Genomic DNA, 72,089 nt, shown 5'->3' with positions numbered 1-72,089 from the left:
TGACTGAAAATGCCTTTCTCTTGCTTTTTGTCCTCTATGTGCTCTTGTGTTTTTGCAACTGGAATTCACAGAATAAAGATAGTATAACATCTTGAATTTACTTATATTTACTTGTATCTAGACATGAATAATTTACCAGAGCAGGAAGTTACTCAGTTTTCTCAGGGCTGTTTGTCAGGACAATCTTCCATGACTGTCACTCAGTAACTATGGTTTCCAGTCTTTATATAGTCTGGTCCTTCTCTGAAAGGCTCTACTAGATCTAATGTAAATTATTCATTTAGGCATTCATTGTTTTCCTCAAGCTCAAGTAATTATTTTATTTTTTTTAAGATTTATTTATTTTATGTATGTGAGTACACTGTATCTATCTTCAGACACATCAGAAGAGGGCATCTGATCCCATTAACAGATGGTTGTGAGCCACCATGAGGCTGCTGGGAATTGAACTCACAACCTCTGCAAAAGCTGTCAGTGCTCTAACCACTGAGCCATCTCTCCAGGCCAACTGTTTATTTTATAATCTCCTTCCCATTCTCTGAGAACCTACAAATTACTTTTTTACTTCTTTTGGCTACAGGTGTCACTCATCTTCAGTTTTCTTCATCTGCTCATCACTTATATTTAACAAATCCCCACCTGTTGCAGTAAATATTTAAAAATGAAAAGATTTATCTCTTTATCGGCCCGTGGTCGCACTCAGCTGGACTGATTCTAGTATGGAGCTGAGCGCACCTCTGTCACTCGGTCAGAGCCACCCCCATGGTCTCTCTTTGTCCACGCAAATTTCTTCCCTTGGCAGTTTTACTCCACCTGTGACTGCCTCTGTCCCCAGGTGTTTCTTTACCCCAAAACTCAACACAAACACAATTCTATAGCTCGATAGTGTTTTATACAACTTTATATATTCAATTCTCAATCCATAAACCATCTACACAGCATGATTGCATCCAATAGACAAAGATACAAACTGCCCTTCTATATGAGATATTAGACCCATAAAATCCTTAAGTGTTCATAGTTATTTAACTCCAATTGAACCCACCAATATTTAATTCATCTTTCAGGACCTCCATCTTGGAACTCCTATTCCCAGTCCTCCTCCTTCCCCTGACTTCTGACCTTCTCTCCCCCCCCTCCCTTTACCCTGCCCAGTCACCAGCTCTCCTTTATTTCACTAATTAGAAAACAGAAGGTTCAGATGAAGTTCCCACTTGAGTAGTGACTAGGCAGTCCTTCTTGGGGAACTGGAATTAACATTAAAATACAGCTTCTGGACTATCTGTACCCACCTGCAGTGTCTGCCTTTCATTCTTGTTTACCAGGAACTAATCCGTCCACCTAAGGCTACGCTGTGTTTCTGCCTGGGTGTTTGGTTAATTCTGAAAGATCTATGGAAAGGAATTTCTACAGTTTTAATGTATCCTTTGTCTACAGAGGAAAACGTTTCTATAGAGATGCCAATTTTGTGCCTTCCATTATTTCCTGGGAGACAATTCTTATACTAGTTCTCTGCCCCTTATTCTCCTCTTTTACTTTAATTAGTCTCACTTAGGACACCATGTCAGGCTCAAAGACATGCTTCTGTGCAGAAGACCTTTGCTTTGTCATGTACCCAGAGGTCCAGGGTGTGGGGTCTTGCCTCATGGTTTCTTAAAACCTGTATTTATAACTCCTTCAAGAAATATTCCACTCCAGAAGATATAATGTTTTTAAAGGATATAAAAAGGATGTTTATTTCCCTTCAGCAAGTCACACACTTGTTCTCTGAGATAGTTTTAAGTATTAAATGCTATGAAGATAGACTTAAACAGCAAATCAATAAAAATACACATCAGGTAAATGCACTCTACCTTCCCTTCAGCACATATATTACTTGCTGCTCTTTTTTTCATGTCATAAGAAAGAAAGGGCCCCCCTTGTCAGATCACCCAATAGAAAACAGACTGCTTCCCTTTTCCCATGCTTATCTAACACTCTTAGAAACTCTTCTTTCTGAATTTTCTTACATGGAATTTTTCTTTAAATCTCATTATTTTAAACTTTTCCTCATTGTAGAAGGCGTGTTAATACACATCAATCATAATTTTTATATACTAATTTTTTATAATAACAATTTTATTAACAGGCATTCTCCATAAAATCCAAATGTTCTTATAAATATTTGAGGAAAAAAATGAAAGTTCATTTATTCTCTTTCTAAAGATCAATGTTATGTTTGTTGTTTGGAATTCTAATAATAGCATCTACAATTTATTAAAGATATTTTAGATGTTATTACTCTACATAGATTATGAATATTTTAGATTGCTTTCTTTATTCAGATTGTGGTATTATCACCAATTTTCTCTGAGATTTCGGGGTGAGGAGAGTGAGGGGCAAGTCCCAGTGTATAGCTATGGGTGATCAAAAACTTGCTATGCAAATAAGACTGATCAGAAATTGTATTAACCCTCCTGTCTCTGTCAAGTACTAGCCTACAGGTGGGCCAGTACACATAGCTACAAAACTTGAAAGTGTTTTACTGCACAGAGCATGTTATAGTATAATGAAAATGTAGTAGAAGACTGGGAAACAAGTCAGCGAGAGCTGTCGAACGCTGCAGGAGAAACAGAAAGGTAAGGCAAAGAGATGGCTTCCGGTTAAGAGTAAATGGACAAAATCAAAAAGGGCAATCTAGAAAATAACTATGTGGTAACAAATTACACACATATAAAAGAAGAAAGGAAAGTCTTCCTTTGGTTGATATCTTTTGATATATCTGAACCAGTATACATACACATTACAGCAATTTGGCTCTTCAATATAGAAATACACTAAAAAAAAAAAAAAAAAAAACCCAAACAAACAAACAACAAAAACAGTGTTACTTAGAGCTCCTGTCCCAATCTGTATTTTCCAGGGCTCAAGGTTGTAAAAATTAAAGACTCAAAATCAAAAGTCCTATGAAGCCTAAACTTCATTCTCTACTACCTCAAGGATTGCTTTGCCCTGGACTACCCCTCTGATATTCACCATATGATATCTGCCAATATCACTAAATTTTTGTGATTTCCTGGTACAGTCTTCCACATTGCAGGACAACTATCAAGTCAAGTGGATATTCTTTATAATTGCCTTCAAATTACCCCCCTCTGTATTTCCTACAAACATTTTAAATCCACATTCCTGTCCCATATATTTTTCATAAGGCAAAGAGTGAACTGTTTAAAATCTGTATCTGGACAAGACAATCTAAACTGCTAACAATTCTTCAGGTTTTGGAACTAGTTAATAAATTAAGTATTCATTTGCAATACAGGTTAAATATGAATAATACCTACACATTGAACAAAGGTCACAAATATATTTAGAAATGATTTTAAAACATATTGCTGCATCAGTAAATAGCAGATGTCCACAGAACTAGTGCTCCAGAAGACCCTATAATTTCTCCCAACTCTTGCCAGGTCTAAGCATGATAAAGCTCTTTGAACCATGTAGTTAAGTTTCCACTCATTTTTTCACTTTCATTGCTCCCTCGGGGTCCTCTGATTTGCAAAATACTGGTTTGTTTTGATATATCATACTTTACTGTTTCTGAAAAATTTTTAAGGTACACAGAATCCTATCACTAAAAATATTTCTAAAGCTGAAATAATAAAGTGTATTTGATCCATCTACCAGCACAGGGTATCAATGTTTCAATGATAAAACCCTACATCTCCCACTCACAATGCAAAATCTTAAGCCTATAGACCTACCTGGAGCAATTTAATGAGATGTACATAGAGCACTTGAATAGGATCTTTGTGGTAATTCAGTCAGGGAAGGACTAGTGTTTTATTCCATATTGTATCTCTGTGGAAATGAGTTTCCTTTTCCCTGTGGAGTCTGAAGAGTGAAAAAAGTACAGCACAGCTGTCAAGTGGCTCCATGGTGGAGATCTGTGTATTTTTTGTGAAGTCACTAAGTTCATTGCATCCTTATATGTTATAGCCAGAAGCTAGAAACAAATGATATGTCCCACAACCAAAAAAAAAAAAAAAAATGAATAAAGAAAATGCGGTCCACTTACACAATGGAATACAATTTAGTTTTTAATAACAAGGACATCATGAGTTTTGCAGGCATATAACTGGAACCAGGAAAAAGTCATCCTGAGTGAGGAGATAACTCAGACCCATGTTAAGTATCCACTTATAAGTGGATAGTAGCCAAAAATATATAGAGTACCATGATAAAATCCACAGAATTTAAGAAGGTTAACAAGAGCCCAATTTCATTTGGAAAGGAAAAGACAACAGTCAATGGAAGCAGAGGAAGGAAGGAAACTGGGTGGGAGAGCGGAGGAGGGAGAAAAGGGAAGCATGATCAGGCATAGGAGAGAAGAAAGGAGAGAAGCCCTGGGAGCCACAAGAATGAATAGAAATATGCAATCTTGGAGAATCAGAGGTGGTGGTGGGCTCTCTAGAAAGTACCAGAGACATAGGAGGTGAGATACTCCCAGAACTCAAAGGGGGGAGCTTAGATGAAATGTCAACAGTGACCAGAGGGAACACCTTGAGTCCACTTTCCATAGAAAGACAGGGCATCAAGTGGAGGAATGGAGTTGTTATCCCACAGACAAAAACTCTAATCTAGAGTTGTTCATGTCTAAAAGAATGGCAGAGACAGAAATGGAGAGAAGAGACTTAATAAAGGTAGCTCAGTGACTGGCCAAACTTGGGATCTATCACAAGGGGAAGCTCCAAGGCCTGACACTATCACCTTATGCTATTCTGTGCTTACAACAGAAGTCTAATGGCCCAGATGCATGTTGTGTGCTCTCATGTTGGAAATAAGGTAATAACTAAATAATGGTAGTTTCAAATTAGTGCTTGACTTGCAAAGAAAGTTTGAAGAAATTACAGAAAGTGAAATGGAGTCAACATTGGGGTCCCAAGAAAGGGAAAAAAATAAAAGAAAGTTATAAAATAAGTTTTGAACAACAGTTGAGAGTGGTTCCTGGATAAGAAAGTGTAGAATACATAAAATTATATACTAGTAAAGCTAAGTCAAAACACTAAGTGAATCTATGGGATCCAATGAAAGCAGTACTAAGAGAAAAACTGAATGCTCTGAGTGGCTCCAAAAAGAAACTGGAGAAAGCATACACTAGCAACTTGACAGCACAGTTGAAAGCTCTAGAACAAAAAGAACACCCAAGAGGAGTAGACAACAAAAAATAATCAAACTCAGAGCAGAAATTAACCAAATATAAGCAAAAAGAACCATTCAAAGGATCAGCAAAAGCAAGAGATAGTTCTTTGAGAAAATTAACAAGATTGATAAACCCTTAGCCCAACTAACTAGAGTGCAAAAAGAGAGTATCTAAATAAAATCAGAAATGAAAGTGGAGAAACAACAACTGAAACTAAAGAAATTCAAGAAATCATCAGATCCTACTGCAAAAGTCTATACTCAAAAAAGCTGGAAAATCTGGAAGAAATGGATAAATCTCTAGACATATTTCAGATAGCAAAGTTAAAACAAAACCAGCTAAACTATCTAAATAATTCCATAACACCTAAAGAAATAGAAACAGTCATCAAAAGCCTCCCAACCAAAAAACCCCAGACCAGATGGGTTCAGTGCAGAATTCTATCAGACATTTATTGATGACCTAATACCAATAATCTCCAAACCATTCCACAAAATAAAGTCAGATGGAACACTACTAACTCATTTTTCAAGGCCACAATAACCCTTGTTCCTAAACCACACAAAGACCATGCAAGGAAAGGGAAATTTAAATCAATCTCCCTTACGAACATTGATACAAAAATACTCAACAAAATTCTTGCAAACCAAATCAAAGAACACACCAAAATGACCATTCACCATGATCAAGTAGGCTTCATCCCTTATTATTACTATATTATTATAAATAATCAAAGATCTTCACATTAAACCAGATACACTGAAACTATTAGAAGAGAAAGTAGGGAAAACCTTAGAACACATAGGCACATGGGAAAATTTCCTGAACCAAACACCAATAGCTTGTGCTCTAAGACCAAGGATCAAGAAATGGGACTTAATGAGGTTGCAAAGTTTCTGTAAGGCTAGGGACACTGTCAAGAATGCAAAATGATAGCCAACAGATTGTGAAAAGATCTTTACCAAATCCACACCTGATAGAGGTCTAATATCCAATATATACAAAAAACTCAAGAAGTTAAACAACAGTGAATCAAACAATCCTATTAAAAAATGGGGTACAGAGCTAAACAAAAAATTCTCAAGTGAGGAATATCGAATGGCTGAGAAGCATCTAAGGAAGTGCTTGATGTCCCTAGTCATCAGGGAAATGCAAATCAAAACAACCCTGAGATTGCATGTCACACAAGTCAGAATGGCTAAGATCAAAACTCAAATGACAGCAGATGCTGGTGAGGATGTTGAGAAAAAGGAATACTTCTCCACTGTTGGTGGGTTGTAAGCTGGCACAACCACTCTGCAAATCAGTCTGGTGGTTCCTTAGAAAATTGGACATAGTCCTACATGAACACCCAGTTATTCCCTTCTGTGCATATACCCCAGAAATGCTCCAATGTACAATAAGGACACATGCACCATCATGTTTATAGCAGCTCTATCTATAATAGCCAGAAGCCTGAAAGAACCCAGATGTCCTTCAGTAGATGAATGGATACAAAAATTGTAGTATATTTACACAATGGAGTACTACTCAAGTATTAGAAACAATGAATTTATAAAATTCCTAGGAAAATGAATGCATCTAGAGAATATCAACCTGAGTGAGGTAACCCAGTCACAAAAGAACAGACATAATATGCAGTCACTGATAATTGGATACTAGCCCCAGAAAGCTCTGAATACCCCAGAAACAACTGAAAGGCCATATGAAGCTCAAGAAAAACAAAGACCAAAAAATGAATACCTCAGTCCTTCTTAAGAAAAAAATAATTGTATAGCACTTTCTCAGAGTGTGGTACATCTGGACCTCAAATTATTGATAATCCAAGAGCTAAAAATATAGCCTTGTGGCAATTTTTGTCATTCAAAAATCATTATGTTTAATCTATGCTAACCAAGAAAACTCTGACTGTTTTCATGTTACATTCCGTTCTACATGTACTTTATGCTTATGGTAACTATTAAGATGTCAATGCATACTATCAAACCTCTAAAAATATTAAGTATTGACAAAAAATATATTCATCTAGTGTTATGCCAAAATGCCTTAAAATCTGTACATGTTTCTCTCTTTTTAAAAAAAAAATAATATTGTAAGAGGAAAAAAAAAAAAAGCTCCCATATAACACATCTACATGGCCTGTCTTGGTGCCTCCCAAGACCACCTCCAGAACACCGAGAAAATATGACAGTACTGTTCATAGAGGGCTTCCTAATTCCACTATCATGCCTATTTAGCAAAAACTTATTGACAAAATGATATTTCACTACTTCTACAATTGACATACACTAGGTACTTCTCAACATTAAGGTAGAATAAATGTTTCAAGTAAGGACTGTTTTTTTTATTTGTTTATTTGCATAGCAGCCCAGTAAATGTCTCACACCTAATGAGGATAATTAAAAAGTCTTTAACATGAAAAAAAATAAAATAGATCTACTTATTTATTATATTTTCTTATATAATAAAATCATAATAAATAGTAAATTTTTCATTATATATATTAATAATTTTTAAAGTAGAACTTATGCAAGTACTGTATTTGTATAATTTTTACCCTTTCCTCTCCTCCTTCTAAACTTTCACTAGTCTCCTCCACAACCTCTCAAATCCATGACTTTCTTTTCTTTAATTATGTGTATGCATCTGTGTATTTGTGTATAAATACAACCTGATGAGTCCAGTTAGTATTGCTTGCATATATGTGTTTTATGGCTAACAACGTGGTATTAGAGTGTCAATTATGGCCCTTGTCCCTGAGGAAGACTTATTCTCCCTCTTACAGAAGTCAAACATGGTAATGGGTGGGATCTCCATCAGTGTTTTCAGGTCAACTGATGCTGTCACTGTTTGGATCTTCTTTAGACAACCATAGGAATGAGATTTCATGGGTGTAACTTTCTTTTCATATATAAAAGGCATAATCTCACAGTAAATAATGTGTCTCTCTTCTTTAAGCTTCCTATTCCCTTGCCTATGATGTTTCCTGGTCTTTAACGGTAGGGTTAATATTGTATTGTAAATGTATAGCCTAGGGATGGGTGACCCAAAGTCATTTCTCTTGAGTTTTACCAGTGTGGCTTTCTGTAATGGTCTCTATCTCTTGCAGAAAAAAAAAAAAAAAAAAAAAAAAAAAACAGTTTTCATGAGGGATTATATATGATAAGTATTTATCATTCATCAGGAACTTATGCTGGCATGTGAAAGAGTTAACGGTAGGTTCTCCTTTAGATTCCATGGACTCTCAGCCAACTTAGTTTCCTAGGATTATGATACTGGACATGAATTTCCACTTATTTTGTAGCATTTAATTACAATTAGATAGTGTTGTTTACTCCCAAGGTATGTACTCCATCATTGCCCCTTTAGGGAAACCTTACTATGTTGGTCATTATTTGGTTTGTAGGCATCACAATTGGTAGGATTATTCTTGGTAGCTTGATATCAAACTTTCTGATATCATGACAGATAGTCCTCATAGAGGACACTTTTAGCTAAGACAGATCTTGATACTTCCAAGTATTGTGTCTAGAGTGTGTGATGTTTTCAGCAATAGAAACATCCCTACCAAAGATACTGGCAATAGCCTATATTATTTTGGAAGTTTTTTTGGACACTCACTGACCAAATCAAAAAGAATGACTAGTATTTAAGCAGGTGTTCATGTAATAAATACTCATCTACAGTGAGAGATACTGATATACACATACTTATACATTTGGCATATATATTTATAAATATATAAACATACCATATAAAAAGACTAGACATATTTTTTGTGAAGCTTATACATGACATATACATATACAGTTATAATTCCTCACTTAATATTTTTGTATTAAATTTATTGATTTTAAATCAACAAACAATTGTATTTTCTAGAATATAATGAGATGTTTACATCTATGTACACTGCACAGAATGACTAATTGAGCTAATAACGGTGGTAAACACAACCCAAAAGGATCCACAGTGGGCAAGTGAGCTTCCTGGAGACAAATAACCCACCACTTTTTACAACTACAATAAATGTGCTTTGTAGAAGCACATCCCCAAGGGCTTTGTTCCATATTGGGTCTTGCTGCTGCTATGCCTCCCCATGTTTGTCATTGCCTTATTCCTTGTATATTTATCATGATGTGATTGGGCGTAAGAAGACCTACACTGTCTCTAGTCTGATGTGATTGTGTCTTTGGATACAGCCCAATCTACTGGAGAATTTTTTTGCAGATAATTATGAAGAGAAACTTTCATAAAATATTGTTTAGATGAATTAATTATTTTACAGAATTCATGATTTTATTTAAATAGTTTTAGGAATTTAGGGAGATAAGCTACATTGTTTATTAAGATATAATCAAGTTAGAATTGAGTATGATATGTCCCCTCTCTTGTTGAATACTAGGGAATGCATAGTTAGAATAGAATAGTGTGATTTCATGTGTTTCAAGCTGTAATTGTACTTAGAAGAGGAAAAATAGGTTTGGGGCAGGTTAACGATCAAAGAAAATACTCATTCTAGATTGGTCTGAGTTGCTTGATCTTGTGGTCTCAGGATGGAGCCACAAATTTTCTGTGGGCATCATGAAAAGACAGGATTATGAATAAATAAAAATAAAATTCTATAATGAATATAAGAAGAGAGAATAGATCCTTAGCCAATTTAGCTCAGCAACATTTCAAAAACAAGATGCAAGTTAGATGAGGTTCTCGGTACATATACATTGTTGTCAGCTAAGCATAGGAAACAACTTGCTACTACAGACTTGAGATGCTAAAACATTGTTAATCAATGACAAAAGAGCTTTTGCTTTAGAGTTAAAATAAAATTGTGAAGAGAAAGATAGATGGAAAATGTTTAGCTAAAACTGAATTTCAAAAGAGAACATAATCAATAATCCTAATGTAATTCTTTTGTGTAATTATTTCAATCTGTCCTTGAATAGTATGTCATTGTGGAGATTGTTTTTAGAGAATGTGTAACTAATGGTTATGAGATGATCTTTTTCTTACATTGAGAATTTTGGTCTTACATGGTCTGAAAGGGCTTGGAGAAAAATAAAATCTTTGGTGCTTGTGGAAAAAAATGTCAACTCCAAATGAACCAAAAAACCCGATGGGAAAGAAATATGGTAACTACTAGAAGAAACCAGAGAGAGGATCATATAAGATACAGGTATAGAAAAAAGACTCTTAAACTGATTCCTTACGTTTAGGAATGAAGGTTGACAACTGGAAATGGAACCCCATTAAGCTCAAAAGCTTCTGTACAAAAAAAAAAAAAAAAAAAAAAAAAAAAAAAAAATAGAAAGAAAGAAAGGAAAATGTTCAATTGAACAAAGAGGAAACTCACAGAATGGAAGAGTGCCTTATCCAGCTCTTCTTCTCATGAATGACTAACATCTACAAAAGAACTGAAAAATAAAAACACCAGGAAAAAAAGCCAATTTTAAAATTGCCTATAGATTCAAACTAAGAATTCTCAAAAGAAGAAATATAAATGAATAATATCTTTCAAGGCATTCAAAATTCTTGGAAATTACCAAAATGCAAATTAAAACTACTTTAGGATAATATTTTACCTGAGTCAAAATAATTATCCTCAAGAAAATAAATACCAACTAATGGTGGTGATGATGCTATAAAAAGGAATCCCCAGTTGCTGCTGGTATGATTGAAAACTGTGTTACCATTACGAGAATCCATGTAAAAATTTCTCAAAATGCTGCAAGTAGATTTTTTATGTGTACCAGCTATTTTCTTTTATAGTAATAATATTTAATTATGCAAAACCTTAAGATTTCTTTCATTTTTCCCTCAATAGAAATGCCTATTTTCACTCTTTGTTATGTGCCCAAAGGACTTGTCCTTTCACACCATGCATATATGTACAGTTATATTTATTGCTGCTCTATTGATGATAGCTATAATAAATTTTATTTTTATAAAATGTTTGGGTTTTTAAGCTTTCAAAACTTTTTATTTAATTAAAGTCTATACTTTTCTATTGAATAATATTTCTAATGTATGTCTCTCCCTTCCCTCTCTTTCTACGTATGTGTGTGTGTGTGTGTGTGTGTGTGTGTGTGTGTGTGTGTGTGTGCATGTAAAGAGAGAGACAGAAAGGTAAAAAGAAATTCTTCAATCTATTAATTATTCATTTGAAGATTTATTTATCCAAAATGTGAAATTCAGATGACTTCCCCATCTACAGTGCTTTCTTTGTGTTTAATATTTTTCCATTAATTCTTTATTGAAGAAAATGTAAACATGATGTCTGAAGGTAAATCATACAAGAAACTTTGAAAATGTAGGCAAAGAGAAGGGAACAATGTGAAGAGAGATCCAGATGCCTTGCTTATAGTGAAGAGCCCAGTTTAACATTACAAATACCATTTTGCTTTCAAACTCCATTTTATGATTAACATAGCCTCTGAATAAACTCAGCTACTGGAAAAAGCATCAACTTATTCCAGGAGCCATGCTACCCTGCTAACAATCACATTTCTCCTGGTCAAATACCCACTCCACTTCTAACAACAACCAATCAGCTCTTAAGGAGAAAGTACCTAATGTCTAAAGTAAATTCATTAAGCTGGAAACCATTGTTCATACCAAGCTAAAATCATTACTAGTCAATAGAAGTGCGCCAAGCGGATGTCAACCAATCATGTAACTGCAAAATTTAAAAGTCCCTCCTACCATGAACAAAAGGCAAGTTTGTTCTGAGATCAGCATCATCCATACCTTCCACTGTGCAGTAGAAGTTGCAGGAAGAGCTTGAGCTTGAATAAAGATTTGCTTCTGCATATGAGCTGGACTTCCTGGTGGTCTGTGGTGGTCTGTGGGGACTTCTCAATCAAGGAATAACACATAGTCAATTGTGTTAGATTCATGTTGAATATCAGAAACAGAGAATACTTTTCATTTTAGATTTTTATGATTTTTGAGAATTTCATGGGGTATATACAATGAACTCCTTCAAACTCATTTCCTCCAAATTCCCTATTTCTCCACTTTCCTCTGAAAGTTTCCACTCCCAAATTCATGCTCCCCCTTCTGATAATCCAGTAAGTCCAGGTAATGTCCATATTGTACGAGTTTGGGTGTGGGTGTGAGGTAACCCTACTGGCTCATGAGACACCTACCAGTGGCCATATCCTCAAGAAGAATGATTGCTCTCCAACCCCCATCAAACTGAGAACAGGATATCATCTGCCATATTCATGCAGGAATTTTGGCTGATTCAGTCTTTGACAGGTCTTTTGTAAGAAACTATGGTTGTTGTGAGTTCTTGAGTATGAAGATAGAGTTATATCATTTCTAGATGGAAGCATTCCATAGTACACCTTACCCGTTCTCCCGTTCTTATATTATTTTTTCATTATCTGCCTTTTTCTACCCTGCACCTTGATGTGTGGATGTTGTAGAGGTGATATGGATGTCTGGTTTAGGTTGGCATCTATTTAGTTCCATTACTTTCCCAAATATTTATCTCTAATCAATTGTTGCCCACTGCCTAAAAAAGCACTGGTTAAGACTGAGAATAGCTTAGGTTTGTGACTCGAAACTCAAATATTTAAAAGACATTGATTCAACAAGCAATTAACAATATAGTAGCAGGTTCTAGGGGCTTATGCCCTCTCCAGTCATAGGCTTTGAATAAAGTACCAACATAAAATTCTCTCCCGTGCAGAGGTCTCAGATCCAATCAGACAGCCATTATTTACACTAGAGTAGTCATGTAACTACTAAACCAATGGACATATTTTGACAGCAAGTAGGTACTAAATCATTTAGGTTTTGATACTGAGTAAGCCATCTATATGGTAAACTTTAACTCAGTTACTTTTAAAATTGTATTTGGATATTTGTGTAGTTAGAACTTTTGTTTCCAAACAAAAAAAAAAAAAACAAACAAACAAAAAACCCACAAGGCATCCCAAAGAGCAATGACTTTTCTAAATATAAACAAGAAAGGAGGCCTAAGAGTCCCAGGATATGCAGGCAATATAAGAAAGATTGCCATTGGACCAATGAATGTAGGTCCAAACTAGATAATTCAAGGTAATTTCTTACTGATGGGAAACTTCCATGGTGGGCTGGCTCAGATCCCTCAGCAAAAGTTAAGTCATTTCAGCCAAGGAGTAACATGCAAACCTAAAAGTGTCTACAATCAGCAAGAGATAAACATTAGGTTAGAGAAAAAAAATAATTAAATCCTAATGGAAGATCACAAAAGTTGGAGACAAGGATTTGCTCTTATTTCCACAGAAAATGAAAAGTTTTGGAGACCATCTAAAAAGAAAAAAATTAGGACTGGACAGGAGATGTCTGTAAACCTTAGCCACTGATCCAGAAAGCACTTATTTGATGTAAAAAAGAAAGTCTCTATTTATAATTTCTCACTGCACACAAAACAATTAATTGCTTAAAATGAAAGGGGGAAAATGTAGCAACAATTTTGCAATTTTTGTTTCTTTAAAGAACATAGAAATATTATAAGGATATGTCTCATTTTAATCTCAGGTGTGGGATATGGGACTGCTTCAGACTGTATACAGCAGCTGACAATGATTTGTCTAATGATCTAGCAGGGCTGTGGTAGTTTCTGCCATTGTGTGATGGTTGGAATTCTGGGAACTTTTCAGAAAGTGTATAAATGCTAGGGCTCCAGGAGGTGAGGTAGGTTGTGGGTTGTTGGTTGCTTGCTGTTGTTTTGATCTTGGTTGCATTTTGTTAAGTAGTCATGCTAGAAAATGTAACAAGAAGAAATTTGATATCAAGGTGGAGAAGATAAAACTTGCATAAAGAAACTTGTTGCTCCTAATTATTGGTTTAATGATAACTTCACTCTTTTCTTTCTGTCATTTTGTTCCTCCTATCGAGTGGTAAGGGGATAAAGGATGTAAAAGAGTTGATGAGGGGAAAAAAGAGAAACACACAAAATAGCCAAAGTAACACATTAGCATAGTCATTACCAGTTTTTATAAGTCTTTTTTTATACATCTTTAGTTTTCAATAACCCACACAATTTCTATTCATTTCCCCTTCCCCATATATATACCAGTTTACTTTCTTAATCCCACATATACTCTTACTAATTTTATTTAAAAGTTATTCTATTAATAAATACTTATTTTAATAATATTTTATTTATTTTCAGAAAATTATATAATGTATTTTGATCATATTCTTTCACTGTTTGCTCCCAGTTGTTCCCTTATCTTACAATTGTTTTATTTTATTTGATGGTGAGATATAGCCTTCCAGCTGGCTTTTTGTATATATTTCCTGTATGTTGGCCTTCCTCTTTACCCTGGTTTCTTATTTTTTCAAGTCTGCATTTTTTTTTTACCTTAAAAATAATGAAGTAAAGTCATCTCTATATGTACAATTTCAGTTTAATTATCTTTTGACTTGATGCTTCTCAATGAAATACCTTTGACTAATACCAGAAAAAAAAATTTTACATTTCTAAACATTGTCTGAGCAACTCTATGCTCAGAAGGAAGAGCAGGTAGCACACAGATGCTATATTTAGGCAAATTTGTAAGTACTGCCTCCATATATAACTGCTTTTTTCTTCTCTAAATTTTACTGAAATAAATTAAAACTAAAATTTCATTAAATTTTACTAATGTTTGTGGATCCAAGAGCTGTCTTTAAACACATCTATTTTGGTTTTGTATTTATGAAAGTGTTTTTAGGAACATGCTAATTCAACATTTTTGGTATCTTTTAGAGTTTAGGGATATAAATGAACAAATTTGTATACATCATTGGTTGTACATTATTTTAGCATTGATAAACATTCACATAATGTACATAAATGAGCCTAAATCTATCACACTATGAATTGTCAACACCATTAGAATATGGAACAAAGCCCAAACTGCAGGAGCATGGTGGAATGGAAATTCAAGGGTACTGATGTAAAGAATAGACTTTGTGATTTTCATGAAGCAAGTATAGTCTATTGCAGTTTACTGTTAGAGAGTCAACCTGTCCCAAGAATAGTATAATTTAAATTGACAGACTCCAACTTAAAACGAGGCCATGAATTTGAAAGTGAGCAAGGAAGTTTACAGAAAGGGGCTCAGAGTGGAAAAACAAAGAGGAAAATGATAAAATTACCTTATCATCTCAAAATAAAAAATTTTGATTACAAAGTCAGTAAATTATTCCATTATATGTGATTTTAAAAGATAGTATAATACTTAACACAGATGGCTATAAATTATGAATATCTAAAATTCATATGCTACTGCACATATTTATATTTGTGGAAGATAAATATTTTAACTCATTAATGTTATTCATTAGAAACCACACGTTTTGTCAACAGAGGGAGTCACTAAGATTTCTTGGAGAAAAACATTTTCAGGACTTGGTCACGGATTTGTTTAGTTTTAACACCATAGACAATGGGATTCAGAAATGGTGGGACTAACAGGTAAAGATCTGACAGAAGGATGTGCACATAGGGGGGTATGTGAGCTCCAAACCTGTGTGTGAAGAAAGAAAAGAAGGCCAGCAGGTAGAACTGTAGGAAGACACAGATGTGAGCAATGCAGGTATTGAAGGCTTTGAATCGAGCCTCCTTCTGGGGCAGTTGGAAAACAGTGATGAAGATTCGCACATAGGAGAAGGTAATGAACACTATGTCAAACCCTAAAATAGCAAAGGCAACAAGGAGACCACATATCTTGTTGATTCTGATATCTTGAGCTGCCAGTTTCACAATGGCCATGTGTTCACAGTAAGAGTGGGAGATAACAGTAGTTTTGTAGTACTTCAGGCGACATTTGATGAGTAGTATAGATGGGGATACAAGAAGGAAAGCCCTGAATAGGACACCAGCTCCAAGGCAGGTCATGAGTTGTGGAGAGAAGATAGTAGCATGTCTCAGGGGGTTGCAGATGGCCACATAGCGATCCAGAGCCATGGCCAGGAGGATGCCTGATTCTGTTGCCTGGAATGAGTGGATGAGTTCCATCTGCAGCAGGCAGGCATCAAAGAAAATCTGTGGCATGTGAAACCAGAAGATGCCCAACATTTTGGGAAGAATGCACGTGCTAAGGGCAATGTCTGTGACTGCCAAAATGGCCAGGAAAATATACATGGGTATGTGGAGGCTCTTTTCACTTTTGATTATAACTAAAATTAGGGAGTTCCCAATCATAGCAATGATGTACATGACACAGAATGGAATCCCAATCCAGCATTGCACTGACTCCAGGCCAGGGATCCCCACTAGTGTTAACACAGAAGGCAAGAAGATTGAGTCATTGAACTTGATCATGGTGAGCTCAGTAGAAACATGTAGCAGTATTGATGTTTTAACTTCTACTCCATGCTAATACTAGATGCATTAAATTTAAGAAAAATTAATTCATTAGCAAAACATCATATAAGTATGTTAGTAGCATACTACCCTTTCTTTATTATCTTACCTGCTCTTAATTTCATTTTTCTTTCCATCTGAATTTAAAAATCACCCACTAAGTTCTAAATTTATCATTATTTTAATCATTTTAAATTATTGAAGACAAAATTGCTTTGTGGCTTTTTCTTCCCCCAGAACACTGCTCTACCAATACGTTTTTTTAACTTATTATCTGTAGTTTGTGCATCATTATGGACTTCCACGAGCAATTTATAGGATGAAGATATTATATGATCTCACCTGTATCTATACTAGATACAGACAATACAACAGAGCAGAAGAATTCTTGGTCTTCTCAAAAGAAGGTTAGATTTATTTTGTTTTTGTTTTATTCTGTAACATCTTTTATGTCTATAGCTCAACTGTTGGCCTGTCAGGTAGTCACTATTAAAAGCCTCTCTAGAGCTGCACATGAATTTATCTTTTACAAATTTGGTGTTTTCCTAAATCCAATCATTTATTTTACACATCCCTGCCAATTCTGTGAGAACTTTTATCAATGAATAGTTAATCAAGTTCAAGGAAGATCAAGCATGTTTACATATGAGAAAATATATAATAGGCTTAACTATTATACTTCAATTCTTTATGAAATTTTCTAATTCCCTAAATTCCTCAAAAAAAGGGGGATTGAGAAAAACTGTTCATGTTAATCTCGAGAGTGGGTTTAGATATTTCCATAAAATGAACTACGGTTTATCAATGAATAGGAATAAAGTTATAATTGTTGCTAACGCTCAGTGAATAAGATGAATACTGGAGACAGGAAGCTGTTAGGCTGCTAGATTGCTTTTCTTCTTCTACTTACCCACCATGGAACAGAACCTTAAGCTCCTAGACTTACCTGAAGCCATTTAATGAGACACACAGTGTTCATAGTGTAGGATCTTTGTGATCATTCAATCAGTGAAGGATGGTGGTTTTATATGATAGTGTGTCTCTCTGGGACTGATTTTCTACTCCCTAGTGCATCTAAGGTCACTCTACAACAAAAATGAAAAAAGAAGCAGAGCAGGGCTCCTGGCATCTTGGTAGAGGAGAGCTGCCTCTCATTCGTAAAACCATGGGTTTATCTCCAGCAGTGAAAAACAGAAAATGTTTGATAAGTTATGTAACTAGTTAACTAACAAGTGCTGATTATCAGATTATTTGTCTTTCTTTGACTTATCTATCTCTTTGGATCACAGAATAAAAATCACCCTTATTTTAAAAACTAATGACAAGACAAGGTTCCTTGGTGGCATCATCAATAACAGGCACTTATTTTCAAATAACTTGAACATGAAAATAAAACCTCCTTGAGTATGTCATACTTCTTTGACTCTCAAATGTACCGAGTGATCTTTAGAAATGTTAAACAGTTTTCAGAGAGATGGGACCCTGATTTCCCTTATGGAGGTCTCTTACCTGCCTGAATTCCAGAAGACTGAATTATATGTTCAACTGTCCTAAAGCCAGTCAAACTTCTGCTTGTCCTTGCTCAATGTGTTGAGGAGGAAGCTCTTCAAGTAAAATTTGTCCATACACTAGGGAGAGATATAAGAAGGAACTTGAGGAAAATGGGCCAGTGTCAACTACACTGAAAAAGAGATAGGAAAATTTTAAATATGACTGGTACAAACAATAACAATTTGTTTTTAGACCCAGAAATGGAGCTTCCTTTAGAGAGTGAGTATACTTGGGGATTTCTATCAACTTTCAGCACCTGAAAGACTTCCTTTAAATGTGAATGACTGGAAACCAGTCTGTATTTAATCTGGCTTTCATTCGGTTGTTCAAAAATTTTCATTGCTACTAGGCAATTTATCAAATCTTAATAGCACTTCTGATATCAATACATACAGAAAAAATATCATGGGTTGTATTCACAAAATAGTTAGAATTTTAAAAAATAGAACATTCTTTTTTTATTGAATAGTTTATAAACTTACATTTCAAATGTTATCCCTTTCTTTGGTACCCTCAATCGCATAACCCCACCTCTGCATTTATGATGATGCTCTTCCTCCCACCCACCCACTTCTACCTTAACATTCTGGCATTCCCCTACACTGGGGAAATGAGCTTTACAGGACCAAGGGATTCTCTTCTTATTGATGCCAGACAAAGCCACCATCTTCTGCTAGGGTTATTTGATTCTGCCTTCTTGAATTCTTTGTATATATTGGATATTAGCCCTCTATAGGATGTAAGATTGGTAAAGAATTTTTTTCCAACCTGTTGGTTGCAGTTTTGTCCTACTAACAGTGTTCTTTGCCTTACAGAAACTTTGCATTTTCATGGGTTCTCATTTGTTCATCTTAGAACATAAGCTATTGGTGTTCTGTTCAGAAAATTTTCCCCTGTGCCTATGTGTTTGAGGCTCTGCCACACCTTTTTTTCTGTTAGTTTCAACTTCTCTGGTTTTATGTGGAGGTCCTTGATCCACTTGGACTTCAGCTTTGTAATAGGAAATTAGAATGGAAAAATTAAATTAGATCAATATTTGTTACCTTGCACAAAGCTCAAGTACAAGTTTATCAAGCACCTCAACATAAAACCAGATACTTTGAATCTAATAGAAGAGAAAGTGGGGAAGAGCCTTGAAATCCTTGGCATAGGGGGAAATTTCCTAAACAGAAATCCAATGGCTCATGCTCTAAGATCGAGAATTGATAAATGGGACCTTATTAAACTGGAAAGCTTCTGTAAGGCAAATGATGAGGACAAGAAGGCAAATCAGTCACTTACGGACTAGGATAACTATTCACTAAACGCATATCTGATAGAGTACTAATAACCAAAATATTTAAAGAACTCAAAAAGCTAACAACAACAACAAAAAAAAACAAACAACAAAATCAATAATTGTTATATAAAATTAAAGTGAAAATTCACAGTAGAGGTAACTCAGACCCAAAAGGAGATGTAGAGTATGCACTCACTAAGACGTGGATATTAGAAAAAAAAAAAAGGAGAAAAAAAAAGAACATTTGAGAATTCTTTGTTTAGCTCTGCACCACATTTTTAAACTTTATTTTACAAGAAAAAGAAAAATGTACAGATTTTTTAAGCATTGTTGCATAAAAGTATACAAATACACTTTTATAAGGTTGTAATTAAGTATTTGTGGATATGTATACATATGCATATGTATATATGTAACAATAATATAGGAAAAGAGGTTATTAATTTGAGAAGATAGGAGAGAAACTGGGAGGGGCTGTAGGGAGGAAAAAGAAATGTAATATAGTTCTATTTTAATTAAAATATATTCTTTTTTTTTCTTTTTTGTTGATCTTCAAACAGTCTGTGGGTTGTTTCTGGGGTGTTCAGAGCTTTCTGGGGTTAGTATCCCACTATCAGTGACTGCATATTATGTCTGTTCTTTTGTGACTGGGTTATCTCACTCAGTATGATATTCTCTAGATGCATCCATTTTCTTAAGAATTTCCTTAGGCCATTGTTTCTGATAGCGGAGTAGTACTCCATTGTGTAAATGTACCACAATTTTTGTATCCATTCATCTACTGAAGAACATCTGGGGTCTTTCCAGGTTCTGGCTATTATAAATAGAGCTGCAATAAACATTGTGGTGCATGTATCTTTGTTGTATGTTGGAGCATCTCTGGGGTAAATGCCCAGAAGTGGAGTAACCGGGACTTCAGGTAGTACTATGTCCATTTTTCTGAGGAACTGTCAGACTGATTTCCAGACTGATTGTATCAATTTACAACCCCACCAGCAGTGGAGAAGTGTTCCTCTTTCTACACATTCTCACAAGAATCTATTGTTATCTGAATTTTGGATCTTGGCAATACTGACTGGAGTGAGGTGGAATCTCAGGGTTGTTTTGATTTGCATTTCCCTGATGGCTAAAAATGTTGAACACTTCCTTAGATGTTTCTCAGCCATTCGATATTCCGCAATTGAGAACTTTTTGTTTAAGTCTGTACCCCATTTTTAATAGGGTTGTTTGATTCGCTGGTATCTTGCTTTTTGAGTTCTTTGTATACCTTGGATATTAGGCCTCTATCTGATCTGGGGTTAGTAAATATCTTTTCCCACTCTGTAGGCTGCCATTTTGTTTTCATGATACTGTCTTTAGCCTTACAGAACCTTTGCAATCTCCTTAAGTCCCATTTGTCAATCTTTGACCTTAGAGCTCGAATATTGGTGTTCTGTTTAGGAAATTTTCTCCTGTGCCTATGGGTTTTAAGGTTTTCCCTACTTTCTCATCTAATAGTTTCAGTGTACCTGGTTTAATGTGGAGATCTTTCATCAACTTGCACTTGAGCTTTGTACAAGGAGATAAGAAAGGGTCTATTTTCTTTCTTCTGCATGCTGAGTGCCAGTTGGACCAACACCATTTGTTGAATAGGCTGTCTTTTTTCCATTGAATGTTTATAGCTCCTTTGTCAAAAGTCAGATGACCATATACGTGAGGGCTCATTTCTGGAACTTCTATTCTATTCCATTGATCCACATGCCTATTTCTGTACCAGTACCATGCAGTTTTCAGCATAATTGCCTTGTAATATAGCTTGATGTCAGGGATAGTAATTCCTGCAGATGTTTTCTTGTTGTTGAGGATGGATTTTGCTATTCTAGGTCTTTTGTTGTTCCAAATGAAATTGCACATTGCTCTTTTTAACTCAGTGAGGAATTGGGTTCTTCCTCGATTTCGTTCTTTAGAGGTTTGAAGTCTTGTCATACAGGTCCTCCACTTGCTTAGTTAGAGTCAAACCAAGGTATTTCATAGTTTTTGTGACTATTGTGAAGGGTATCTTTTCCCTAATTTCTTTCTCCACATGTTTGTTCTTTGAATATAAGAAGGCTACTGATTTGTTTGAGTTGATTTTATATCCAACCACTTTGCTCAGCTGTAGGAGTTCACTGGTAGAATTTGTGGGGTCACTTAAGTACACTATTATGCCATCTGCAAATAGTGATGTTTTTACCCCTTCCTTTCCAATTTATATCCCTTTGATTTTCTTTTGCTCTCTAATTGCTCCAGCCAAGACTTTCAGTACTATGTTGGATAGGTAGGGGGAGAGTGGGCAGCCTTGTCGAGTCCCTTATTTTAGTGGGATTGCTTCAAGTTTCCCACCGTTAAGTTTGCTGTTGGCTCTTGGTTTGCTGTATATTGCTTTTATTTAGCTTAGGTATGGGCCTTGGATTCCTGTTCTTTCCAAGACTTTTAACATGAGGGGTGTTGAATTTTGTCAAATGCTTTCTCAGCATCTAGTGAGATGACCATGTGGTGTTTTTCTTTGAGTTTTTTATATGGTGGATTACATTGATGGATTTCCGTATGTTAAACAATCCTTCCATGCCAGGGATGAAACCTACTTGAGTATGCTGAATGATCGTTTGGATGTGGTCTTGGATTCGGTTTGCAAGGTTCTTGTTGAGTATTTTTTCATCAATGTTCATAAGTGAGATTGGTCTGAGGTTCTCTTTCCTTGTAGGGTCTCTGTGTAGTTTAGGAATGAGGATTATTGTAGCCTCAAAAACTGAGTTAGGTAGTTTTCCATCTGATTCTATTTTGTGGAATAATTTGGAAAGTATTGGTATTATGTCGTCAATAAATGTCTGATAAAATTCTGCACTAAGCCCATCTAAACCTGGGCTTTTTTTTTTTTTTTTTTTTTTTTTTTTTGGTTTTGGAGGCTTTTGATGACTGTCTCTATTTATTTAGGTATTATAGGATTATTTAGATGGTTTACCTGATCCTTATTTAACTTTATTACCTTGTATCTGACTAGGAATTCATCCATTTCCTCCAGACTTTCCAGCTTTGTTGAGTATAGCTTTTTGTAGTAGGATCTGATGATTTCTTGAATTTCCTCAATTTCAGTTGTTATTTCTCCACTTTCCTTTCTGATTTTGTTAATTTGGATACTCTCTCTTTGCCCTCTAGTTAGTCTGGCTAGGGGGTTATCAATCTTGTTGATTTTCTCAAAGAACGAGCTTTTGGTTTTGTTGATTCTTTTAATGGTTCTTTTTGTTTTTATTTGGTTGATTTCTGCCCTAAGTTTGATTATTTCTTGCCGTCTACTCCTCTTGGGTGTATCTGCTTCCTTTTGTTCTAGAGCTTTCAGCTGTGCTGTCAAGTTGCTGATGTATGCTCTCTCCAGTTTCTTTTTGGAAGCACTCAGAGCTATGAGTTTTCGTCTCAGTACTGCTTTCATTGCATCCCATAAGTTTGGGTATGTTGTATTTTCGTTTTCATTGAATTCTTGAAAATCCTTAATTTCTTTCTTTATTTCTTCTTTGACCCTGCTATCGTTTAACAGAGCATTGTTTAGTTTCCATGTATATGTTTGTTTTTTGCTTTTTGCTATCTTTGTTGTTGTTAAATACCAGCCGTAGACCATGGTGATCTGAGAGGATGCATGGGAGTATTTCTATATTCTTATATCTATTGAGGCTCGTTTTTTGAGCAATTATGTGGTCAATTCTGCACCACATTTTTAATAGGATTATTTAATTCTCTAGCATCTAACTTCTTGAGTTCTTTGTATATGTTGGATACTACTCCTCGATGTAGGATTGTCAAAGATTTTATTCCCATTATTTTGGTTGCCCTTTTTACCTTTTTTACAGTGTCCTTTGCCTTACATAACTTTTGCAATTTCAAAAGGTCCCATTTTTCTATTCTTAGAGCATAAGCTATGGCTGTTCTGTTCAGAAAAATTTCCTCTGCTCCTATGTGTTCTTTTTTTTTTATAGTTAGTCAGTATTTACATTTAAAATGTTATCACTTTCCCTCACCCCACTCCCATCCCTTCTCCTTCTCCACATGTCTTTATGAAGGTATACACCCTCCTAATCACCCTCTCTACCCCATTTCCTTGGCATTCCCCAACATTAGGAAAACTTGCCCTCCCTGGTAAAGCCTCTTCTCACCAGACACTGCTATCTTTAGCTACATATACAACTGGATCAATAGGTATCTCAATGTGTGCTCAATGGTTGGTGTTCTAGTCCATGGAAGTTTTTGAGGGTTTGGCTGTTTGATAATGTTGCTCTTCCCATGAGTTTGAAACCCCTTTCAGTTCCTTCAGACATTTCTTTAACACCTTCATTGGGGTCCCTATGTTCAGTTTGATGGTTAGCTGGATGCATGCTCAGCTATGTCTATATGACTCTGTTAGAGCCCCTGAGGAGGAAACTCTATCTGGTTCCTGCCAGTAAGTACTTCTTGGAATCAGCAATGTGTTCTAAGCTCTTCCCCTCTTTCTGTTTTTAGTTTCAGTGTCCCTGATTTTATGTGAAGATCTTTGATCCACTTGGACTTGAGCTTTGTACAAGGAGATAAGAAAGGATCAATTTGCATTCTTCTGCATGCTGTCTTCCAGTTGAACCACCACCATTTGTTGAAGAGACTGCCCTTCTTTCATTCAATGTTTTCAGCTCTTTCGTCAAAGATAAAATGATTATAGGTGTATGGGTTAATTTCTAATATTCTATTCTATTCCACTTATCAGTCTGTCTGTCTCTGTACCAATACCGTGCAATTTTTATCACAATTGATTTGTAATACAGCTTGAAGTCAAGAAAATGATTTCCCCTGGAAGTTTTTTTATAGTTGAGAATGTCTTTTGCTATGCTAGGTTTTTTTTATTATTCCAAATGAATTTGTAAATTGCTCTTTCTAACTCTATGAAGAATTGAGTTAGAACTTTGACAAAGATTTCACTGATTCTGTAGATTGCTTTAGGCAAAGTGGCCATTTTTACTATGTTCATCCTTCCAATCCATGAGCATAATATATCTTTCTACCTTCTGAGGTCTCCTTCAGTTTCCTTCTTCAAAGACTTAAAATTCTTGTCATACAGATCTTTTACTTGCTTGGTTAGGGTGACATTAAGGTATTTTATGTTCTTTGTGACTATTGTGAAGGATGTCGATTCTCTAATTTCTTTTTTTACACATATTTGAAAATATTTAACAAACAATAAAATAATTGGTGTACTCTGCAGAACAAGAAAGTGATTTGTATAGATTTCACAGTCCCCTTTTTTCTAATCAATGTTGCATTTGTTTATTAATTTCTTTTTTAACTTTATTTTACAAAACAAAGATAAATGTACAGATTTTTAAGCATTTTTCCATAAAAGTATACAAATACATTTTTATAAGGTTGTAATTAAGTAATTCTGGGTATATATACATACACATATGTATATATGTAACAATAATATAGGAAAAGAGGTTATTAATTTGAGGAGATAGAAGAGAAACTGGGAGGGGCAGTAGGGAGGAAAGGGGGATGTGATACAGTTCTATCTTATTAAAATATATTCTTTTTTTTCTTTTTTTCTTGATCTTCACACAGTCTGTGGGTTGTTTCTGGGGTGTTCAGAGTGTTCTGGGGTTAGTATCCCATTATCAGTGACTACATATTATATCTGTTCTTTTGTGACTGGGTTATTTCACTCAGGATGATATTCTCTAGATGCATCCATTTTCTTAAGAATTTCCTTAGGCCATTGTTTCTGATAGCTGAGTAGTATTCCATTGTGTAAATGTACCACAATTTTTGTATCCATTCATCTTCTGAAGAACATCTGGGTTCTTTCCAGCTTCTGGCTATTATAAATAGAGCTGCTATGAACATTGTGGTGCATATATCTTTGTTGTGTACTAAGGTGTCTCTGGGGTATATGCCCAGAAGTGGAATAGCTGGGTCTTCAGGTAGTATTATTTTCTGAGATATCGCCAGACTGATTTCCACAGTGGTTGTATTAGTTTGCAACCCCACCAACAGTGGAGAATTGTTCCTCTTTCTCCACAACCTCGCCAGGATCTGTTGTCATCTGATTTTTGGATCTTGGCCAATCTGACTGGTGTGAGGTAAAATCTCAGGGTTGTTTAGATTTGCATTTCTCTGATGGCTAAGGATGTCGAGTACTTCCTCAGATATTTCTCAGCCATTCCATATTCCTCAGCTAAGAATGTTTTGTTTAGCTCTGTACCCCATTTTAATAGGGTTGTAATTTTGATGATGATTGCATTGAATCTGTAGACTCCTTTTGGTAGGATGGCCATTTTTAAAATGTTGATCCTTCCAATCCATGAGCATGGGAGATATTTCTATTTTCTGAGATCTTCCTCGATTTCCTTCTTTAGAGGTTTGAAGTTCTTGTCATACAGGTCCTTCACTTGCTTAGTTAGAGTCACACCAAGGTATTTCATAGTTTTTATGACTATTGTGAAGGGTACCTTTTCCCTAATTTCTTTCTCCACAATTTTGTCCTTTGAGTATAGAAAGGCTACTGATTTGTTTGAGTTGATTTTGTATCCCGCCACTTTGCTGAACTTGTTTATCAGCTGTAGGATTTCTCTGGTGGAATTTTTGGGGTCACTTAAGTACACTACCATGTCATTTGCAAAGAGTGATGTTTTTACCTCTTCCTTTCTGATTTGTATCCTCTTGATCTCCTTTTGCTGTCTAATTGCTCCAGCCCTGCCTTCCAGTACTATGTTGAATAGGTAGAAGGAGAGTGGGCAGCCTTGTCGAGTCCCTTATTTTAGTGAGATTTCTTCAAGTTTCCCACCGTTAAGTTTGATGTTGGCTGTTGGTTTGCTTTATATTGCTTTTATTATGTTTAGGTATGGACCTTGGATTCCTGTTCTTTCCAGAACATTTAACATGAAGGGGTGTTGTATTTTGTTAAATGTTTCTCAGCATCTAGTGAGATGACCATGTGATTTTGTTCTTTGAGTTTGTTTATATGGTAGATTACATTGATTGATTTCTTTATATTAAACCATCCCTGAGTTCCTGGGATGAAGCCTACTTGGTCATGATGAATGATCATTTTGATATGTCCTTGGATTTGGTTTGCAAGGATTTTGTTGAGTATTTTTGCGTCAATGTTCAAAAGTAAGATTGGTCTGAAGTTCTCTTTCCTTGTAGGGTATTTGTGTGGTTTAGGTACGAGGGTTATTGTAGCCTCAAAAAATGAGTAACATAGTATTCCATCTGATTCTATCTTGTGGAATAGTTTGGAGAGTATTGGTGTTATATCCGCAATAAATATCTGATAAAATTCTGCATTGAACCTGTCTGGACCTTGGCTTTTTTTGGTTGGGTGGCTTTTGATGACTTCTTCTATTTCTTTAGGTGTTATGAGATTATTTAGATGGTTTACTTGGTCCTGGTTTAACTTTAGGATCTTGTATCTGTCTAGAAATTTGTAAATTTCCTCCAGATTTTCCAATTTTGTGGAGTATAAGTGTTTGTAGTAGGATCTGATGATTTCTTGAATTTCCTCAGTTTCAGTTGTTATGTCCCCACTTTCCTTTCTCATTCTGTTAATTTGGATACTCTCTCTTTGCTCTCTAGTAATCTGGCTATGTGTTTATCAATCTTGTTGATTTTCTCAAAGAACCAACTCTTGGTTTTGTTGATTTTTTTCAATGGTTCTTTTTGATTCTATTTGGTCTATTTCTGCCCCAATTTTGATTATTTCTTGCCGTCTACTCTTCTTGGGTATATTTGCTTCCTTTTGCTCTAGGGCTTTTAGCTGTGCTGTCAGGTTGTTGATGTAAGCTCTCTCCAGTTTCCTTTTGGAAGCACTTAGGGCTATGAGTTTTCCTCTCAGTACTGCTTTCATTGCATCCCATATGTTTGGGTATGTTGTGTTTTTATTTTCTTTGAATTCTAGAAAATCCTTAATTTATTTCTTTATTTCTTCTTTGACCCTGCTATTGTTTAGTAGAGCATTGTTTAGTTTCTATGTGTATGTGGGCTTTTTGTTGTCTTTGTTGTTGTTAAAGACCAGCCTTAGATCATGGTGATCTGAGAGGATGCATGAGAGTATGTCAATCTTTTTATATCGATTGATGCTTGTTCCGTGTCCAATTATGTGGTCAATTTTTGAGAAGGTGCCATGGGGTGATGAGAAGAAGGTGTATTCTTTTAATTTAGTATGATATATTCTGTAGATATCTATTAATTCTATTTGGTTCAAAGTCTCTGCTAGTATTGCAGTGTCCTTGTTCAGTTTCTGTTTCCATGATCTGTCTATTGGCAAAAGTGGGGTGTTAAAGTCTCCCACTATTATTATGTGGGGTGAAATGTATTTTTTGAGCTTTAATAGGGTTTCTTTTATGAATGTTGGTGCTTTTTTATTTGGAGCATATATGTTAAGTATTGAGAGTTCCTCCTGACAGATTTCCCTGGTAATGAGTAAAAAGTGTCCTTCCTTATCTTTTTTGATAACTTTTGGTTGGAAATTTACTTTATTCGATATTAGAATAGCCAGTCCAGCATTGCTTCTGGGGATGTTTGCTTGGAAGTTTTTTTCCCACCCTTTTACTCTGAGATAGTGTCTGTCTTTGTCTCTGAGATGAGTTTCCTGTATGCAGCAAAATGCTGGATTTTGTTTACGTATCCAGTCTGATAGCCTATGTCTCTTTATTGGGGAGTTGATTCCATTTATGTTAATAGATATCAAGGATTAGTGGTTTCTGTTTCCTGCTATTATTGCTTTTGTAGAATGAGTTGTGTCTGTGTTTTTTTCTTCTTTTGGTTTTCTTGCTTAGGAGTTTTCTTGTTTTTACTAGGATGTAGTTCTCCTCTTTGTATTGGGTTTTCTACCTATAATTCGTTGTAGTGCTGGGTTTGTGTTCAGATATCGTGTAAATTTAGATTTGTCTTGAAATATCTTCATCTCTCCATCTATGGTGATTGATAGTTTCACTGGGTATAGCAGCTTGAGCTGGCACTTGTGCTCTCTTAGGGTGTGCATGATGTCTGTCCAGGCTCTTCTAGCTTTCATAGTCTCTGTTGAGAAATCAGGTGTGATTCTGATTGGTCTGCCTTTATATGTTACCTGACCTTTTTCCCTTACTGCTTTTAGTATTCTTTCTTTGCTTTGGGCACTTGGTGTTTTGACTATTATGTGTCGGGAGGTATTTCTTTTCTGGTGCAACCTATTTGGAGTTCAGAAGGCTTCTTTTATGCTCGTGGTCATCTCATTCTTGAGGGTAGGGAAGTTTTCTTCTATGATTTTGTTGAAGATATTTACTGTGCCTCTTCGTTGATACTCTTCTCCCTCTTCTATTCCTATTATCCTTAGGTTCGGTCTTCTCATTGTGTCCTGGATTTCCCAGATATTTGGGGTTAGGAGCTTTTTGTTTTTTGCATCTTCTCTGGCTGTTTTGTCTATGTTTACAATGTTGTCTTCTGTCCCCGAGATTCTCTCTTCCATCTCTTGTAGTCTATTGGAAATGCTTGCTTCTGTGACTCCTGATTTCTATTTTAGGTGTTCTACCTCTAGGTTTATCTCTTTTAGTGTTTTCTTTATTGTGTCAATTTCTGTTTTAAATTCCCTCTTCCATTCCTTCATCTGTTTGGTTCTGTTTTCCTCTAGTTCTTTGAGTGTTTTTTTTTTTTGTTTCCTCTTTAAAAGCTTCTGAATCTTTTTGCTTTTCCTCCCGTTCTTGTTTAAGTATCTCTATCAGCATCTTGAGGTATGATTTCTGGTCTGTGTCTTCTTTTTCTGGAGTGTTTGGCATTCCAATGTTTGCTGTTATGGGAGAGCTGGGTTCTGGTATTGCCAGGTTGTCTTGGTTTCCTTGGGACATACTCTTTCACTTTTCTCCTGCCATCTTGTTGTCAGTGATATGTTCTTGCCTTTCCCTTGTATCTAGTCTGTGTCCCTGGATCTCCACTGGTCCAGTTGTCATATTGGCCGAGCCCTGTTCTGTGCCCTTAAGTCGCTGCCGGGTGGAAACAGAAGTTTCAAAGTTGTGTTCCTGGTCCCAGTCTTTAAACCTTTAGGAACTGCTGGTCCGGGTGGCAGGTGGGCCGCACCCTGTTCCTCAAGTTAATTTTATATCCAGGCACTTTCCTGAAGTTGTATATCAGCTGTAGTATTTTTCTGGTGGAATTTTTGGGGTCATTTAAGTATAGTATCATATTTTCTGCCAATAGTGAAATTTGACTTCTTCCTTTCCAATTAGTATACTTTGACCTTTTTTTTATTATTTTTTTTACTCTTTGATTGGTCTAGTTAGTACTTCCAGTAATATATTAAATAGGTAGGAGAGAGTGGGCAGCCTTGTATAGTCCCTGATTTTAGTGGGATGGTTTCGAGTCTCTCACCATTTAGTTTGATGTTGGCTGCTTGTTTGGTATATTGCTTTTACTAGGTTTAAATATGGGCATTGAATTCCTTGTCTTTCCGAGGCTTTTAACATAAAGGGGTGTTGAACTTTGTCAAATGCTTTCTCAGCATCTAAAAAGATGATCACGTGTTTTTTTTTTTTCTTGAGTTTGTTTATATAGTGGATTATGTTGATGGATTTACATATATTGAATCATTCTTGCATCCCTGAAATAAAGCCCTCTTGATCATGATAAATGATAGTTTTTCTGTGTTCTTGGTTTCTGTTTACAAGAATTTTATTGAGTATTTTTGCATCAATGTTCATGGGGAAAATTGGTTTTACCACTCAATATGTGCCACATTCTTAAATGCCCAATTTATTCAAAATTGACATCACACAGATTTGAAATTCACTATATACTTTTATAATATCCCAATCAAAAATCCTTCTGAATTATTTTATGCTACAAAGGAGGGCCTAAATATTTACAATAATGTGGTTTGCTAAAAGACTTCTATAGATTGAGAAAAATAAAAAGTATAATTTATATAGATGAATACTTCAGACAAGAGCTAAGCACTACGATGCTCAGAATAAAGTACAGATTCAACCAAGATTCTTTTGATCCTTTTTCTCTAGTAGTTCATATTCTAAAACAGATGTGTTACTTCAGCTGCTCTATTTCCATATGGATCATTTAATACTGGAAGGCAGTAATAAGTCCCTCTGTAGTACCAATGAGGAAAATTACCCATGCATTTCTCATTCTTCAGAGGAATATACCAACCATGACATCACTGAAAACAAGCACTTATGTTCCTAGGACTGATTCCCGGGAGTCCAGTAGACTATCTAAATCCCCTGAGTCAATAGACATTATTGTTTCAACATAAAACTCGTTGCTTTCCTGGTTTCGTTTCACACTAGGTCTGAAAGGTCTATATTTATGTCTATAAAGAAGTTGTACATACAAGGATCAGGTCTATGTTTCTCTGCTTACAGAAATTTATATTTTGTTTTAAATAGATGTATATTATTAGAAAGTAGATATGTGATGTAAAATAACCCTGCAGAAATATTTTATACTTTCTATCAGTGTCTATTTTCTTGATGTCAAACCTAAGTACTTCTACATTTGTTCTCACTGGATTTCCTGGCCTGGAAGTTTACTACATCTTTTTTGCCATTCCTTTCTCAGCCATCTATGCAACGGTGTTCCTGGGAAACAGCATGATACTTCACGTGCTTCGAACAGAGGCATCCCTGCACCAGCCCATGTTCTATTTCCTGGCCATGTTAGCCCTCACAGACCTGTGCATGGGGCTGTCCACGGTGCACACAGTGCTGGGCATCCTTTGGGGCTTCCTTCAGGAGATCAGCCTCGATGCCTGCATTGCGCAGTCTTACTTCATTCATGGTTTGTCCTTCATGGAGTCCTCTGTCCTCCTTGCCATGTCCTTTGATCGCTACATTGCCATTTGCAACCCTCTACGCTATTCCTCCATCCTAACCAATGACAGAATCATGAAAATCGGAGTGGCCATCTTGTGCAGGAGTTCAATGCTCATTCCCCCAGCTATTATCCGCCTGAAGTTCTTAAATTACTGCCGGCCTCATCTGCTCTCCCACTCCTTCTGCCTGCACCAAGACTTGATTCGAATGGCCTGTTCAGATGTCCGCTTTAACAGTTTCTATGCTCTGTCTCTGGTGATTTGCACCCTCCTGCTGGATGCAGTGCTCATCCTCGCCTCCTACGTGATGATCCTGCACACAGTTCTGTCCATCGCATCCCGGGAGGAGAGAATCAAGTCTTTGCAAACGTGTGTCTCTCATATCTCTGCTGTTTTGGTTTTCTACATCCCCATCATCGGTCTGACCATGGTTCACCGCTTTGGGAAGCATCTCTCTCCAGTGGTTCAGGTCCTCATGGGCAACATTTACATCCTCTTCCCACCCTTGATGAACCCTATTATATACAGTATCAAGACTCAACAGATACGAGTGAGAATCCACAGACTGTTTTCCTTGAATGGAATCTAAGTCCTCAGGTGCACAGTGATTTATTTAAAAGTAAAGAAGTGCACTCTGAGAAGACTGCCAGGAACTGAAGCTTTACTTAGCAACTCATTTTTTATTGACAACATACATTTTACAAATACTTCTACTTCTTACAACATGTACCATGAAATCACAAAATTTATGTTTGTCTGTATGTGTGTGTGTGTGTGTATTAGAATCTGAGCTTGTAATATGCTAACAAATTTATGAGTAGATGAATTTAAATACCTGGAAACTCTCCTATTATGGACAATGGATTTAGAGTACATTTTTTTTCCTATTTTGAGAAAGTAATTTTTATGAATATATCCCATCATTAAATTACTAAATTATATTTTTCAATTTTTCATACTCCAGTTAACATGTGAAGTTTGCACACACAATCTCTGATTCACAACTTATCCAAATGGCATTATGATGCATGACTATGATGAAGAGATTGCACTTTTTAAAAATATTTATTTAATAGTTTTAACTTATATATGTATATTGTAGGATAGGCTCATATACATACAGATTTCTTCTGATGATAGAATATGCAAGACATCATGAATCTGGAGTTATATAACGTTCTGAATAGCTAGATCTGAGTGCTGATAGCCAAGCCAGCTTATCCTTTTGCTTCCTTTTAATAATTGAAAACATAACAAAACAAACACCAATAGATAGCTTGTGTTGGTGTGTCATCAGCAAAATATCATGAACAGTAATGAAGCTAGAAATACAAGCCTCTGCTCAAATCAAACTAGGTGATGTCATAGGAAAGTGTAGACATTTTTGATTATCAGATTTATTAATATGTTGTAATGAAATAATAGTAACTTTCAATATAGAAATATTTTGGTGACTTGAAAAATTTTATCTTTAATTCATTGTGTTGTTTAATTTAAAATTTTGGTATATTTAAATAAATTCAATTATTATTTTTATTTATTAAATAAATGTCTTTATTATACTTCATTAGAAATATTTATATGTTTCTAACTTAACATATCCCTCAACGTTCTGATGTAGATAATATTCAAATACTGATATGTTTGTAGTGTGATATCTTGTTTTGATGTAGGTGGTATTGTTTTCTGTATAATTGGATTTTTAAGTGTTGAAGGCATCAAAAATGTCAGATCTTAGGAAATATTTTTATCAATTTTGCATATATTATCTGTTTTATTATCAGGCAAATATGATTTTTCTTACTTTCCTTCGAACTTATTTAGCAAAATTTTTAATTTGATGGGTGACCAATATAAAATATACAGTAAAAAGAACGGAGATGCGGCTCCAGATTAGAAGGCACTTGCTGCACTTGCGGTCGACCTTTGTTTTTTAGCACTGACATAATGCTGCACATCTTTTAACTCCAGTTCCATGCTATGCAAGGTTATACCATAGCTTCTATGAGCACTGTCCATATAGGAAGCACATTTTCAGAGATGAAAAATAACATTCACATACAAACTATAAAATTCATATTAATTAAATAAAATAAATGGTAAATTAAAATAAAACCCATGAAAGACCGTATTTTATAACTTTTATTCAGATATTATTAACATCCATGTACTCAGTTTAATTCCTAATTGATATTATGTTTATTGAAGCATAAACAACAACTATGGTTCATCCTTGTTTGATGAAAGTCATGCTGTGGTGAACTTTGAAAGACTTTTAGGACTGTAGTAACTACTAGAATGAAAATATAGCATATGCTACCACTGTTGTAGCCTCTTTGCAGGTGATTTTGGCTCTTTAACTGTAATAACCTTAAGCCCCTGACCGGCTATCTCCTTACTATCCTTTGGGTTTGAAATTGTGAAGTACCATATAATTCTAAACTAGTGGACTAGCTAACTTTACTTGCAAGAAACTTTGTGTTCAACGATACTAAAGAGATTTTTTTAAAATATTGTGTGTATTGTTTTATATTTTAAAAGAGCGTTTTCTCTTAATTTTCCAATGAACTATTAAAGAAAATAAGATTCTCTTGTGTAGTTATTGTTATTTCTCTTATCATTTAATTTTTTAATAAAGAAATGTTAAACATCTGAATAATATAATTGCCAAATCCCACCCCTCCCACAGTCTGTAGAATACAACATTTAGTGTGTACTTATATCCTTCTAATGCTTTTGAGACAGGATTCAACACTGTAGCTCCAAGAAAACAGGAACTTAAAACTTTTGCTTCGGTTCCACACAATGATCTGCCCTGAGTATTAGGTGAGATTGATATAAATAGGTTTTCTTTGGACTCTTTCCTACTGTTTCTTTTTCCACATTCTAATGTGTTAGCTTTTATTTTATTTTACTTCATTTCATTATTTTGCATTAGAAGCCTATTTTGTTTGTAATGAGAGAAAAAGAAGGTGTGGATCAAAATGGGAGGGGAGATGCATAGTAACTGGGAGGAAGAGAGGAAGGGGAAACATCTAGGGATCCACCCTATATGCAGCCACTAAACCCAGGCATTATTGTTGATGCCAAGTAGTGCTTGCTGGCAAGAACCTGATATGGGTGCTTCCTTAGAGGTTCTCCCAGAGCCACACTGATAGAGGATGTTTGCAGATAACTACCAGACTGAACACAAGGACCCCAATGAAGGAGCTAGAGAAAGGACTGAAGGAGAACAAAGAGTCTGAAACCTCATGGAAAGAACATAATAATCAACTAACCACCACAGCTCCCAGGGACTAAAACACCAACCAATGAGTTTGCATGGAGAGACCCATGACCCCATGTGCATATGCAGCATAGAATAGCATTTTCTGGCATCAATCAAAGGAGAGGCCTTTGGTCCAGTGAAGGCTGGTTTTCCCAGTGTATGGAAACTCCAAGGTGCTGAGGTGGAAGAGGGTAGTTGTGAGAGGGAGCACCTTTATGGAGGCAATGGGAGGAGAGAGGGGAGGAGATTGGGGGAAGCGGACAGCATCTGAAATGTAAATATAGAGAATTTCTAATAAAAATATATTATGTAGAACAAACTATGTTTAATAAAAGAAAAACAACAATTAAAATCAGAAAATGATATATTTCTTTATCTGTATGGAATTAGATCATTTTATATATTAGAAAAAGCACATAGTAGTGCAAAAAGTTGGAATGAAAATCCAGGATCATCCGTTCTCTGAGTACCAATACCAGTACCAATTCTGGCCTATAATGGGATTAGTTATGCCCAATAAACTCATTGTAAGTTCAAAATAAAGCTTGTTTGAAAATGTTTTTAGTCTATCTAACCTACTTAACCTGAGAACTAGCTCTCCTGTGTGCTCAGAATTTTTCATTAGTGTACTGTTGAACAAAATCACCTTGCATGAAGCCTATCTTATAACAAAATGGCCAATGCCTTAATTGGATACTTATAAGGACACCACCAGGAGGAATAAAATGGCAGCCATCAGATTAGAAATTGATCTTTACCAAATCTTATATTCAATAGAGGGCTAATATGTAATATATAGCAAGAACTCAATAAATTAGACTCCAGAGATCCAAATATCTCTATAAAGAAACGGGGTACAGAGCTAAACAAAGAATTCTCAACTGAGGAATATTGAATGGCCACAAAGCACCTAAAGAAATATTCAACATCAAAAGTAGAACTTTCAAAACCAAGAGTAAAATATTGATTACTAGAGTTTGGGTGAACAGAGAAATTGGGAAGATACATGTCAAAAGATATAACTTTTCATTTTGCAGGTCCAATAAGTTCAAGGTGACAAAGTAAAAAATATCATGTTGTGGTTTTATTTGTTGTTATTGTGATTTCAAAGTGCTAAGAAACCATATTTTTGAGGTGTTTGTATAAGTAATATACATATGTTCAAAGTGTCAATATTTTCAATCTATACCATACACATAGATCAAAATAAATTGTATGCTTTTAAATGTGTTAGAATATATTTTAAAAAGAATCTCAAAATTTGGTTTTAAAAGATGAAGTGAATTATATTCCCTTTTTCTGCTTTTGTAGAAAGTAGACACCTGACTCTTAGATCTTCACTTTCTGCTTTAGAGATCATGAAAGTGAGAATTTAACAAATTTTCTTGCCTTGCCATGTCTTGTCTTCTTGAAAAGAATTATTTTACATTTACAGAATCTTCAACTATGTGACATGTGCCCCCTCAAATAAAATTATATCAAGTGAGAAACACTCTGATGGTTGGAGTAACAATGGTCTCCATAGATTCCTGATTATAAATGTTTATTAGTCATCAAGAAGTGGCACTATTTGAGGAGCATTAGAATGATTAGGAATGATGGTTTTGTTGGAGAAAGTGTGGCCTTATGGGAGAAACTTTTTTGGGGGAGTGGGTAGGCTTTGAAATTTCAAAAGCCCATACCAGGCTCAGTCTTCGCATGGTTCTGTGGGCCAGGATGTAACATTTATTTACTGCTCCTATGTCACATGTGTGGTCGTGCTCTCACCATGCTTCCCAGGATGGTGATCCTGAAGTGGCCCTCTGAAACTGTGAGTGAGTGGGGCTCTCATATTGTTTATACAATTGTCTGAATTGACTAAACAGGTAAAGGAGGAATCATAGATTTCCTACATCACATCCATTAGAAAAACCATCTTAACCTAACTTTACTCACAAGCTACTACTCCAAATTCTTTCTAAGGGTGGTGGTCATTGCTAAGAATCGATATCTCTAAATTGTTTCCGAGGATGATCAATAAATCATTCATCTTTTCCAGCAGTAGCGCTTGAAGAATATCAAGCACTACTACTGTAACTGACAATGAAAATGTCCTGTGAGGGTCTTGAAGCAGACTTAGAGTTTACATACAACTCATGCATTATGAAAGATGTGAGAGTCAAGGCAACACGCAGAGTGATATTCCCTAGCAACATGAAGTCCTCAGGTCTTGAAGTCATCTGAGTCCTACCTCTCTGTGGCACATCCATTGTAGTTGGGCTAACCCATGGGCTGAATTCTAGGAGTTTTAAAGCTGTTTGCTGCTCCTCTTGCAAGATTCCCAGCATGTTTCCACAAAAAGAGAGACATTGATTCTAAACATAGACTACTCCAACACTCACCTGTCCAACAGAATAAAATCTATTAAAGTTTCTAAATTTCTTATTTTTTAAAAAAACTGTTGAGTGTATAAATGGGTAGTAAACATACTATCTGTTTAAGTAGTTATTGGAGTAAATATTCACTTGTTCTAAATTGTCTTTCTCTATAAAAAAAACATGACTCAACATTGCTGCCTCATGTTCTTGGCAGTTTAACAATGGCATCCTCATAACCACCAATGTTTGTAATTAGTGTGGATTACTTATATAGCACATTCATAACAAGCCATCTGATAACCACTGTTTTGAATTTAAACTTCAAAAATGTTTTAATTAAAGGCCAAAGAAATGGCTAAGCTAAAGAAGATGACTGCTGTCAGATGAGTTGGTTTCCATCTCTGGAACCTATGGTAGACAATGATAATGCATGCTCACAAGTAACCTCATAATCTCCATAAATGTGCATGTGTGTGTACATATCCACACATGCATTAAAATAAAGGAAATAATTTTAATGTTTTAATTTGTATTACACTTTATACATTTTAAAAGAATTGACATTGTAATGGAATGAAAAATTGCTTCATTTATCTTAAGCACACATTTTATTGTTACTTAGATCTAGACAGTTTCCGAATTTTAGTTTACTATAAGTTGCTGCTATTATATAACATTTTTATATTCTCAGGTGAAACTCATCTCTCATGCTTTCTGTCAAATGATCCTGTTTTCACCAACAAATACATTTACCTGAAATCAAATGTAAATTTACTATTGTTATTAATTATTTCACCTAAGACCTCAATTACACTATAATCTTCAGAAGTGTTAATCCATATTATGTATCGGGGCCACCTTATTCCCTGGGGTTTTGAAAATCTATTGCAATTGCCACCATCAACATAAAGGATAATAATAACAATGAAATTATACATCAACCATTCGAATAAGAAGAAATGAATAACTTCCTTGACAGATTTAATTTTAATTATTAGAGCTGAATAATAAAATATAAAATCTGAGCAGATGAGAAAAAGGAATATTGAGTCAGTATCATAAAGTCTCCATCAAACAGACAGATAGTTCAGAACTGGGTATGGTAGTTCACTTGGAGCTGAAGATTGCCATGACTTTCTGGAAAACATGGGTGATAGAATGGGATGTTGTCTCAACAAACATATAAAACAACACAAAATAGGAGGAGAAAGAAAGTCAAGACTAGATGGCTGGACTTCAATGCTGAGTTATATCAAACACTTTAATACCAATTCTTCTCAAGCTCTTAACAGAATAAAAGCAGAAAATATATGTAACAAATTGATTTTTGAGGCCAAAGGAGACTAAGACACTGCAAGGAAGCAGTTTTACCACAACTGTGGTTATAGATGTAGCCATGTCCTAACAAAATACTAACAACCAAAATGAAAAGGTGCATTAAGAAAACAATGCTCCTTGATAAAGCAGTATTTATACATCAGATGTACAGCTGAGTCAATACTCACATGTGGAGTCATTAACACACTTTGCTAACAAATCAGCCATAGACTCACTCACTCCCATTAAAATCTGTGAAAGTTTAGCTTATGAACTTAGTTGCCCTTTAATAATGATATATTTCTTAACATACTCAGAAAATAGGGAAAGGTTCCCACCAAAATAAAAGCCAAATTAGATAAGTCTGTGAACAGAATAGGATATAGATAGGAGAGGGCCTGCCCCACCCTACCTGAAGAGCTTTTAGCAGGTGATAGCCTTTGGAGGAAGAAGAATTCAGTTTCATCAGTAGTATAACTCATAGTACATTTCTTTCTGGTTAGAGCTATTTGTCTTCTTTCTACTTATGAAGCAAATGATACATACAATATTATTAACACCTTTTAAAAGCAGTGGGTATATGTGAGTCTGGTGTAGGCATATGAGAATGCTTGAGCATACATACATATGGACAAACAACTGCACACACATGTATAAATAGAACAGTAACAAAATCTGACCAGGTTACAAAGTTACAAAGCTCACTTCTAACTTGTAAAGTTACTGAATTATCTTTTTGTATACATTAGAATACTTTTTTACATTTTTCTTGAATTCCTTAGGTTTTTAACAGAAAAGGGAATAAATTTTGCAAGTTGAATTTTTGTACAATGTGTTCATGCCCATGTATTTTGCCTGATTAAATCATTTTTCAGTGGAAGTTTCTTTGTTAATATTCCAGTGAAACTTCTTTTGGATTTTACTTGTAACTACCTGGCATGGGACTTTCCAGTGATTTACTCTTACAGAGGCTCTCTTGACACCAGAATGCCCCCTAGTATCTTTGAAATAGAGTCCCAACACATATATGGAAAATTAGAGCTTTTAGAAAATTTGGGGGATATTGAGTGCTAGCTTTATCTTAAAAAATACATGTAACTTATTACTGACAACTAATTTAATATATATATTGTATAAGCTTATACTTTAGAGGTGGCTGTAAATAATTGCATATATATAGTTACAATTGCAGATATATATATATATATATATATATATATATATACAATTGCAGGCAGTAACAATAGTTACAAAGGGCACACAGATTGTCTTGAAATCTAGTCTCAAAAGAAAATAAATAGAACTCATGAAATATCAGGGAATCTTAAACTAAATTATTTTAGAGTTGCTGATTTAGTATGAGAATTACATTAACAAAACTAACCATAATATAAAGGCTTCTTTGTATTACTTCATACAGCTGTTGATGGGCAGAGAAGTGTTTCACACTTCAGCAGAAAGTGAGATTCTTTGAAATATGATCAAAGTACAATGTACCAATTCTAAAAAAATGAATAAAATCATTTTACAATATTCAATGGCTTTCCACTCTTACTTTCTTTACATAGGAAATTTAATTTTCATAGTTATTTATATATAAATATAAAATAATTTTAAGTCTACACTAATAGGAAGTCATTAAGATATTTTCCTATATTCTCTGTTGTATTAAATAATATAGTGAAAATTTGCATGGATATTATCATTTTGAAAGTGAAGCACTCTAAATAAATTTTATTCCTATTTCTCAATGAGCTGATATTAAAAGGATGTTTATTTGGGTATATGCTATGTTTTGGGGGGGTGCAGCAGAACTTTATTGATGGTATTCAACGGAGTAGGGAGGGCTCCCTAGTCCCCTATTATTATGGGGGTCTGGGATGGAAATTGTGAAGGAGATGCTCAGTGTTGGGGGCCAAGTTGGGATGAAACTCCTCAGCAACTGAGGACCTCTCTTTTTCTCTCAGTGTCCTTGCTGTCGGGTGGGTGGTCCAGGGTTTCTTACTCCTTAGAGGCCACGTAGGCCATGAGGTCCACCACTCTGTTGCTGTAGCTGTATTCATTGTCATACCAGGAAATGAGCTTCACAAAGTTGTCCTTGAGAGCAATACCAGCTCCAACATCAAAAGTGGAAGAGTGGGAGTTGCTGTTGAAGTCACAGGAGACAACCTGGTCCTCAGTGTAGCCCAGGATGCCCTTTAGTGGGCCCTCAGCTGCTGCTTCACCACCTTCTTGATGTCATCATACTTGGAAGGCGTCATGTCAGATCTACAATAGATACATTGGGGACAGTAACACGAAAGGCCATGCCAGTGAATTTTCCATTCAGGAAATATGCTATCTTTAACATCAGCTGTCATGTTAACATGTACTCACTGAGGAGAAAAGGAAAACCACTCGATCTTGGATATGCTTTGTCTTTACCCCATAAATGATAGGGTTAAGCATTGGGGGCACCACCACATAGAGGTTGGCCACTAGGATGTGGATGTGGCGAGGAATGGTTTTTCCTCCAAAGCGATGGGCAAAAAATGAAAAGAATGCAGGTGTGTAGAACAAAAGAATAACACAGATGTGAGAGCCACATGTGTTCAGGGCCTTATATCTGGCAGCCCAGGAAGGGATTTGAAAAACAGTGCGAAGGATCATGGTGTAAGAAATAATAATGAGTAATATATCCAGCCCTGTAGACAGGAGGGCCATAGTTAGCCCATATATAATGTTGACAGTGATATTGTCACATGCCAACCTGGCAATGCCCATGTGCTCACAGTATGAATGGGGAATTATGTGTCTCCCACAATACAGAAGTCGATATACCAGGAAGATGAATGGAACACAGATAAGAAGGCTTCTGACCACAGCTGCTGTGCCAATCTTGCCAATGACTGAAGAAGTAAGGATGTTGGTGTATCTCAGTGGGTAACAGATGGCCACATAGCGGTCAAATGCCATGGCCAGAAGAATAGCAGACTCTGCCACAAAGATGAAATGGATGAAGAACATTTGGGAAACACAACTACCAAAGGAAATTCCCCTGGAGTGGAACCAGAAGATGGCCAGCATCTTGGGAGCTGTAGCTGTGGAAAGCAGGAGGTCTGCTAATGCCAGCATGGAGAGAAACAAATACATGGGCTCATGAAGACTGCGTTCGGTCACGATCAGGAAGATTAAGAGGACATTGCCTATGACTGCCACAATGTACATAGAACAGATGGGGATGGCTATCCAGGTGTGTAGATCTTCCAGTCCTGGGATTCCAATCAGAACATACCACACGTCCTGTGGATTGGTGTGATTATGAAAGAAAGAGGCCACCTTCATTGTATACACCAGCTCTGGCTCTTTAACATGCACTACAGGGTTAAAACTTGAGGAGTACAGCCAAAGCTGGATGAGATCTCTTCATATCCTTCTTCAATATTTGCATCTGTGTGAAAGCATTAAGGAGAATTAACTAGCCTAAACATGCACACCTTTGATTAAGCAATTAATTACTGAATCTTGTAAGAAATAATTATCAAGAACTATTTATAGTGAACTAGGAGAATGGTTTCTTGTTAACCTATAGCATCCACACTATTATCCACGTGGACAGAAAAGAAAGGGCCCATAAACTTTGAGTCTTTATCCATAGAACTCATAGGATCAAAAACTCAGGCAGAGAAAATCTTGGCTCTGATCTTAGTCATCCTCCACCACTATATATCAAAATAAAACTAGACACAGCCTATGCATATCATCAAGTCTCTCACTCATATCGCTGAAGAAAACAGATACGAAATCCAGATTTGTTAATCCTAAAATAAAGTTAGATAAGGTAGATTTCAAGCATTATAGCACAATGTGCCTTTTTCTACGTTTAGTGATTACGAGGTTGATGCTAAGCCTTGTATTAGCCATTAAGATCACAACAATGAAGTAAATGTATCTCTTTTGGCCTACTACCCAACTATCAAAAAATCTGTATGAGATTTAAAAGATCTGAACTCTTTGGAATATCAAATTGTACTGGGCTCTGAAATGGAAAAAGCTACTATGTGGTCAAAAATAATGTTTTTTTTTTTACTAGAGTCAACTTATGTTAGTGTTGGAAATTAGTCAATGTACATTTATATTATCAAGTACAGCACATAAGTAAATGATGATAACTGTAAATCTAATAGATCCCATCACACTGTAATAAATACATAGTTCTTTAGTTCTTTAATAAAAAGAACAAAGGCAGCTTTCTGGTTATAAGTTTTAAGGGAGGGAATAAAAGAATGGAGCCAATACATTGCCAGACTAAGGTACTAAGATAGTGTGTGTGTGTGTGTGTGTGTGTGTGTGTGTGTGTGTGTGTGTGTCTATGTGTAAGTTTGTGTGAGTGTGTGTATGTGTGTGTATGTGTGTGTGTCTATGTGTAAGTGTGTGTGAGTGTGTGTGTGTGTATGTGTGTGTGAGTGTGTGTGTCTGTGTGTGTATGTGTGTGTATGTGTGTGTGTATGTGTGTGTGTATAGCACATAACATAGACATCAGTATGAGATTACAAATTGATAGACAGCTCCAAAGTTCTTCTAGTCCAAAGGACAAAAATCTTTATTTCCAAAATGGCACATGGACTTACAAAATGATTATATCAGTCTACTTAATAGAGAAAAACCTATTTTTTCTGTACACCCAACAGATAATTAGTACTGAGAACATGAAAAGCCCTCAAGAAAGTAAATATGGACAAAGACAGTCATCAATTGAGTATATGGGCTATTGGAATGAATAGACAGTGATCAAGGGAAGAAGGGGCAATATTTGCTCAACGTTCTCAGCCATCAAGAAAGTACAAATGAAAACTGTTTTGAGGTTCCACTGTATCTCAGTCAGATAAATGAAATTATGACTTTCGTGGGCAGTGACTGTCACTGGTGACTATCATGGTAAACAAAGTAATCCAGACTCAGAAATACAAATATTACATGTTTCATGTCATATGTAGAATGCCATTTTAAATTTGAATATGTTTTTTTACATCCATATGTATAAGTAGATCATCAAAATAGAGTTAGTATTATGAGAGAGGAGGAAGTGTATAGAGATAGCAGAGATGGTGTTAGAAAAGGTTGGGGAATATCTATGCCATGAGTATATGTGGAAACTTTTGGTAAGAGAAAAGGAGCTGACCACATGGGGTGTAGGGGAAGCAGGGGCTGGGAAGGAGAGTGAGGATGCTAAGTACAACAATACAGATGTAGCTACATGCAATGATATAGATAGTCAGAACTAAATATAATGATATATCTGGGTGAATCCGTTTCAAGAAAACACATTTGTGTGTGCTTATCTAAAATGTTAACTAACAGAGAAACCGATGCCCTTTATGTAGCTTGATTCCACTACAGTTGTGTCCTGTCCTCCATAACTGAACATCCTAACAGTGCACCAAGCACTGTATTGTCACCACTGTTTACTTGTTTCTATGTGCAAAATCCCTCCCTTATCTGATTGAAATATTAGGCACTGCTTATTTAATCATAGTTAACTATACAAAGCAGGATCTGCCTATATGACTTTAGCAGAGGTTGGCACGAAGCTCTTTACAAAACAATGGACATTTATGTATCTGCTCCCCTCACATAAACCAACTGCTGAATGGGACTTATCTGGGAAGTAGAAAACCCTCTCTGGGGGGGGGGAATGTGATGTAAAGAAGTTAGGGAGGCAAACAGACCCTTCAGATTTCCCTTGCTGGTGGTGAGCTTAAGCCACCACTAATCTTTTCTATTTTCTTTGTCTTTCACTTTGAGATTAAGATTTGTTATTACTTAAAGCATTGGTCTGTGCTCTGTGTAACATGCACTGTGACTATATTGATGGCATAGTCTAGCTGAAGCTGCACACAATTTGACCTGAACACCGTCTGCTTAGATGTACTTGGCTATGTGCAGAGACTGTTACTTACTTGAGTTTTAGTTCTCTTGCTGATGAATTACCTAAAAATGTATCACCATTACAAATCCATTCTCAAGATAGCATTTCAGGATAAAACCTACATAAATCACATAAATCTTTATTGATCGCAGTCACAAGTGACATGGCAGCACTCAAAATTATCAGTATTCGGGTAAAAATAATTGTTAATTTAAAGAAATTTAACTTTCTGGGCTTTAGATTAAATGTGTTTATAACACACTCCCAAAACTAATATACATTATCTTACCTTGGCTAAAACAATCTACAGTCTAAAATCATCCACTGCTTTTATAATAGCCAGTGACAGAGGCATTGGTTTAAATTAGACTACTGGTCCTACCAGTATAAGACCTTCATTACATTCAAAGTTAACATCTCCAAGTCCCAGCTTTTTAATATGCATCAGGACTGGTGCCTGATATTATAATGCTCAGTATTTTGTGGGCATGTTCATGCATTCATTTTTAAACATATAAGGTTTGTCTTTACTAAAATTTTTAAACAACTAAGCCTTATTTTAACCACCAGAAATTTATTGCACCTATATTTAAATCCTGATAGAAAAAAAAAAAAAGGCCATTGTATAAATAGAATACAAATAGGGGAAAGTTGTGACTGGTGACTAAATCACACAAAATAGAACTACAGCCTCATCGCAGATCAACCTGACTAGATGTAAGTGCTGTTCTCTATGGGTCGGAGCTGTAAACAGCATGACTTAAGTTTCTCCTGTCATCTTCTGCAAGCTTCCTTTGAGCACAGCTGTGTACTTACTTGTTTCTGTTTGAAATATGAAGCTATTTAACAGGAGAAAGAGCAAAAGCAAGGAGATTCCCAGAGCCAACAGAGCAAATCTGGAGCATTTATTTATACCTCTTTTTAGATATCTCTTGAGCCATAAACTTTTATCCCAAGAGCATTGACTTGTATCCTACCACAGAAGAAATGCTCAGCACTGGCTCTTCTCTTGAGAACTTTCCTCCATCTCTACAGTCTGAGAAACATTTCTTCTGATTAGCATTCCCAGGCACTAAAATTAACACATGCTCCAGTTTTCTTTGCATGTCGGAGATTAATACTAGCACAATCACATATTGTTCCCTGGGGGCACCTACTGTAATAGGGCTCTAAATACCATGGACTGCAGAATTGCTGAAGGAGTTTTTGAAGCCACTATAATGATTTATTTTTCTTCACATGTTCTTTCAAATCTTAAGGCTCTTTTGCTTTCATTCTGTTCCCTAGATAACATGATAGAATTATCCATAATCAGAGGGGTCCAAAAATACAAAAAGATCGCATAGAAATCTCCTTTGGTTTTTAAGTGAGACTTTTTATTATTTTAATTTATTATTGTTTAATTAGTTATTAATTAATTAAAATATTAATTTTTTGTTTTTGTAAAGTATGTGTTTGTATGTGAATATAGGTTTCATGAAGGCTAGAGACACCAGGCTCCCTGAACCTGGAGTTAAAGGTCATTATGAGCTTCTATTATATGGCTAATGTGATGTTGGGTACTGAACCCTAGACATCTCTCTAGCCCAATAGCCTAGCTTTTTTTTAAAGCCCAAGACCACCTGCTTAAAGATGGGCCTTCGGTGGGTAGGGTTTTCCTTCACCAGTGAACCATAAAGGCAACCTTCCAGAGCTATGCCCTCAGACCAATCTTGCCTAGTGGTTCCTCAGGCTATATGAAGTTCAAGAAAAGAGAAAGAAAGAAAGAAAGAAAGGAAGGAAGGAAGGAAGGAAGGAAGGAAGGAAGGAAGGAAGGAAGGAAGAAATGAAGGAAGGAAGAAAGAAAAAAATAAAAAAAATAAAAGACCATTATGCTTAATCTTTATACACCAAGAAAACATTGACTAATTACAGGTTACATCTTGTCTTACATGTACTTTATGCTCATTTTAACTAGTAAGATTTTAATGCACATTATCAAACCTTTAAAAAAAAAAAACAGTGACAAAAATGTATTCATATACATTTATGCAAAGATGCTTAAAATCTGTACATTTATCTTTGTTTTTTAAAATAAAGTTGTTCAATTAAAAAAAAAAAGAAAGTGTCTTTTAGGATGACTCTAGGCTGCTTCAGGTTTTCAACTAAAGCTGACTAGGATACACTGTATTACTACTACCCTTTTAAGGTAATTTCTTTAATGATCTTGTTGCATACCAGTAGGGGGCAGAAGGGCTCTACTGATTTCCTTCCACCCCCCCACCTCCTTCTTCAAAGATGCATGAAGCAAGTCTGCTTCTAAATGTGGTCAGGTTATCTAGGGGTTTGGCATAGCTGAAAACATAGATAAGAACCTCCTACAAAGTTTTTCCAAAGAACTTGTGATTAGAGGTTCCAAATATCCTGATACCAGGCAGCACAGTTCAGCACACACCTAGAAACCTTGCTATCAGTGCACATGAGTTGTATGCCTACCTTTTTTAATGCATGCTCTCTTCAGTTAATCATAGTTTTCCCATTATTTTATTCACTTCATATTCTATAAGATATGTAGAAAAAATGGTAATCCTAACTAAAATGAAAAGTTTATTTTATTTGATATCGGTTCTATTTTAATAGACCTTAAATATATTATTTTATATTTTATGTTATATAGCAGCATGATAAAGTATACATGAATAATACATCTATTTAACTGTAGCCTTCTGAGGTTTCTGGGTAACTGCCATAAAATTTTAGATTATTTAATTGATAGAAAACAAGAATGGTCTCTCTCAAGTGAGTTTTAATTTGTTCTTTAAATAATCACCCATTATTTATGAAACCACAAAAATAAAATAAAATCAGTCATAAAGATGGCAAATTTATATAATATAAACAAGTTAATCTGAGAGAAATTTAAGTTCAACACTTGATACAGTTTTGTTCCCCAAAATAAACTCCTCCTTAGTTTAAAATATTTTACATAAAATTTTGCCTAAAAGGACTGCCCTTGGGTCATGAAATTATGTGTATTACATTTAATTTCTGTTGTGACCACTTTTTTGATTCCCTGAGCTGTCAACATTTCTGATCTCCAGCCTTCATTCTCCATAGCTGGTGTTTGTTTAGCTTTCTCCTCTTCATTCTCTCTAGTACTTGAGGACACTGAATCTACAAGTTCTGTCAGGATGAAATAGCAGTAAGCAGTGTTTTCATATCAACACCTCACCACATTGAGGGCTGTCTTTGCTGATAAGGAAGACTTGTGGTTTGGTGTGAAGTTGCTACTTTAAATTAAAAAAAAAAATCTTGCCTACATTCTTGGGCTTTGAAGTCTATATACTTATGAAGGAGGTAAAGAGAGAGAATCTTGCTTTCAGAGTTATATTCTTGGTGCAGTAAAAATTACTATAAGGGTCCATCTGTTTCATGTTATTGTTTTCCTCCTAGTCTGTGCTTCTCATTTTCCCAACAATGCATGACATAAGGGAGCTGTGTCTATTTCTGTGTGGTGAATAAAAGTTCAGTTTCCAAAACTGGCATGGGGAGTTTCTGATTAAATCAGCCCAAGCAGTAACAATAACCAATTAACAGAAAACCAAAGATAACAAATTTTGCAATAAGTGGAATCTTGAGGTACAACTCTCAGATGGCTTGAACTACCACTTATCAGTCTGTATCTGTTGGTGGTCTTCTGAACCCTGCCTGGCAATATAGGCTGAGAACTCAGCTGCTGTGTGGAGGTTGTTTTCTTCATCTCCTTGGGGGCTTAGAAAGTCTACTTGTGTCATTTAGTGAAAGGTTGTGAAAATCTTCTGTTCCATATGAAACAAGAATCCATTGCCTCCAGAAAAACTGAGTATGGTTTTCACGAAAGGTCCACACTTTATCGCTACAGTTTGAGGGTCTTAGCAGAAATGTCTTTTTTTCTATTAATTCACTTATTTATTCATTTTATATCCCAATTACTGTCCCCTGCCAGTCCTCCCCTTACACACCCCTTTCCCCACTCCCCCTCCCCTTCTTTTTTGAGAGGGTGACATCCCCACACCCTGGCAGATCAAGTCTTTGCATTTTTTTAACCCAGTGTTCAGCTGGCCCCTGTCCTCACTGAACTGATGTTAGATAGATGGCTGGCTCACTGTGAGCAAAGGAACTAATACTCTACATGTGAAAGAACATGCAGAGCCCAAATGCTGGTTTGTATTTAGAGTCAATTCTTAACTGGGGACTTTCCACTGGAGGTGCTTAGTTGTAAAGACATTATACTTTATACTTTACCAGGTCAGTTTTTGTACAGTTGAATAGATTGTGATAGTCTGTAGTAATGTGAGTGACCTCCAGTAAGACTCACAAAAATACTAAAATGTCTCACCATACCTATGCATAATCAATGTATGCACTATGAGCAAAGAAAGAAGAATCCTTCATCTACAAAACCACCTTTAGAAGATGCCAGTGTTAGCACTGCTAGTTGCTAATCTGTCAGTGTATGATACATACATCTACATAGTCGAATCTTCTTCAACACATGTCTTTAACCTCCTTGAGAGTAACTATTCTAAAAGAATACAGAGATATCTCTTGGTGCTTTTGGAATTGCATTTTCTTATCATTGAGCTTCTTTGCATAAATGTGTTACAAATGTGTGTGACTTCTTTTGAAGGATATGTTTTATTCTTTTTGATATTTCATGGTTTTTTTTTCCTAGTGGGTTGCCTGAGTTTCTTCTATATTTTACATAATAATCCACTGTTGGATATTAGTTCAGAAATACTTCCTCATCTTACATTAACTATCATTTTGTTGATTATCTCTTTGCTATACAGAAACTTTATTATTCCCATTTCACTTGTTCATTTTTGTCCTTCTTGTTCATGCTTTTGGTGGTAGATCTTTTAAAAATATGTTGGTTATAGCTGTTGTTTATTTGAGCAAACCCCTCATTGTTTCCTAGGCTGCAGACATGGTTGTGTCTTGGGTTACTGGGTGCTGTCATCACAGGCACACACTACAAACCTGGCTCACAGCCAATCTTAATAAACTTTGTTCTTCATTGCATTCTAGATATTTTGCACATTTTATATCTTGAGGCATTGCTTTAAGTTTAAGGCCATAATTCAATTTAATTTCATTTTGATGGCTTTATACTGTAATCTTATAATTGGTCTCTAATTATTCATCATGCATCATATTTATTACTCTAACAGCAATACCTTGTAGTCTAGAATAAGGAACACTTGAAACTCATATTTTTGTCTCCAGCATTTATCATGAACTAAACACTTACAGAGCAGGGAAACTGCAAACATGAAGTGTTGCCAGGAAAAATACAAACAATTAGAGAACTAGGAGGGGGAAAATAGAAAACAGAAAACAGTTCAGAGAGAGACCAATCTCCATCTCCTTCGTGGAGATGGAAGACAGACACTAGGGAAAAGGGAATTTTGCTTGCTGTGAACCCATGAAAGCTTCCTAAGTCAGGAAAGACTACCAAAGAACAAAACATTTCTTCTCATCTTCTCCCTAATCCTGTATTCAACACCTAGTAACACTTCCTGATTTCCAGTGCCAGCTGCATGTGAAGATTCATTATCATTGTTAATGGGAGAGGCTGGGGACAAGGGCTCAAGGGCTCCTGTGTTTCCTCTTCAAGCATATCTCTGTAGCACAGTGAGGTTTTCTAAGATAAAAAAGGGATAACATGGAAAATGTTCATAGAAAAGCATGCAAGGAAGAAACCCTTTAAGAGTGATAGACACTTGAGACAGGAAAGTTAGACTGAAGTCTTTGAGGCACTGGAAACAAGTGGGAAGACAAGGGACATTTGTGAGAAAAATTAGAACAATACAAAAACTATAAAACATAGCAGAAATCTATGCTGTAAATTAAACCCTTACTTGACTTCTTTGCTGAGTGGTAAGAAATGGGTGTTAGGGAAGGTTGCCTACAGAGTACCATTAACTATCTCACCATTTACACAAAGACCCAGATGTCTATTAGCACAAAGTCAAACTGAATAACTTGTTTATGAACACTCACTTCTTCTTTGGTATTTTATTCTTGAATAGTTCGAATTGAAATAGAACGACAAGACATTCACCCATCCTCCATTCAGCAAGTCCCGACTGCTTTATATTATAAATGCTTCACACTAATCTTTCCAAGGTACACAAGTAATTAAAACACACCATTGCAAGGAAAGCAAATATCACATGTTACATAAAAGAGAGATGCCCAAAGGCCTTCATCATTTTCCCCACAATTGACAGTTGTTCTCTAGGGGACACATAAACTTTGTGCATAATAGAGAAGAGCAGGAAGGGGCATAGAGGTATTCCTGAACCAGGGCATTAGCCACTCCTGTCACCAGCTTCTGATAGGCAGACTGTATACAGGGGTAAAATCCTTGCCAGGGTAATGGCCCAGCACAATCACAATCATATTGCGCACGAACTGTGGGAAGATGGAAGATGCATCAAGCTGAAATAGAATAACACTAGACATTGCAGGCCCATTTCAAATAGAATTTATATTTATAATCTTAAAAAACAGACATGACTACTGGGTTCTACTGGTCAATTTTGATAAAAATTATTCTATGGCAGAGAAAATTTACATACAAAATAAATTTTTTCCTACTATACAAAACTACAAGTCAATTATCATTCAATTATTCATTAGAGCTGTGGAAAGAATTAGAGAATCGTTTTTTTTTTTTTTTAATCCTCAGAGTAAGTTACCAGAAAATGTTGTAATAAAAACAGAAAGTATATAACAGATGAATTTTAAGCCTGCAACTGAAATTAAAAGTCTATCAAAGAAAGAAGAAAGGACATCATAGAAGAACAGAGTGAGAGAGAACAGTGATTGTGTTTAGAGGATAAAATAACTAGATTCCTGTTTATAGTGGCCTTATTTGTGATAGTCAGAAGCTGGAAACAACCCACATGTCCGAGGACAAAAGAATGGATACAGTAAATGTGGTTCATTTACACAATGGAATACTACTGAGCCATTAAGAAAGAGGACTCTGGAGTCTTGCAGGTAAATAAATAGAAGCTTCTTTTGGGTATGTACTATTCCTGAGATTCTATCTTCCATCTCTGTATTCTGTTGGTGATGCTTGCATCTATGACACTGAGGTCTTTCCTAGGTTTTCCAACTTCAGGGTTCTCCTTTTGTGATTTCTTTATTGTTTCTATTTCTATTTTCAATTGTTTTACCTGCTTGTTTGTACTTTCCTGATGCTTTAAAGTGATTGTGTGTGTGTGTGTGTGTGTGTGTGTGTGTGTGTGAGTGTGTGTGAGTGTGTGTGCGTGTGTGCCTGTGTGTGTATGTGTGTGTATGTGTGTGTGTGTGTTTCCTCATTAAAGGCTTCAACATGTTTGTGTGTGTTCTCCTGGCTTTCCTGTACTTCTTTTAGTGTGTTATTTATGCAATTCTCAAGAATCTTTATCATCAACCTGAAGTATGATTTTAAGTCTAAATCTTGTTTTTATGGTGAGTTGGGATATCCACTATTTGCCTTGTTGAAAGAACTGGGTTCTGATGTTGCCAAGTTGCCTTGGTTTCCATTTCTTAGATTTGTCCTCTTGCGTCTTGCCAACTTGTTATTGGTGATGCTAGGTTATCTTGTTGTGTCCTACTGGAGATCGTCTCTCCTGAGGGTCTGTGGGCCTCTTGTCTCCAAAGGGACTTTGCCATCAGAACTGTTGGCCTGACTGCCAAGAACTGAGCACCTAGGGAAGATTTAGGAACACTCTCCCTACAGAACTCAGAGACTTCCATCTACACCCAGAGCTAGTGCACATTGCCATCAGAACTCACAGACTGCCCATAGAATGCTAAACACTGATCAGGACGTGTGGCCTTCCCACAGGTTGGTGGGAACTCTGAGGAGTGACAGGAGGGTTCATCAAAACAGAAATGGAAGGACATTTTTACATACCAAAGAAAAAAATCTATCAAGGTGGACTCTTAATCCTGAACATCTATGCTCCAAATACAAGGGCACCCACATTCATAAAAGAAACTCTACTAAACCATAAATTACACCACATGCAATAATAGTGGGAGATGTGAAAAATAGTGAGAGACCCCTCTCTGATCAATGGAGAGATTATGAAAGCAGAAACTGAGCAGAGACACAGTGAAACTAGCATAAGTTATGAAGCAAATGGATTTAACAGATATTTATAGAATATTTCATCCTAAATCAAAAGAATATACTTTCTTCACAGCATCTCACGGCATCTTCTCCAAAATCAGCCATATAGTCAGTCAAAAATCAGGCCTCAACAGACACAAGAACATCAAAATAATCCCATGCATCCTATCAGATCAACATGAACTAAGGCTGGCCTTCAAAAACAACAACAACAACAACAACAAAAAGCCCAAATATACATGGGAGTTTAACGATGCTCTAATCAATGATAGATAGCTTGGTCAACGAAGTAATAAAAAAAGAAATCAAAAACTTTAGAATTTAATCAAAATGAACACATTACCCAACTTATGCAATACAATGAAAGCAATGCTATGAGGCAAACTCATAGCTCTGAGCACTGCCAAAAAAGTAACTGGAAAGAACATTCACTAACACCTTAACTGCACAACCTAAAAGCTCTAGAACAAAAAGAAGCAGATACACCCAAAATATTAATAGACAGGAAATAATCAAACTCACAACTGAAATCAAGTAAATAGAAACAAAAAGAACTATACAAAGAATCAACAAAAGCAAGAGTTGGTTCTTTGAGAAAATAAAAAAGATGGAAAACCCCTTAGCCATATTAATTAAAGGACAGAGGGAGAGTATCCAAATGAACAAAATCAGAAATGAAAGCAGAAAAGTAACAACAGAAACTGAGAAAATTAAAGAAATTATCAGATCCTACTACAAAAGCCTTTATTCAATAAAACTTGAAAATCTAGAAGAAATTAACAATTTTCTAGTCAGATACCAGGTACCAAAGTAAGTTCACGATTAGATAAACCATCAAACCAGCCCAAAACCCCTAAAGGAAGCAGTCATCAAAAGTCTTCCAACCAGAAGAAGCTCAGGACCTGATGGATTTAGTGCAGAATTTTATGAGACCTTCACAGAAGACCTAATATCAATACTCTCCAAACTATTCCATAAAATAGAAACAGAGGTAATACAAGCAAACTTATTTTTCAATGCCACAATTATGCTCATTCCTAAACCACACAATAGAAGAGAACTTTAGACCAATTTTCCTCATAAACAATAATACAAGAACATTTAACAAAATTTTTGCAAACTGAATCCAAGAACACATCAAAATAATCATTCAACATGATCAAGAAGGTTTCATCCCAGGAATGCAAGGATGGTTCAATATATGGAAGTCCATCAATATCATCTACTATATAAACAAACTCAAAGGGAAAAAAAAAAACATGATCATCTCTGTAGAAGCTAAAAAAGCATTTGACAAGATTCAACAACCCTTCATGTTGAAAGTCTTGGAAAGATCAGGAATGCAAGGTTCATCCTTGAAGATAGTAAAAGCCATATAGAGCAAACCAGTAGCCAACAACAAACTAAATGGTGAGAAGCTTGGAGCAACCTAATTAAACAAGGAACTAGACAAGGCTGCCCATTCTCCTTACCTGTCCAATATAGTATTGGAAGTACTAGACAGAGCAATCAGACAACAAAAAGAGGTCAAAGGGATACAAATTAGAAAGGAAGAAGTCAAAATATCACTTTTTGCAGATGATATAATAGTACACTTAAGTGACCACAAAAATTCCACCAGAGAACTTTTACAGATGATAAACACCTTCACCAAAGTGGCTGGATATAAAATTATCTCAAATAAATCAGTTGCCTTCTTCTACTCGAAGAACAAACAGGCTGAGAAAGAAATTAGAGAATCAACACCCTTCACAATAGTCATAAAGAATATAAATCACCTTGACATGGCCTTAACCAAGCAAGTGAGGATCTATATGACAAGAACATCAAGTCTCTGAAGAAGGAAATTAAAGAGTACCACAGAAGATAGAAAGATCATCCATTCTCATGGATTAGAAGGATCAACATAGTAAAAATGTCCATCTTGCCTAAAGCAATCTACAGATTCAATGCAATCACCATCAAAATACCAACTCAATTCTTCATAGAGTTACAAAGAACAGTTTGCAAATTCATTTGGAATAATAAAAAACCCAGAAGAACATAAAACATTTTCAACAATAAAAAACTTTCACAGGAATCACCATCCCTGACCTCAAGCTGTATTACAGATCCATCATGATTAAAGAAAAAAAAAAGTATGGTATTGTTACAGAAACAGGCAGGTAGATGACTGGAATAGAATCAAAGACCCAGAAATGAACCTACACCTATGGCCATTTTATCTCAGATAAAGAAGGTATAAACGTTCAATGGAATAAGAACAGCCTCTTCAACAAATGGTTCAACTAGCAGTCAGCATGCAGAAGAAGTCAAATTGATCCTTTCTTATTTCCTTGTACACAGCTCAAGTCCAAGTGAATCAAAGACCTCCACATCCAACCAGGTACACTGAAACTAATAGAACAGAAAGTCGGGAAGAGCTTAGAACACATAGGCACACTTATGCTCTAAGATCAAGAATTGACAGATAGGACCTCATGAAATTGCGAAGCTCTGTAGGGCCAAGAACACTGTCAACAGGACAAAACGGCAACCAAGAGATTGGGAAAAGACCTTTACTAATCCTCCATCTGATAGAGGGCTAGTATCCAGTATATGCAATAAACTCAAGAATTTAAGCTCTTGAATAATCCTAATAAAAATGGAGTACAGAGATAAATAAAGACTTTTCAACTGAGTAACTTATAATGGCTGAGAAGCATCTAAAGAAATGTCCAACATCCTTATTCATTAGGGAAATGCATGTAAAAACAACCCTGAGATTTTACCTCATACGAGTCAGAATAGCTAAGATCAAAAACTCAGGTTACAACAGATGGTGCCGGGGATGTAGAGAAATATGAACACTCCTCCATTGCTGCTGGGACTGTAAACTGGTAAAAAAAAAAAAACCCTCTGGAAATTAGTCTGGTGGTTTTTCACAAATTAGACATAGTACTACTTGAGGACTCAGCCACACCTATCTTGGGCATGCACCCAAATGAAGCTCCAACATCTAACAAGGACACATGCACAACCCTGCTAACAGCAGTAATTTATAATAGCTAGAAGCTGGAAAGAACCCAGATGTCTTTCAACAGAGAAACAGACACAGAAATTGGGGTACAAATCCATAATTGAGTACTACTCTGATATCAAAAACAATGACTTCATAAAATTCCTAGACAAATGGATGGAACTTGAAGAAATTATCCTGAGTGAAGTAACCCAGTCACAAAAGAACACTCACAGTGTTTACTTGGTTATGAGTAAATACTAGTGCATAAAGACTGGAATAACCAAGGAAACATCAACAGAAATTATAAAACTCAATGTGAAGTAAGACCAGAAAGTGAATGCCTCAGTCTTTTCTAGAAGGAAGAACAAAATGTTCATAGGAGGAAATAACGGCTCAAGTAGAGGGGTAGAGATTGGAGAATAAATCATCTAGAGACTACCTTACCTGGGGATACACCCCATATGTGTCCAGTAAACCTAAGCACAATTGCTGATGCCAAGGAGTGCTTACTGGCAAGAACCTGATATGAATGCCTGCTGAGAGGCTTGGCCAGAGCCATAGTGATACAGTTGAGGATGCTTGCAGCTAACCATCAGACTTTACAGGGGTACCTCCAATGAAAGAGCTACAGAAAGTACTGAAGAATCTGAAAGAGTTTGTAATCCCATGGGAAGAGAAAAATTATCAACTATCCAAACCCACCACAGCTCCCAGGGACTAAAACACCAACCAATAATTTTGTATGGAAAGACCCATGACCTAGATACATATACAGCAGAAGATAGCATTTTCTGACATCAATGAAAGGAGTGACTTTTGGTCCAGCGAATGCTCTTTTTTCAGTGTAGGTGTACACCAAGGTTTTGAGGTGGGAGAGGATAGATGGTAAAGGGAGCACCTTTATAGAGGCAATGGGAGAGTAAGGGAGATGGGATTGCGAGAAAAGGATAACATCTGAAGTATGAATGCAGAGAATTTCCATTTAAAAGATTTTTTGGGGAAAAAAAGTAAACTGCTCCTTAAGTTTTCTTCTATACTAATAAAATAAGAATCCTGTTGACTTTCATTAGAGAAGATCCTTCTTCAGCACAGAAACCAATAAATTGAGAAATATAAACCTGGTAAATGTGCAGAGAATAAGACTGTGGTAGCTTTTTTTTTTTTCTTACAACTTTATTTTAAAATGAGGGGTACATGTAGAGGTTTTTAAAAGCATTTTGGCATAAAACTATATGGATATAATTTTGTCAGTACTTGATTCTATTGAAGGTATAATAGCATGCATTGAAATCTTACTAGTTACCATAAGAATAAAGTACATGTAGAACAGAACATAACATGGAAACAGTCAAAAATTTCTTTGTGTGTATAGATTAAACATAATGATTTTTGAATACCAAAAATTTCCACAAGGCTATATTCTTATCTCTTGATTTATTAATGATTTCGGGACATCTATGTGATACTTCCTTGATCCAAAGCTCAAGAATCACTTTGGAAGAGGAACAGATAAAATATTTTAAGAGCCAGAAGTAGTGCATATCTACAACAAAACAGTAATTAAAATGAATGACAAGGCAAATGACTGAGATATTTTTAAAAAGCCATATAATGTTCAGAAGGAAAGGGGCAGGTGGGTAAGGGAAAAGTTGAATGGGAAGAACTCAAGAGTGCAATTGATCAAAACATTTGTATGTATGTATGACTTTCTCAATTAAAAAGAAAATTTAGTTTTTCTAAATATAAATATAAGTAAATGAATAGAATAATACTGTGTAAAAGTTAAACATTTATAGCATTTTAATTTAATAAATATAAAAATTAAATATAATTCATAATTCTTTATCTTGAACCAATTATCATTCGTTCTTTTGTTCCTGAAATCCTTGAATTGTTATTTAATAATAACAACTTATTTACATGTCAGATAAAGAAGTTTGGGGTCCTTAATTCAAGGAAGAATTTACCTTCAACTCAGCTTAGCACTTAATGTCTCAAAAGGGAGGAAATAAAAAATTAAGATGAATCTTTGTGATTGCCTTCATCTCTAGCAAAGCTTATACTTACACACAATGAGGATAGCTACATGGTAAGATAAGAGAGCTTTTTATATCAGTGGTATTTTTTATCTATAGCTATGAAAATTTTTAGACATTTTATATAGCAATATACATAGAGATTTTCTACTGATATACAGCTACAAAATGCAGAGATTGGAAAATACCATATAGATTCCCCCTGTGAGCCAATAGTACTACATACAATGCTTTGATCATAGCCAAATATCCAATTGTTTTCAAAGTTGGGGATCTGACCTCAAAGGATACCTGGATGTACAGTATCTAAACTTCCAAGGATCCTAACTAGTAAGCCTCTCCTTTGCCTTCCTAGAAACCTAGGACATGTGTGAACTTAGATGTAAGAAAATTAGTATCAGCAATGCATTATTAATCTAGATGTCACTTTTATAAATGCTACCCAGTCAGGCTTTTTGGGCTATTTATTCCAAAAGTTAGTCAATTACTACATGTCTATAAATATTGTACCTTTGAATTCTCACATGCCATTGCTCATGCCTGAATGCTCACTACAAGCAGTTTTATCTTTTTCTTATTTTTTCATTAATTTATTACCTAACTTTGCATCAAGGTCACAGTCCCTGCTCCTTTCCCTCCTTCCAGTCCCACCCAGTAAAACAAATCCTTGCATTACCTTATCCCCTTCTTTTTAGAGGAGAGGAAACCCCCCTTAGGTAACATACTGTCCAGGACAGCAGATTGCACTAGGACTAAGTACATGCTCACCCACAAGGTCCCAGACCAGGTTGTTCACCTAGAGGAAATTGATACAAAGACAGGAAACATAATCTGAAACAGCTTGCTTTCCAAGTGTTAAGGGACCCACATAAGACCAAGCTGCCCATCTGCAACAAATGTGTGTGTGAGCTAGGTCCAATCCATGCATGTATTTTGTTTGATGGTTCAATCTCTTTGAGTCCTCATGGGCCCAATTAAATTGACTCTGGAGGTCTCCTTGTGGTGTTCTTACCCCTCTGGTTCCTTCAGTCCTTTCCACCACCCTTCTACAGCACTCCCTGAGCTCTGCCTGATGTTGACTGTGGATCCCTGTATCTATTTCTATCAACTTCTGGATGAAGCCTCTCTGAGGACAGTAATAGTATTTCTTGTCTGAAAGCATAACAGAGTATCAACTAATAATTTCAGGGGTTGAATCTCTCTTATAGACTTGGTTTCAAACTGAGCAAGACATTGGTTGGCCATCTTCCCAGTTTCTGCCCCATCTTTATCCTGCACAACTTGTGGCCAGGACAGATCTGTGGTGGAGGTTTTGTGGGCAGGTAGATGCCCCCCTCCACTAGTGGAAACCCTGCCTAGTTAGAGGAGGTAGTCAATTAAGTTTTCATAGCCCTGTTTTCTAGTAGTCTCAGCTAGGGTAAATACCCCATAGAATTATGGGACTCTCCCCTTTTCCAGGTCTTCATCTAGGCCCAGAGATGCGTCCACAAATCCATGAATTTCTTTTCTTTCTGCCAGCCCTCCCGACCTCATCCCACCCATGATTGCCGCACCTTCAATCTTTTACTATTCCTTCCTTACCCCTCTCACCCAGTTTCTTTACTTCTGACTCAGATATTAAAGGCTAGGCTTACAGTTTCATATTGTACCGAGCAATTTGTATGAAAATAAGTATTTGTTGAGTAACTATATCATACTAATTGGTAGTTCTAAAGATTTATAAAATGAAAGATAAAACTAAAATTTCCTACAGGCTCATAAAATAGGAGATTATAGGCTCTCTGCTCCTCCCTGCTGCAGACCCTGCCACATATTCTCATGCAGTGTCAGCCACATCCCTTAGACAAGATAGTGAAGGTCAGTGTGAATGGATTTGTCCATATTGGGCACCTGGTTACCAGGGTTGCCTTCTTCTCCGGATCTGGCAGAGTGAAGATTGTTACCATTATTGACCCCTTTATTGTCCTCACCTACATGGTCTACATATTCCAGTATGACTCCACCTATGGCAAATTCAATGACACAGTCAAGGCTGAAATCCAATGCTTGTCATTAATAGGAAGCACATCACCATCTTCCAACAGCAAGATCCTGCTAAAATCAAATGGGATGATGCTGGTGCTGAATATGTTGTGGTTTCTACTGACATCCTCACAACCATGTAGAAGGCCTGGGCCCACTTGAAGTGTGGGGTCAAAGGGTCATCATCTCTGCCCCTTCGGCTACTATTTCCATGCTTGGGATGGATGTGAACCATGAGAAATATGACAACTTGCTCAAGATAATCAGCAATGCATCCTGTACCACCAACTGTTTACTCCCTGGCTAAGTTCATTCATGACAACTTTGGCATCATGGAATGGCTCATGACCACATTTCATACCACCACTGCCACTCTGAAGATTGTGGATGGTTCCTCTGGAAAGCTGTGTTGTGATGTCAATTGGTGAGCCCAGAAAATCATCTCTCATTCACTGGTGCTGCCAAGGCTGAGGGCAAGGTCAACCCAGAGCTGAATGAGAGGTTTTCTGGCATGGCTTTCTGTGCTTCTACCTGTAATATATCTGTTTTGGATCTGATATACTGCCTAAAGAATTATGCCAAGTATGATAAAATCAAGAAGGTGGTGAAGCAGATAGCCAAGAACTCAGTAAAGAGCATCCTGGATTCCACTGAGGACCAGGATGTCTCCTGTGACTTCAGCAGTAACTCCCATTCTTCCACCTTTGATGACAGAGCTGGCATTACTCTCAATGACAACTTTGTGAAGTTCATTTCCTGGTATGACAATGAATATGGTTAAAGCAACAGGATAGTGGACCTCACAGTCTACATGGCCTCCAAGGAGTAAGAAACCCTGGACCTCCTGTTCCCAACAAGGACATTGAAAGCAAGAGAAAGGCTGTCAGTTTCTGAGGAGCCCCATTCCATCTAGGCCCCCAACAATGAGCATCTCCCTCACAACTTCCAACCCAGACCAGCATAATAATATGAGGGGCCAAGGGAGCCCTCCATACTCTCTTGAATACAATCAACTAAGTTCTTCTGCATATAAAAATATATAAATAAATAAATTAAATATTATATGAAAAATACAAAAAATAAAAAAGTAAATCTATCAAATATTTTAATATAATTTTCTAAGAACATTAGTAGTAGTGTTTCATTAGAATAGGCCATGGTTATATCATGATTATTCTCTCTACGAATGAAGTTATTATTCTCCTTCCAAGTTACCTGTCATGGAAAAATACTAGAAATAAAATATTTTATAAGTTAGAAAAACTAAGTGAATTTTCTGAAACATGAGAAAAAACAAGCATTTGTGTAGTATAGAAACTATTATTGGTCGTATGAAGAAAATATGGAAATAATGATCTGGAGCCCTGCAGGTTTGTTATTGCCTATAAGCATGGTAAAACTTACCTTACAGTGTAGGGATAAGGAGCTTTGGTCATGTAACCTCTAAACAGTGTGTATTCCTAAAAGGAAGACATTCCTAAAATCCCTCCATCTTTAATATCTCACCCTTGTGATTTTTTTCTGTTCCAGAACATTTGAAATGCCTCTGGAGATTTCCCAATTCTGGGAGATGAGCTGACGGAACTAGAAGATATTTTCTATCTATAAAGCAATCCCAGTGACTGTGCACTCAAACTTGTTACCAACAGGACAGTTAAAGTGGTCAATAAATTCTGCACTACAGGCAGAGTTACCACAATAGTACAGTATTTTCCCATATATATCCAGTGTATATGAATCAACATATGAGGGTGTCTGTCTGTCTTTTTTTTCTCTCTCTGTCTCTCTCTTTCTTCCTCTCTTCTCTCTCTTTCTCCCTCCCCTCCTTTCTCTCTCTCTCTCTCTCTCTCTCTCTCTCTCTCTCTCTCTCTCTCTCTCTCTTTCTCTCTCTCTCTCTCTTTCTCCCAGTGTGCCAGTATGTGTGTATGTGCATGTGTGTGTGTGTTATTTCTGTGAGTGAGCGACTTAACAAAGAAAAAGGAGCCAGTTTCTGAATAGCAAGTAAATGTAAAATCAGCCAATAAGAACATACCAATTTCAAGGAACACATGTAAGTCTGAAATTTCTAAAATTCTTCTAATTTCACACAAAACCGAAAGAACATTAAAAAAAGACATTATTCTATGACATGATCAGAATTATATGTTTTTTCTCTTTCTTACCCATAGTATATTTTTTCTTTAATTAGAGTAGAGCTATAAATTATCCTATTATTATTAACATCATCTTCAGCCATAGATATTTTTACGTAGTCAATAATCATTGTCCATGATTATTTAATAGAATTTATATCAAGTTACATCCTATATAATAATTTAATTCAAAATACAATTTAATTACAAGAAAGAATGCAGTGTAAAATTTCTCCTACAAAACTGAAATTTGTAAAGCATGACAGAGTGTGTTCATTCGTGTGTGCATGTGTGCAAGAGTGCATGAGTTGTGCTAGAGTCATAGATACAGCTGAGAATGCTGACAGCTAACTACCAGTCTGAACTCAGGTATCCCAATGAGGTTGCTAATGTAAGGACCTAAGGAACTGAAAGAGGTTGCAACTTCATGGGAAGATAACAACAACCACCCCCACCCAAAAAAAAAAAAAACTCTCATGGTGTAAAACACCAATCTTTGTTTGTACTTTGAGAGACGTATTGATTCAGTTGAGTATGGAGCTAAAGATATCAGTGTCTGGCATCAATGTGAGAAGTGGCTTTTGTTTCAGAGAGGGCATGTTTTCCCAATGTAGGGGAATGACAGGCAATGGGGTGGAGAGGGGGGATCAGAAGGGAGTGCATCCTTGTGAAGGCAAATGAGGGGGGAGGGGAATGAGCGTGGAGTAGATAAAGGGATAACATCTCAAATGTAAATACACAGTATCTAATAAAAATAAAATGTGACAAAGCTAAAAAAAAAAAAAAAGAGTGCATGAGTTGCAGTGTAACTGTGATTTACAAAAAATTGAAACTGTAAAAGACAGTATTCTAGAGAAGGGTCTTCCAATTATCATGCAAAAGTAGGGGTCCTGGTAGTACTTGTAACCCACAGCACCAGTGACAGCAGAAACCATTTTCTGAGAAGCAGTCTGCAGTGCCAGGGAAAATGTTTTGCCAAAGTGTGGAGACAGCACAGTTACTATCATGATATCCAGGCAGAGCAGGAAAGAAAAAAACAGACAAATACACATGATAGAGAAATTGGTCATGGTTTGTGAAGAATTATATCATCATCACCATAGGATTCTGCCAATACAATATCCCAATTTGAACCCTAGGTAATTTATTACAAAATAAAAATTATATTATGTGTGTTTGTGTATATACTCATATCTAAATATATTTTATATGTACACATATATCTTCTGGGTATACTGAATAATCAATTGATTAGTCTGATTATGGGCAATCTCATTACAACTACTCTTGTTCCATCTCTAACTTGATGTTTAGACTTTCCATTCACATTTTCCCGTATCTTTACATTTACTCCTAATTTTATGGAATTCTGATTGTCCTTTTTCTCATGTCCTCTAGAACTAGATGTTCATTCTCTTGAGAAGACTCTTTTTTTAACAACTTTATTTTAAAAAACAAAGATAAATGAACAAATTTTAAGCATTTTTGCATAAAAGTATTTTTTTCAATGCTAGGCATTATTTTTCCAAAAGTTTGATAGTGTGCATTAAGGTCTAACTAGTTACAATGAGCATAAAGTACATGTAAAACAGGATGTAACCCAGAATTGGTCAAAGTTTTCTTGGTGTATAAAGATTAAGCATAATGGTTTTTTCTTTTCTTTTTTTTTTTCTTGAACTTCACACAGTCTGTGAGTTGTTACTGGGAGGTTCAGAGATTTCTGGGGTTAGTATCCCATTATCAGTGACTGCATATTATGTCTCTTCTTTTGTGACTGGGTTATCTCACTCAGGATGATATTCTCTAGATGCATCCATTTTCTTAAGAATTTCATTAAGTCATTGTTTCTGATAGCTGAGTAGTACTCCATTGTGTAAATGTACCACAATTTTTGTATCCATTCATCTACTGAAGGACATCTGGGTTCTTTCCAGCTTCTGGCTATTATAAATACAGCTGCAATGAACACTGTGGTGCATGCATCTTTGGTGTATATTGGAGTGTCTCTGGGGTATTTGCCCTGAAGTAGAATAGCTGGATCTTCAGGTAGTACTATGTCCATATTTCTGAGGAATCACCAGACTGATTTCCAGAGTGGTTGTATCAGTTTACAACCTCACCAGCAGTGGAGAAGTGTTCCTCTTTCTCCACATCCTGGCCTGCATCTGCTGTCATCTAAGTTTTGGATCTTGGCCAATCTGACTGGTGTGAGGTGGAATCTCAGGGTTGTTTTGATTTGCATTTCCCTGATGGCTAAGGATGAACACTTCCTTAGATGTCTCTCAGCCATTCCATATTCCTCAATTGAGAACGTTTTGTTTAGCTCTATACCCCATGTTTAATAGGCTTGTTTGATTCTCTGGTGTCTAGCTTTTTGAGTTCTTTGTATACCTTGGATATTAGGCCTCTATCTGATGTGGTGTTGGTAAATATCTTTTCCCACTCTGTTGGCTGCTCTTTTGTTTTATTGACAGTGTCCTTAGCCTTACAGAAACTTTTCAATCTCATTAAGTCCCATTTGTCAATCTTTGACCTTAGAACACAAGCCACTGGTGTTCTGTTCAGGAAATTTTCTCCTGTGCCTATGTGTTCTGAGGTTTTTTTCTACTTTCTCATCTAATAGTTTCAGTGTACCTGGTTTGATGTGGAGATCTTTGATCCACTTACACTTGAGCTTTGTACAAGGAGATAAGAAAGGGTCTATTTTCATTCTTTTGCATGCTGAGTGCCAGTTGGACCAGCACCATTTGTTGAATAGGCTGTCCTTTTTCCATTGAATGTTTATAGCTCCTTTGTCAAAAATCAGGTGACCATATATGTGAGGGCTCATTTCTGGATCTTCTATTCTATTCCATTGATCCACATGCCTATTTCTGTACCAGTACCATGCAGTTTTTAGCACAATTGCCTTGTAATATAGCTTGAGGTCAGGGGACAGAAGACTCTTGAACCTTCCTATAGTTGTGAAAGATGGAAGAACATCTTCCCAAATCTATAATTTAGCAAATGAAAGCAAAATGTATCATTTGCATCATTGTCCATGCGAGGGACTCAAACAATGGAGGGAGAGCTTCGATGGGGGACCAAAAAATAAAACAGCATATGAAATAAATAAATCTCTTCAATGGAAAATCAGGAGAGAGGTACATTAAGAAGGATATTGGACAAAAGTTGAAAAAAATAATTAAATCATGAAGCATAGAAAGTGAAGATGAGTGTTGGGAAAGCAGCAGGAAGGAGAAATCAAGAGCATGCGCAGAAGCCAGGCTTGTGAATGAAAGATATATTCACCATGTCCAGTTATGATAACTGGCTGTAGTGTTAGAGTAACTAAATTCTGTGTTTTGACTCAGAAACATTCTCCACTCTGTTTTTCTCCCAATCCTATCTGGTTCACCACTGCTTATTCATACAGCTGCCAACCACAGTCTCATCCATCACTGTGATTCCGGCTCATGGAGTGGAAAGTTCTAGAAATACTTATCGAGGTGACTGCAGCTCCTCTTTGTCTCTAGAAATGTGTGTCTTCTGAAGTATTTTTAAATTTATTTATCACAGAGTATTTTATTACTTCATAAGTAATGTTATACAGACTATTTTAATTATATTCATTCTTAATTCCTCCCTTTACCTGATCTCAGATCCACCCTCATTTTCTTACAGTACCATTACTTTATTCTCTCTTTTTAAAAACTATAACACAAGGAGTGAATTGATACATGCACATGTATTTTATCTTATATTCGCCTTATTTTCTCACTCCTTTGACAAGAGCCTAATGAATACAAAACACTTTGCTTTCCTCATGGAAATGAAATGTTTATGGAAATTAAGTAATGAACAGTGCTCTGCTACCTATAAAATAGGTTTGGGATGATGAGATATATAAGGAAACAAACCAGATATTTACCACATAAAGAATGTACAGAGTACAATGGTTTTTATTTTAATTGTTATTCAAACAGGCTAACCTTAGCATGCCCTTGGGGAGACAGGGGGACCACCCAAAGCCATGGATTCTTTCTAAGCGAAAAGAGTGAAGTGACCTGGTGGAAACAGAAGCAGAAAACCACAGCTGGACTTAAGCAGAGCTTAAGGAACCCCATGGCTGGGTGAGAAGTATTCTTAGTAGTTCTAGGAGTCAAGATAACTGAGAGAACAAAACACTGGCACACAGACTCAACTAAGCAGGGTGCATAGGGACTCCCAGAGACTGCAACCTAGAATCATGTGGCTCTGCACTAGGAATTACATGTTGGGCCCAGGGTTGTCATTGATTTTTTATTCTGTATATTTTATTTGTTTACATTTCAAATGTTATCCTCTTTTTCAAATTTCCCTTTCAAAAATCCTGTATTCCATTGCCCATTCCCCTGCTTCTATGAGGGTGCTACCCCACCCAATCACCCACTCCCACCTCTACACCCTGGCATTCCTCTTAACTGGAGCTCCAGCCTTCACAGGACCAAGTGCCTCTCCTCCTGTTGATGCCAGACAATGCCATCCACTGCAACATATGCAGCTGGAACCTTAGGTCTCTCCTGTCTACTCTTTGGTTTGTGGTTTAGTCCCTGGGAAATCGGGAATAGGGGTGTCTGGTTGGTTGATAGTGTTGTTCTTCCTATGGGGTTACAAACCCCTTCAGTTCCTTCAGTCCTTTCCCTAGCACCTCCATTGGGGTCCTCATTCTCATTCCAATGGTTAGCTGCCAATATCCACAACTGTATTCGTCAGGGTCTGGAGGAGTCTCTCTGTAGACCTTCTCTTAGGACCCTTTTGTTCTAGAGCATTGCCTGGTCCAAACTTGAAATTACAATTCGCACTTCATATTGTAAGTTGTAACAGCTGGAAGGGGAGTTAGTAGTACTTCTGTGCCAGGGCAATGGCCATTCCAGCCACCACCCTCTGGAAGGCAGCTTGTGCACAGAGGGTGATGTCCTTGCCCAGGTGATGGCCCAGAAAATCACATTGCCCACGAGCTGTGGGAAGATGGAAGAAGCATTAAGCTGACAGAGAACAATTGTACCAGATGCTGCAGGCCCATTTCAAATGGATTAATGTTATAATCTTAAAACTGGTAAAAATTACTACTGAGTTCTCTTGGTCATTTTGATGAGAATTATTATGGTAGACAAAATCTATATGCAAAATAAATTATTTCCTATTGCTCTTGCTTAAAACCCAATTAACATTCAATTATTCACTAGAGCTATGAAAAGAAACAGAGACTCTTTTGTCTTTTTGTCTTCTGGGTAAGTTTCCAGGAGATGTTTTAAATAAAAAAAGAGATAAAATGATGTATTTTAAAACTGCAGCTAAAAATAAAAAGTCTACCGAATAAAGACCAAGTGACAGCATAGAAGAACAGAGTGAGAGGGAGAATCTATTATGAGTAAAGCCTAAAATAACTGGAACCCAGTCTACATTCCACAGGGCACATTCACATACCTCCCTAGATTATTTGTTTTTCCCTTTGGATGGGAAGTAGGGCAGGAAACCCAGGGGAAGATCACCAAGGGCACCCATCAGACTCACAATCAGTTTTCAGGATCCACATGCAGCTTGTCACAGTGAAGCTCACTAAGCCTGGCAAAGGTGCCCTCAATATCCAGGTGTTTCAGGCCATCACTGAAGGTGTTTATCACCTTCTTGCCATTGGCTTTGATGTTGGAGTTACTCATGATAGCAGAGGCATTGAACAAGTTCCCCAAACTTACCAAGGTACCACTGGGTACAAGGGTAGATACATAGCAGCCTAAAAAGGAAAACATAGACAGGGGACAATGAAAGTTAGTGCCTGCTGAAAAGCAGACCTGTGTCTCCAAGCAGCCAGGTATGTCTTAGAAGCTGCCTTGTACCCTGGATACCAACCTGCCCAGAGACTAGGTGCCAACTCTATCAGGGTTCACCTTTCCCTACCAGTGAGGTCAAGTCAATTCTCAGCGTCAATCAGTGAAACATGGTGTCTGAGTCTGAGATTGCAAGTCGACAGAACAGTATTAGGAGCAAATGTAAGATGTAACTGGAAGCCCTCTACTTTGTAGGCCAAATTCTGGCTCTTGGGTACCCTGTCCTGTGTGAGAAGATTGGCCAATGCCAGGCTGTGGCTCTGCAGGGTGAAACTTCAGAGATGACAGCAATACCTAATAAGGGTGGGTATGGAACAGGCTTAGGCATTTGAGTTCTGGATACTCAGTGTGAATATTGTCTGTTCTTATCCTTGCAGCAAACTCTGCTTCTAAAATATCTTCTTTAAATGCTGTATTTAAAAGTGTTTGCATCAATAACATAATCTGTGAGATATTACCTTTCAATGTAGTATAATAGACAAATTAAAACTTTAAGTGCATTATATCTTAGAAATTTTTCTGATTGTTTGCTTTGTTTTGTTTTGTGCGGTTTTTTATATCTTTGTTTTCTAGTTTGACTGCATGCTAGGTTCTCTCAGCACTAACACAGATTATGGAACATAAGAAAAAAGACAAAATAATTATTCACCTACTGTATTTCTATGTCTACTTTTCTTCATGTTTGGAAAAAACCTTTGAGTTGAAAACTAAATGTGCAATCATTTGTTTCAAGTAGGTTTATGTGTTTGCTCGTTTTTTTAATTTGATCGTTTAACTGGGTCATTCGGGGGAAGTAGTACACAGATGAATAGACCATGTCCTGGACATTTCTCTCTTTTATTTGTCAGACTGGGAAATGAAAACAGAGAACTCTTTGCTCAGAAAATAAAATGAAATGAAGTGAACATAAAGCTAGTTATAGCCCAAAGGTTAATACCAATGTTCAAAGAACCCATTGTCAGGAGGGAAATATTGAATGAGAGAGAGGTTTATCCATTTGTCATTATCTGCAGATTTCTGGAGGAAAAGAAGGAATTCCTGTCACATAAATGGGAAGTTTTGTGAAAGAGAAAGAGTAAAGGAAAGTAGAGGAGCAGAGAGAGAAAGGAAAAGTAGAAAGACGAGAAAGAGAAAAGAGGGGAGGGAAATAACAGAGAAAGATTTTCCTAGTGACAGAAAAACTCAGTGGCGGGGACTTGAAAGACATACTCCCTGTGTTCAAGAATATTCTCCCTCTCTCTCTCTCTTATTACATTCCTCACTGATTGAGTCACCCAGACTGCTGCTTCCTGGGCAGTGAGTAAAATGTGTATATTTTAGAAGCATTTTCTTTCTTAATAGTTTTTACCTCATCCTGTTTGCTCTCTATATTTGTCACTACTGTTAAATTATCTAATTTTCATCTTCATGCTTTTCCAGTCTCATTAACCACCTATCCTCCAAACCCTCATACAAAATGCCTCAACTTTTCATGCTAGGTCATCTGCTTTTCCTTTCCTTCTTGGTGTTAAAAGCTTCAGGAATCCTTAAATAAACTCTGAGGCTGACACCAAAAAAAGACATGAAAAGAGGAACCTGAGAAGCAAGGCTTCAGCATGAGAGGATGAGGGAGAGATGTAGGGTGAGGATGCCTCATGTGCATGAGAGAAATATGGGAAAGTATTGAACCGTGAAGAAAAGTAGCAAAAACTTCTTGAGTTATTGTCATAGAGACCCAGGGGAAAACCAAACTTGACTAGCAATAAACATTTTTAAAACAATAGTTCAGTCACATAATATTTGTGGTATTTTATTCTGTATCTATACAGATAATTGTGTAAATAAAATCACTTATATGAGTTCACTTTTAAATCCTACTGAAAATATACTAGAAAGAAGAGTAGAGAACACTTGGAACCTCTATTTTGTTTAGAGAATTGAGCATAACCTGGGTGTTATGGTAAGAAAAACAAACTGAGAGTATTACAGATTGTCTTACTCTAGTAACTCTATGTGAACAAATGCTGCCCAACTGTGCGTAAGAGCTTTGATCCTGACCCATACCTGGATACTAAAGATAGATATATATAGAAAACCAAGTGCTTCCATTTACAGGGTATTATGAACATTTTTGAAAGATACACAATACTTTTATATCCATGAATTTGATTACAGTCAGCTTGCAAATTGGGCACACATGTAGTAGCCTGATTTAGGTGTTCTTTTTTTGTTGTTGTTGTTTTTGTTTTTGTCAAATTTTATTGGATATTTTCTGTATTTACATTTCAATTGTTATACCTGTCCCCCCACTCTCATCTCTCCTCCCTCTCAACTTGTTTCCAAGAAAGTGTCCCCTCTCCCAATCACCATCTTCACCTCAGTGTCTTGGCTAATAAGGATGTTGTTCTTCCTGTGAGGGTACAACCTTTCAGCTATTTCAATCCTTTCTCTAGCTCTTTATTTGGAGTCTCCTCTTCAGTTTAATGTTTAGCTACAAGCATCCTCATCTGTATTTGTATGACTCTGAGAAAGTCTCTGAGGAGACATCCATGACTGGTCCCTGCCAGGAAACACTTCTTGGCATCAGCAATAGTGCTTGGGTTTGGTGGCTGCAAATGCTATGGTTCTCCAGGTGAGGCAGTCTCAGTACATCTTTTCTTTATTGTATTTTCTCCCCTGTTTTATTCTTCCTTCTAAGGAGAACTGGGGCATGCAAATTCTGATCTTTCTTCTTTTTGAGCTTCATAATTCTGTGGATGTTATCTTGAATATTCTTAGCTATTTATTATGGGTGGGGGCACTCCTGGGCATATGCCCAAAATTACCTTTAATATCTAACAAGGACACATGCTCAACACTGTTCATAGAAGCCTTATTTATAATAGCCAGAAGCTGGAAAGAACCCAGATGTCCTTCAAAAGATGAATGGATACAGAAATAGTTTTACATATACACAATGGAGTACTACTTAGCTATCAAAAACAGTGACTTCATCAAACTTCTAGGCAAATGGATGGAACTTGAAGCTATCATCCTAAGTGATGTAACACAGTCATAAAAGAAAACTCATTGTACATATTCACTTATAAGTGGACATTTCATAAAACAAGAGTAATGAGCCTTCAAAACCAGATATTCTTATTGTCTCTAGTCTTATATTTCTGTCATCTATAATTCATAACTCTGGATAGAGCATAGTGCAGTGTGTGAAGGTCCAGGGAAAGCACCATTTGAAAACAATAGTGACTATTGACTGTGAGGCATGGTGTGACACAGGGCACTTCTAGTCTCTCTTCAATCATACCACCGTTGCTATTGGAGATGTGTAAAGTAACAGAATTCAGGAAAAGATAAATAATATCACTAGGAAAAAAGGAAGGAACACTTTAGAGAACAGTGATAATCTTAGGCAAGAAGAATTATTGGGTAGAGATCTGTGGGATGTTGGGCAGGTAAGAAAAAAGACAAGAGACATTTCTGAGAAAGACTAGAGAAACTAGTAATTAACATGAAATGTAAGCAAAATCTAGTGTGTAAATGAAACTTTTTCTTGAATTTTCTCTGAGTGGTTAGTAGGGGGCATTAGGAGATTTGCCTTACTGCTTGCTGTCCCAGCACGTATCATGAAGCACAAATTATTTATTTCCCCAAGGTTGCAACTCAACTTCTTTGTATCTTGAAACATTAGTATGAACCCTTCTATGACACACAGAAATAACTTAGCACACCATTGCAGTGAAACTAAATGCCTTTTATTAGTCAGAAGACAGAATTTCAAAGGTTTTGATCATATTTCCAACAACAGACAGAAGCTCTCTTGGGAACAATTTACCATTGCACACAGACAAGATAAGGAAATGGAGTTTAGTGGTACTTGTGAGCCAGGGCAGTGGTCACTCCAGCCACAACCTTTTGGAAGGCAGCCTGTGCATCGGGAGTAAAGTCCTTGCCCAGATGATGGGCCAGAACAACCACAATCACATTGCCCAGGAGCTGTGGGAAGATAAAACAATCATCCAAATAATTATAGTCTAAAGCTTCAAGGCACTGGAGGACAATTTCAAGTGGTCCTTAGATTTCCAGGTATAAAGTACTGACAAATTATAATAATAACTCCTCTGTGTCAGACTTCATTAATATGTAAAATATATTCTTCCCTTTCACTCAAAAACACAACTACTGGTACTATTTTTATAGCTATTGAAAATAAACAGAAACTCACATAAGTTCCTAGTTCTCAGAGAAAGTTAATAGAAAATATTTAAAAGAAAACAAGTATATAAAAGAAGAAAAATGGTTAGGGAGAAAAGAAAGTGGTAGGGAAATGGAGAAAGTTGGAAGGAAATGACTGGGAAGAGAGGAGCAGAGAAGCTGAGATCAGGAAATACGTAATTTAATTAACTTAAAAACAATCTGCAACTAAAATATTAAAGTGCTGACAACACAGGAGAACAGAGTGAGACGGAGCACCGACTGTGAGGAGAGGATAAAATAACTGCACTCCTGTCCACACTCTACAAGGCATATACATACCATCATCAAAACTACTCCCTAGATCCCTTCCTTTTTTTCTTCAGATGGGAAGCTGGGCAAGAAACACAGGAGAAGAAAACCCAGAGGGTGCACTTCAGACTCACCATGAAGTTCTCAGGATCCACATGCAGCTTGTCACAGTGGAGCTCACTGAGGCTGGCAAAGGCGTCCTTCAAGTTGTCCAGGTGTTTCATGCCGTCATTGAAGGCATTTATCACCTTCTTGCCGTGGACCTTCACGTTGGGGTTACCCATGATAGCAGCGGCATTGGACAGGTCCCCAAACTTATCAAAGTACCTCTGGGTCCAGGGGTAGACACATAGAAACCTAAAAAAGAAAACATAGG

At 36.3% G+C, this 72,089-nt stretch overlaps 5 protein-coding genes across 5 annotated transcripts in view; 1 reads left to right on the top strand and 4 right to left on the bottom strand.

The window, feature by feature from the left end:
• Positions 1–15,539: 15,539 nt before the first annotated feature.
• On the bottom strand, positions 15,540–16,487 carry LOC308418068 (olfactory receptor 52A5-like; the record flags this gene model as incomplete). Its single annotated transcript, XM_080913399.1, has 1 exon — positions 15,540–16,487. The coding sequence occupies one exon, from the start codon at positions 16,485–16,487 to the stop codon at positions 15,540–15,542; it is 948 nt and encodes a 315-aa protein (XP_080769525.1).
• Positions 16,488–30,848: 14,361 nt separating this feature from the next.
• LOC308418103 (olfactory receptor 51V1-like) lies at positions 30,849–31,778 on the top strand (the record flags this gene model as incomplete). The annotated part of the gene is made up of 1 exon (XM_080913431.1): positions 30,849–31,778. The coding sequence occupies one exon, from the start codon at positions 30,849–30,851 to the stop codon at positions 31,776–31,778; it is 930 nt and encodes a 309-aa protein (XP_080769557.1).
• An 8,714-nt stretch (positions 31,779–40,492) lies between these two features.
• Positions 40,493–41,455, bottom strand: LOC308418019 (olfactory receptor 52Z1P-like; the record flags this gene model as incomplete). Its single annotated transcript, XM_080913357.1, has 1 exon — positions 40,493–41,455. One exon carries the CDS (start codon positions 41,453–41,455, stop codon positions 40,493–40,495), a length of 963 nt encoding a protein of 320 aa, XP_080769483.1.
• Positions 41,456–66,239: 24,784 nt separating this feature from the next.
• LOC308417742 (hemoglobin subunit beta-1-like) lies at positions 66,240–68,187 on the bottom strand (the record flags this gene model as incomplete). The annotated part of the gene is made up of 3 exons (XM_080913056.1): positions 66,240–66,361; positions 66,928–67,137; positions 68,169–68,187. The coding sequence occupies 3 exons, from the start codon at positions 68,185–68,187 to the stop codon at positions 66,240–66,242; spliced, it is 351 nt and encodes a 116-aa protein (XP_080769182.1).
• A 2,887-nt stretch (positions 68,188–71,074) lies between these two features.
• The window catches only part of LOC308418119 (hemoglobin subunit beta-2-like), a gene marked incomplete at both ends in the record, with an annotated part of 1,204 nt that continues 189 nt past the window's right edge, over positions 71,075–72,089 (bottom strand). Inside the window, 2 exons of the mRNA XM_080913442.1 lie at positions 71,075–71,203; positions 71,848–72,070. Coding sequence (XP_080769568.1) covers positions 71,075–71,203; positions 71,848–72,070 — 352 coding nt within the window. The remainder of the gene's footprint in view (positions 71,204–71,847; positions 72,071–72,089) is intronic.

Source organism: Micromys minutus (genome assembly GCF_963924665.1).
Source record: "Micromys minutus genome assembly, chromosome: 2".
In the NCBI taxonomy this organism is placed as follows: Eukaryota; Metazoa; Chordata; class Mammalia; order Rodentia; family Muridae; genus Micromys; species Micromys minutus.
This window is presented reverse-complemented; position numbering and strand designations above follow the sequence as displayed.